Below are 71,271 nucleotides of genomic sequence, written 5' to 3'. Positions count from 1 at the left end.
GCCTGAACTACAGGGCTGGGGAGAAAGAAGAGCAAATGGACTTGTTTCCAGAAGTGACCCAAGAAGGGAGTTTGGAGTCTGCTTTGTGTCTCTGTGTTATTTTTTTCTCTCCCTATCCTCCGCATTTTGCTTCCTCATGACTAAACCAAGCTTCCCAGGTGGCGCAATGGTAAAGAATCCATCTGCCAATGCAGAAGATGCAAGAGATGAGGGTTCAGTCCCTAGGTCAAGAAGATCCCCTGGAGGAGGGCATGGCAACCCACTCCAGTATTCTTGCCTGGGAAACCCCATGGACAGAGGAGCCTGGTGGGCTACAGTCCATGGGATCGCAAAGAATTGGACACCACTGAGAACACACACACACACACAACTAAACTAAGAGAACACCCCGTGAGCAGAAGTGGGGTCCATAGGACCAGGCCAGAGCAGTTGGTGGAAAGACCAAGCCAGGCTTTGAACCTCCATGCTGGTCTGGCCTCTGTGAGGATGAAGGCAGAGCTGGTCTTTAATGATGGGGAAGCAGGTGTGAGGATGCAGAGAGGCTTCAGGAGTAAAATAACACCTGTACCCCAGCTGTCCTATCCCTGCCCCCACCCCACCTCATACTGCAGGTTCAGTGAATGGTCCCTGTTTCTCAGGCTCTGCCAGGCCTGCTCCTGTGTGCATGCTGTTCCCCTGCCCAAGAATGCTGGTTAAAAGACCCTCACCCTTCCAGCCACATGCCTCCTCTGCAAAGTCTCTGCTCTCCACCACCCGTGTCCCTGCTTCCCACCCTACACACACACACACACACACACACACACACACACACAGATTTTATAAGACTCTCCCAAACCCAGACACTCCCTTTTAGAAACTCCTTCCCCTATCAGATCAAACATCTCAAAATGCCCCCACATCCCCTACTAAATACCAATTATATGTAACTATGCAGAAGCTAAGTTGGAGGAAAAGGTGAGCAGTTGAAAATATTATGCTTTGTAGACATTTGATTAAGCATTTATCAGTTTCAACTCTGCAGCCTTCCCTTTATATTTTGAAGCCAAATAAATTGTTTTCCTGGGCCTTAAACATTCTCACAGGCCCTTAAGGGCTCTTAGGCCCTGGCACTTTGCCCGGAACAGAGAGGATCATGGAGAAAATGCTCCCCTCTCCCGTCCCCTCCCCACCCAGGCAGAACCTACATCTCCTTGGCTCCTCTGCAGCATCACAATGCCAGTGAGAGGATGCTGGAATTATCGTCTGTCTGGGATCCCACTGAGGCCGGATGTCACACCCCAGGGTCACACACAGAGAAAAATCAGTTACTGTTGGTTGCAAGAAAGGATAAAGTGAAGGAGGAAAGGAGAAAGAGAGAAGCCGGAGGAGGAGGAAGAGACTAAGGAGGGAGGGAAGGATGGTGGGTTCAGCAGAGCCAACAAGCAGAAACAGTAGGCAGGATGGTCTGTAGGTCGTGATGGGCTCTCTCCCGTCCCCTCTTCCCCTGGACATTTCCCACGCTGCATCTCAGGGAGTCTTCCACAGAGCACCAAGCTTTCTCTTCCCACGGAGATGTTACCAGAATGCAATGTTCCTAAGACTCTATTGTGAGACAGGTGTGGGGTGAGCATCAGCCTGTCACCCTCGCTCTGGTCTCCACACATCACATCGCCAGCAGAGGCCTGGGGGTGGGGTGGGCACAGATGGGTCCTCTGATGCTCCTCTCCCAGCAACTGTGTCCTTCGTCCTCTCTCCCAGCCAGTCGGGATGGTGGGGAGGAAAGAGTGTGGACGGCAGAGAGGGCAACTCTGGGCAGTGTCCACACTCTCTGCAGGGAGATGGACATTCCAGCAGCAGCTTGGCTGGTTAGACTTGGATTTGGAAGTCCCGATGTCACATTATGGTCACATAGGATCCCTGCTGACCCCCGAGGGAATGACATTTCCCACCATCACAGCCCCACCTGCGAGTGTCCACCAGACCCTTCTGGGCCTGGACCCACCCACCTCTCCACCCCCATTTCCCACCATGCTCCTCATTACTTACTCCACTCCAGACACACTGGCTACTGGATACTCCTGGGACATTCCAAATACATGCCCACCGCAGGGCCTTGGCACCAGCTGTTAAGGCTCTTTGCACAGATATTCCTGGGCTTCACTCCCTGACTTCGTCATGTCTCTGATCAAGTGTCACCTCCTTGGAAAGGTCTCCCCTGCCCTCCCAACCTGAAAGAGCCCCCCCTTCCTTCCTCTGGGGGACCCACAGAAGGATCAGGTGAAGGTTCCATGAAGGAGTACTGGCTCAGGGAAATCTCAAAGGCAGAAAAGAGATAGTGTGTGGGTAGCACCTACTGTGACCTGGGCCTTTGACTGATCAGTCCTGACTTATTTGATCATAGAGGGCCTTTAAGTGAGGAAGATGTCATCTTCCCCCTTTAATAAGTGAGAAAACCCAGGTTCAGGGAGGTGAAGCAACCTGCTGTGTGTGAGTGACAGAAAGCGAAAGCGAAGTCGCTCTGTCGTGTCCTACTCTTTGCGACTGCATGGACTGTAGCCTACACCAGGCTCCTCCATCCATGGAATTTTCCAGGCAAGAATACAGGAGTTGGTTGCCATTTCCTTCTCCAGGGGATCTTCCCGACCCAGGGATCGAACCTGGGTCTCCCGTGTTGCAGGCAGATGCTTTTATCATCTGAGCCACCAGGGACAGAGCCAGTCCCATATCTTTGTCTACTACCCTGGAGATGGAGGACTGGGATCCTTAGCATTGGAGGTGGTGGCTGATGCCCCATCGTGGGTAAGACTGTCCCAAGAATGTAGACAGTGTGAGAGTGAGAACCAATCTGTGAGGAACACCGGACAGAGTGGGTTAGCTGGTCCAATGTGAGGTGAGATGGAGCAAAACTCAGCCAAGTGGACTGAGATGGATGAGCCACAGAGGCAGCAGGAGAGCTGTGGAAAAGAGAGGGACATGGAGAGAGACTGGCAGGAAGCTGGGAAGCGAGTTGTTGAGAGTGGCCGGCAGGGCCTTATGGTGGCGCTGACCTCCCGACTTAGCAGCTGTGTCCTGGAAAGATCCCATCCCATCCTTAGTGGGAACGAGGAGGAAGTTGTGTGCTTAGAAGCAGCCCAGCCTGACCACCACAGTCCCACCAGACACCTAACAGAGGTTCCAGGAAGCCCCTGAGATGGACTTGGAAAGAGGGCGGCAGGAAGCCCCTTTGCCCTGGGTATCGGCTGCTGTCCAGCCCCCCAAGGGAGGTCTGAGAGGAATCCTGGAAAGGACTATGACCTCATTTCCCCTGGGAGCCAGGGCCTGGGGATTTGTGAGGGGATTCGTAGAGCAGGTGGGGCTGGCTTCTCAGGCTTGTTAGAGGGAGACCCTTCCCCTCCACCCCCAGAAGCCAGAGAGGCCAGGCTGTTTTCATGATCTAATTAGCATCACTGAGAATTACACTCCACACTCCAGCACGCTCCAGCTCCCATGAAAGCATCACAGAACTAATTCTGCTTAAATATGAAATGGTTCCTGCCCTCAGGGCCCAAGTCGAGGAGGCACAAACCAGAAACAAGAGTTGTAATTACCAGCTCTGATTAAGCAGTGTGAGTTACAAAAAAGAAAAATAAAGTAAAAAGTCCATCTCCCTCCATACAACAATTAAAAGCACTTTAAGATATTTCTGTCCTTGTAAGGAACACAGGCTACTTATTTCGTATGCCCTTTCCTTTCTTAGCGTCCCATTATCCAGATCATTTGCTGAGCACCTGCCAAGTGACAGGAGTTCATACTGGCTGCAGGAATGACAAAGAGACACACCAGTCAGGGTGCCTCAACTCCTGGGGCTCACCGTTAGGAGGGGGACATGCCCTTCAAGGAAAAGTCACACAGACAGCTATACCTTGGGACAAGGTCAAGCACGCTATGTACACAAGGCAGTGTAGGAGGATCATGCAGGGAACTAATTCAGATGGGAGTCTTAGGAGCTGACAATTCAGTTGAGACCTGAAGGAGCTGGTTACCTAAAGAGTGGGGGTGGGGACAGAGTAATCTACAGAGTACAAAGGCCCAGCATGTGTAAAGGCCCTAGGGTGGGAAGGAGGGTGTCAGAGGGGAGAAGAAAGGGCACTGGGGCAGAGTGTGATGAGGGGGTAGCATGAGGAGGGGAGGAGGGAGCAGCCAGACCCTGCAGGGCTCACCTGCCTTGACGGCAGGGTGGGAATAACTCAAGGTTCCCCGAGCATCACAAGGCTTTGAAGCAAGGAAGGGGCCTGATCAGTTTGGGGATTTAAGAAGCTCGTCTGGCTCCTCGTGGAGGCTGGAACTGGAACGGGGGGCCCACGGAGGAGGTGAAGGTCCAGGCAGGAGTCAGCGATGGCTTGGACTAGAGCAGTGAGGAGGGGATGGACACAGGGCAGGCTCCGGGAGGTGTTTTGGAGAGTGAGCCAGCCCACCTTGGGGGTGGTGGGGGTGGAGGCAAGGGATTCGTCACAAAGACACCCAGGTTTCTGGCTGAGGAGCTGGGAAACGGAGCTGCCGTTTCCTGAGTGATAACGCGGATGAGGAGCAGGCTAGCAGATGAGCCCAGATTGGTGTGTGGTGTGCGTGGCCTCGTGGAGAAAGGGTTGTCCAGAGGAGAGCAGGGCACAGCCCCGCTGGAGACACCCCTCCATCAGGGATGGCAGTGCGTGCCTCCTGGGGAGAGAGGACAATGGGGGAAGAAGGAACAAGGAGAGCATCCTCACCCCTCTGCACCAGGAGCACCCCAGCTGAGGGCTAGGGCTGCATGGCAGAAAGAGCCCCTGCCCACCCCAAGAGGCTGATGGGGGCTGGGGGGCCTTGGGAGGCGAGGCCCTGGCTGGAGGGAGGTTGTGGGAGGCTTTCCCTTGTTTTCCCTCTCCCATGGTGCCAGGACAAGGCTGGGGCACTGGCCACGGGCTTCTCACACCCTCCCTGCGGGTGGAGGGGGGGCCAGCCCAGAGCTCTTGGGGACAGGCCACCTGCTCTGGGGCGCCCCCAGCACAAGACCCTAGATCTTCCCAGGCCCCTGCCCTCAGCTGCCCTGGGTACCACTCAGCGGAAACACGAACCTCCCAAATCTCCATCCTCTTTCCTTGCACTGCGTCCGCCTTCCCAGGGCAGGAAAGGGGCTCTGTCCATTGGGTTCATTTAATGTGTTTATAAGCTTTTTTATTTACAAGTATTTACGTATAAGCTTTCTATTTCTTGAACCTGAATATCCCCCTCGAGTGACTGAAATCCGCTCTGCCAAGGGCTTTTATGGGAAGTTAGAAATGACACATGGGAGAGCTGAGAGCCGGTTTATTTTTAAACCCTGGGCTCTCAGCAACACCCTGTCTATCCATCCATCAGCTCCCTCACTCGGGCAGAAACACTAGCTGATGTTTTAATGTGCTTGGCCCCATGCTAGTGCTGAGGTACAGAGTTGGGATCTTGGCCCAGCTGAGTGGCTGGACATGGGGAGAAGGGTCCTGGGCAGAAATATGCTTTTCTGGCATCATGTGATCAACACCCTGTGTTCATTCATTCTTTTCATTCCCCAAACTGATCAGTCTCAGAGCAGGCACTGTTCTAGCCACTAGGTATACAACCGTGAACATCACAGACTAGATAAATCACTGCCCCCTGGAGCCACAGTCTGCTGAGGAGACCAAGGATAACCAGCGAGAGACTCTGTCATCTCTGCCAGGTCATGATATACACTGTGATGGAAAAGAGAGCAATGGAAAGAGGTGGAGAAGGGTGGAGGACTTGGGGACCTCTCTCAGGAGGTGACATCCGGGTAAGGACCTGGAGGAAGTGAGGACATGAGTCATGCAAGTGCTTGGAGAAGATATAGCATGTGCAAAGGCCCTGGGGTGAGATTGTGCCTGGAACACTTGAGGAACAGCCATGACTTGGAGGTTCCAAGGCCTGCCCAACAGAGGGAGACCTGAGAACACAGAGCAAGCTGTGGCCTTGTGTGGGTGAGGGTGGAGGAGTTTCAGGGAGGGCTTGTAGAATGAAGGGTGTGAGGGAGTGCATGGAAAAGCATCTCTGCAGAAGGGGCAGCTCAGGCCACAGACTGAGTGACAGTGGCATGTTTTGGTCACAGTGGGAGGTGGGTGTAGGGTGAGGATGGTGTCAGGAGGGGAGCCAGGACAAACAGGCTGCATAGCCAGGATGCTCCAGAAAAACAGATTCAATAGGATAGAGAGAGAAATAGAGAGGGATTGCCTCATGCGATTATAGAACCTAAGCCCCAAGATGCGCCATCTGCAAGCTGGAGGCCCAGGAAAGCCGGTGGTGTAGTTCCAGTCCAAACCTGGGCTGAGAATCAAGGGTTGATGGTGTCCCAGTCTCAGTCTGAAAGCCAGAGAACCAGTCGCACTGACAGATGTCCCAGCTCTAGCAGAGGTGGAATTTTTCCTTCCTCTGACTTGTTATTCTGCTGCTAAGTCACTTCAGTCGTGTCCGACTCTATGCGACCCCATAGACAGCAGTCCACCAGGCTCCCCCGTCCCTGGGATTCTCCAGGCAAGAACACTGGAGTGGGTTGCCATTTCCTTCTCCAAGACTTGTTATTCTAGTTGAGCCTTAATAGATTATTGGGTGATACCCACCCTCATTGCTGAGGGCGATTTACTGAGTCTACTGATTCAAATGTTAGTCTCCTCCAGAGACTACCCTCACAGACACCCAGAAATAATGTTTTACCTCCTATTTGGGCAGCCCTTAGCCCAGACCAGTTGACACATGAAGTTAACCATCACAGAGGCCCCACCAGGCTGAAAGGGAAGGTGCTTCCCGGCTGGTCCTCGAACATGCCAGGTTTGTTCTTACCCCAGGGCCTTTGCACTTGCTGTTTCTGAACGCTCTTCCCCAGATCTCCACAAGGCTCATCCCTGCATATCCTTCTGCTATTCAAATGTACCTTCTTAGTGAGGCCTCCCTACCCAGCTCTGTGTCTCCGAGCCCTAGCCCCTAACTTCCTCCTGCCCTGCTTTACTGTTCTCCTTAATTCCCGCCTATCTCCATGTTAAATACTGTGCATATCCCAACTGATTCTCGTCTGTCTCCATCTACTAGAGATGTGAGCTTCATGAGGACAGCAGTCTGTGGCTATTTTATCATTGCAGCATCCCTAGAGGTGTGACGCCCATAACAGTGATACAATAGGTATTTGTTGAATGACTGACTGAATGGCCTTAGAAGTCATGTCAAGGGGCATTGGTATTATGGGTGTAATACTGGTATGATCCTAAGAGTGGCAAGGAATCACCAAAGGCATTGAAGAAGGGAAGTAATGGGTCTGAATTAGGAAGATCTTCTGTCCACGTAGAAGAAGACCACAGCTGGGAGGATAAAGGAGGCCGTGCTGACCCTGGAGTGTGAGCTGACAGGTCTGGACTGTCCTTGGAGAAGCCAGAGGCGGCTGGGAGTGGAGAGGCCAGAGGGGCTGGAACATGGAGACCCCAGGAGGGCTCGGTGCCTGCTTATCATGGGGGTGTTGAGCTGGGAGCATTGAGGGCAATTGGCTCCACCGCTGATGTTGGGCAGATTGGGAGGACAGAGCAGGCTGGAGGGGACAGTGGGGTTCAGAGTGAAACAGGCTGTGTCGGCGGACAGCCTGCCAACATCCAGGCTCACACAGCAGGTCCCAGGGATAGAGCAGGACCCTGGCTGAAGGCGGGCAAGAGGAGGCAGGGGAGGCAGGAACAATGAAGGGCAGAGCTGTGGACAGCTCTGCAGAGGGGTGGTGGCATCAGCAGTGTCACTGGTTGTGGGTAAAAGGTGGGAACAGGAGAGGCCTGCTGCTAAACGTGAGTCCCCCAGCCCGCGGGTGGCCTTGCCCCATCACTCACCATCCGTCAAGGCCAGGAAGGACCTCCCAGATGGCTCTCAAAGCCCACCTGCCTGGGGAGGCCCCTCTCCATCCATGAAAGGCTGGCCCTGTTCCCTCCCCCGACCCTGCCCCATCCTCCTGCCAAGTGCAAGGTGCAGCTGCTCCTGCTGCTGCCTTTTCAGCTCCCAAAGCTGCAGTCACTCTTATTTTCCGTCAGGTGTTTCCTCAGCTTTCAGAGCAGCTCTTCTCTGAGTCTAAAAATTGTCTATGTCAACAGCCCTCAATACAGATGTCCTGACATCGCTGGTCTGAGAGCCGGCCTGGGAGCCTACCCACAGGGAAGTGAACAGTCCAGAGGAAGGGGCACGTTCTGAGTCCAAAGCCAGCAGCAGCCAGCGTGGGGGTTGGGGATGATAGAGGCTAAGCCAGGAAGGCCCTGGGAGCAGTGCACATAGGCGCTTCTGGAGGGGCTGACTTTGGGGTGGGTGTGAGCTGGTTCCTGCCTCTGCCCTTCCTGTGCATCTTGGAGACAGGCGCTGGCCCTCTCTGAGCACCGGATCCTCACATGCACACAAGGATGCTGGGAATGCTGAGGGTGAGGCTGGGTAGCTCTGAGCACGGGGCCTGGTGTATTGTGGGAGCCCTGTCCATGGCAGCCACTCCTGAGATGCACTCACTCTCCTTCTTAGTCACCAAAGCACCTCATCTTCCAGGCCTGGTGCCCAAGAGCAGAGTTTCTTTCTGCAAAAGAACTGATCTCAGATCGGGGTCCCTGGGTACCCTGTTGATACCATGACTGCCCTGCTAGCTGGCTTCATCATCCCCACTTTACAGATGACAAAACTGAGGCTGGAAGGAAGGGAAGAGACTTGTGCAAGGCCTGGGGCTGGAAACTGGATTCGAACCCCTGTCTGCTGCCCTCAAATCTGGAGCCTCACCAGGACCATGTTGGGACCCACCACCCCCTTGGAGGGATCAGTAGGAACCAGTGGGCAGGAACCAGGGCAGGGTCAGCCAGAATGGAAGTGGGCTGAGCCCAGGGAGGACCAGGCCTCTGCCAGCTGCCACCTCAGGTGTCAGAACTCCTGCTGGGAGGTTTCCTCCTAGGCCCCATCCACCCCTCCAGCCTCCCGTGCCCCTGGTGTACAGGCTTAAACCTGGGCCCTGCCTGGGAGTCCTGCTCTGACATCTCAGGAGGACAGTGCATTCAGCTTCACAGGCTGAGAAAAAGCAGAAACGTCAGCATCCCTGATTTGTTTCAAAAACAAATGGGGGTGAAGGATGCCTGGATTCTAGTCACCCCCTCACCTGGTCGTGGATTTCACAGCCCATGACACCCATTGGGGCCTAGCTGTGATGGCCTCCCAGCTGCTCACCTGGGATAAAGGCACCTTCTTTCCCCAGGGATAGGGTGGAGTGAGGATGGGACCCAGCTGCATCCAAAGGGCTCTGGTTGCCATGGAAACAGGTGGCTGGGGAAGATAGGCCCTGAAGCAGAGGCCTTCAGCCAAGCTCCAGCCTCTAGAGTCGGGTCCACTGAGCCCAGGTGGGGTTCCATCACCATTCCCACTGCACAGGTGGAGTTGCCCCCTTCCCATTTCAGGACTCGAGCAGGTCACCCAACCTCTTGAGACAGCTGCGTCTGCCCCCAGGTCCTGCCAACAGAGGTGAGAGGAGCAAAGGCTGAGCCTGAGCCTTTGGGGTCAGAGACCACGGCTGCCAGGACTGGACATGGAGGCTGCCGGGGGGCATGGGAGCAGGGGACACCCAGGACCCTGGGCTTACAAAGGTCCCCAGAGGGCTTGGGCTCAGCCTTCCCCTTTTCTGGATGGGAGAGCTGAAGTCTTGAGGGTGCAGGGCACTCACAGACCCCCAGCATCAGCAACGACTCCCTGAGGATGCTTCTTCCTGACAGGCACAGCCTCCGACAGTGGTCAAACCTCTGGTGCCTCCCTCGGCAGGCAGACTCCGGGCCGGACATGTCATGTGGACGCTAGCACTTGTCCTGCTGGTCTTCATGGCACAACAAGGCTCAGTCCCAGTTCACGGAACCTCTTCCCGTCCTTAGGCCGTGAAGGCCATGAGGAACAGTAGGCTGAGGATTAGTGTGCCTATCCTGGGTTTAGGATCATCACTGGCAGCCAGGGTGTGGGTGCAGGTCACCCCAACATATGTAGCCGGGGGCATGAGAACAGGTGAGGCCCACAGACCATTGGGCTAAATATCTAAGTTAGAAAGCAACTATCACACTGTCAAATCAAATAAATTTTTCCCTTTTACCTCCACAAATTTCCAAGTCCTGGAATATAGAGAGCAGAGACAGCTGGCCCCTGACTCCTGACACCTGACCCAACCTGGGCCGGCCCTTGCCTTCCCTCCCTTGGCTCAGCTGGCCCATGGTCTCACACACAATCTGTGATACTCCAACCTGCAGGCTCTGTCTGCACCTCCCCACCCACTTGCACTCTGGGGTTTAGGGGTGCATGCTGGCCTTGCCAGTCACCATCCAGGGAGCAGACCCAGGAAGAGGGTCCAAATGCCACACAGGCCCCGGAAGCAGATTCAGGTCAAGCAGGAAGGGAGTTCTGGGGTTGGGGGACTGGAGCTTGTCCCTTGTCCCCCCTCCTCCCTGAGGGGAGAGGCACAGCTGGAGGAGGCAGGAACAGGGACCCCCCCACCCTGCCCCAGAGAATGGGACTCCAGGATAAGCCCCCTACTCAAGTGTCAGGGTCACAGGATGGAGCAGTGGAAGGGATGTGGGAGCAGGTGGGCAGTGGTGTGGTGGGGGAGAGGTCTGGTCAGAGATGCCCAGGGCCTGAGATGGGGCAGGGACAGTGGATGTGAAGGACTGGGGACTCTGGAATTTACTGGAGTTAAACTTGGCAGGGCTCAATGGTCCCTGAGGTGTCAGGAGAGTCAGAAATGCCCCCCTTGTTTCTGATGTGGGTCAGTGGGGGCTGCAGGGGCAACACTGAGATGGGAGCAGTGGGGAGGACCAGGTTTGAGGAGAAGATGAAGGCTGAGACTTTGAACATGTCAAGAGGCGGGAAGTTGTGGGCCACTCAGAGGACAGAGGCTGCAGGAGACCCCAGAGGAGAAGGTCCAGTAAATGGGACACCCCATCTAACTCAGCACCGTGTGTCCAGCATGAGGACATATCAGAGACTCTTGATATGGGTGGTAGCTCAGGGGGGTGGTTGGTGACAGCACATAGAGAGGGGGGCTGTTAGCACATGGGCAGCAGATGGCCAGCAGGCATGGCTGAGCTCACTGAGGGAGAGCGAGGAGAGAGGAGGGTGATACAGGGAGCCGGGCACTGTCTTAGCTCAGGCTGCCACAGCAAAACACCACAGCTGAGGGGCTTGAACAGCAGCTATCAATTGTCTCCCTGACTCGGAGGCTGGGATGTCTGAGATCAGGATGTCAGCGTGGTGGGGTTCTAATGAGAGCTCTCTTCTTGGCTTGCAGAACTCTGTCTGCTTGCTGTGTGGTCATGAGGCAGAGGGAGAGAAAGCTCATTCTGGTGTCTGGATTTTCTTAAAAAGGCACTGATCCCATTGTAAAGGCCCCACCCTCATGATCTCATCTAACCTGAATTACCTCCCAAAGATCCCATCTCCAAATGTCATTAAATATCATATCACATCACATCAGCTTATAAGTGAAGGGGGCACAATTCAGCCCAGAGCTTTCCACCCTTGACTCCCCTAGTGGCTCAGACGGTAAAGCCTCTGCCTGCAATGTGGGAGACCCGGGTTCGATTCCTGGGTGGGGAAAATCCCCTGGAGAAAGGAAATGGCAACCTACTCCAGTACTCTTGCTTGAAAAACCCCATGGACAGAGGCCTGGTAGGCTATAGTCACAGGGTCACAAAGAGTCAGAGGAGTGACTGAGTGACTTCACTTTCACTTTGAATGTAAACCACATTCATTCCATCCTATCAGCTCCCAACCTCTTAACTCCTTCCAGCAACAACTCTAAAGTCTGAAGCCTAATCTAAATATTTCCTACATCACACATGGATGGGATTCGAGGTATGATTCATCCTGCGGCAACATTCCTCTCCAGCTGTGAACCTGTGAGAAGAGATTTGGTGTTGTTGTTCAGCCACTGAGTTGTGTCCAGCGCTTTGTGACCCCCATGGATTGCAGCATGCCAGGGTTCCCTGTCTTTCACTATCTCCAGGAGTTTGTTCAAATTCATGTCCATTGAGTCGGTGATGCCATTCAACCATCTCGTCCTCTGTCGTCCCCTTCTGCTTTTGCCTTCGATCTTTCCCAGCATCAGGGTCTTTTCCAGTGAGTCAGTTCTTCGCAACAGGTGGCCAAAGTATTGGAGCTTCAGCTTTAGCATCAGTCCTTTCAATGAATATTCAGGGTTGATTTCCTTTAGGATTAAGAAGAGATAAGTGCTTCCAAAATACAGTGATGAGACAGGCCTAGACTTGACATTCCCATTCCACAGGGCAGAACTAGGAAAGAAGGAAAGGGTGACAGGTCCCAAGAGCCCAAAACCCCGCAAGACAGATGTCAAGAGCTCTTTGGTTCAATGATCTGCCCTCCAGGTTCATTGGGGTAGCAGTGTTACTCCCCGGCTCAGTAGGGTGGCCCCATTCCTTTGTTGGACAGGGCACCAGACACTAAGCTCTCTGCATGGGTCCCGTCCCACTCTCTCAAACACAGGCAGAAGCAACAACCCTGCCTCTTGAGCCTGTGCACTCTGGCTGCACCGGGAGTGGCAGCCTTGATGATCCTTGAATTGCCTTTGGGGGATCCTCCTTGAAAGGTAGTGCCTGTTCACAGCTGAATAGCTCTATGGGCCAGTCCCATAGAATCCAAGAAATCTGACAGTCTTCCTTCATCCCATCTCGCCTTCTCTGTCTCTTGACTGCAGCTGGTAGTATCTCCACTGGTGTGGTCCCACCTCCATGCCAGGCTTCTGCAGAGATGGCTGTTTAAGTCCCTGAGTCACACCCATGAGCTCTTTATCGAATGACTGTTCAGCCACACATTTTGTGTCCTCTGCAGAATAAGTTTCTCGCTCTTTTTTTTTTTTTGCAGTATGGAGAGGCTGAGACTACTCCAAATCTTTAAGTTCTGGCTCCTTTTGGCTGAACAATTCCCTCTTCGATTCATCTCTCCCCTTTCTCATTTCACTCAAAGCAATCAGGAGACACCAAGCTGCTCCTTCAACACTTTGCTTAGAAATTTCCTCAGCTGAATACATGATTTCATCACTCGCGGCTTCTGTCTTCCACAAAACACCAGAACACAGTTCAGCCAAGTTCTTTGCCATTTCGCCTCTGCTCCAATTTCTAGTAACATGTTCCTCTTTCTTCCTAAGACCTCAGCGGAACTCCTGTTAATGTCCATATTTCTAACACACACTCAATACCCTTCTAGCCTCTCCCCATTACCCAGGTCCAAAGCTGCTGCCACAGTTTTAGGTATTTGTTATGAAGTATCTCTTCTCAGTACGAAAATCTGTCTCCATCAGTTCAGACTGCCAGAACAAAATGCTACAGACTACAGGGGAGCTTAACCTGGAAGCTGGGAGTCTGAGATAGGGTGGCCAGTATGGCAGGGTTCTGGCGACAGCCTGCTTCTGGGCAGAAGACAGTGACTCCTCACTGTGTCCTCGCTTATAGGAGAGATGGAGCTAGCTCTCGGCATCTTCTTTAAAGGACATCAATCCCATGGGGGGCTCCTCCTCATGAAATCTAATCATCCCTCAAAGGTCCCACCTCCTGACAGCGTCCCACTGGGAGTTAGGGCTTCGATATATGAGCTGGGTGGAGGGCACAGTTCATTCCAGAGCAAGCCCCAGTGCGTAAGAACCAGGAGAGAGTGAGGAGGGTCACAGAGGTGGGAGGAGCTCTGGGAGATCGTGGAGGGCTCTTGGAGGGACCGCAGAGATGGGTCGAGCACAGGCTCAGAGGACAAGTCTCCTCCCCATGGTAGTAAGTCAAACAGATAACTGCTATGATCCTTGTTTAGACCAAGTGCTCTGGAAACACTCAGAAGCAGGATGCTGATTTCCACTGGGAGTAGAGGGAGACTCAAACAAGACTCATCAAGTTCAACTTTCAACATTGGCCTGGAAGATGAAGTGAGCTGAGGAACAGGTATGGAGTTGGCAAACACAGAGCATGGGGCTGGAACTGAGGGGCCTGGTGTATCTGAGATAAAGCTACTGGATTTGGGCAAAGGGGCTGGAATAGAAGTCATGGGGCTGGTGGTAATCAAGACACAAGGCTGGAAGAGGGAAGAAGGGACAAGAGAGGGAAGAGGCCCCTGGAGATGGCTCAGACCTCAAACCTCCTGCCTGGTACTGAGACAGGCTGTGCTACTGTGGGATACAGAGTGAATCTGGGAATCACACAGCCTCAGGTTCCTATAGGCATTAGATAAGAAGAATAACCCCACCACACTGGCTTGAAGCCTTAGGATCTTATGGAGTTTTATCCTCTTAGGGCAATTGAGTTATAGAATCTCAGAGATTTTGGTTTTTTATATCACATTAGCTTTGAGTCTTAAATTGCTCAAGTGTCAAAATCCTGGCCAGTTCCCCCTCCTAGTAATGAGACTCTGCACTCTGTGCTCAGTGCTTTGCACACATTATGTCCTTTTGTCTCCATAACAACCCTGGGATGTGAAAATTTGCCTGATTTTCCAGCTGAAGAAACCCAGGCTTGGTGAGTATAGGTCATGGCTGAAGGGCAGACACCTTGCAATCAACGTGACCAAGACTCAGCCTCGATCTCTTGGCTTCTAAAGCCCACGCCCCCAGCCTCTTATTAGTTCACCTCCTTCAAACCCTCTTGGCTAAGTGCTCACCCATCCTCTGTTCATACCTTCAGTGATGGAAGCTCATTACCCTTCCCAGGGCCACCCATCCATCCCAACTATGGACACATCTCTGCTTCTCAGGGCATCCACCCCTTGGCCCAAAATCTGCATTGGAGAAGAAGATGACCTTCACTTGGGACTCCTGTAGGGAGGGAGAGGGGATGGTGCTCACACAGAAGGGGAGAGTTTCAGCTTAGGAAAGCTTCCGCTGTGGCCTCTCCCCCACCTTCATGAAAGAGAGGGGAGTTTATCCACAGGGAGGGAATCGGTTGGAGACATTGGGAGCAGGACTCCTGAAAGACAAATGAAGATGGAGCCCAGCGTGTTGGGAAGGCTGTGTGGTTGCAGGGGCAGAGAGGGTGCCAAGCAAGGGGTGCCCAACACAGAAATGCAGTTGTCCTCCAAGGGCCTAGTGAGATTGGAATTGTGTGCTGTGCCTTTATTTTCTCCGCTCTTCTCTCTGAAAACTTATTCTGCAGAGTGTGCCTGGTACCATCCATCCTCCCAGATGGCTTTTTAAGTGAAGCTGTTTGTTAAGTGGGAAAAGAAAAAGGGAGATTGATCAAGAGGGAAGAACAGGGAGCGGCACTGCAGCCCCAGGGGAGGAGACACTCAGGAATAGGGAGTCCAAGAGCAGGGGCAGGGAGGCGGGACTTCAGGCTCAGGGGAGTCACATGGCCAGAGACCCAGAGGCCATCACTGGCAGTGTCGGGGGCCCCATTGTGTGCCCAGCTCTGGGTGAGCACTTTGGGGTCATTATCCCATTATCTCCACACACAGCCTGTGTACCAGGTCCCATAACTCTCTTAGTCTCTTCAGGCTGCTATAACAAAATATCAGTGATTGGGTGGCTTATAAACAACAGACATTTACTTCTTGCAGTTCTGGAGGCTGGAAGTCCAAGCACGGCTGGGTGCCAGCATGGCCATGTTCTGTCGAGAGCCCTCTTCTGGGTTGCAGACAGCTGCCTTTGTACGGTATCTTCACCTGGAGAAGAGAGAGTGAGCTAGCTCTCTGGTCTTCTTAGGAGGACAATAATCCCATTCACAAGGCTCCACCCTCAGGGCCTAATTACCTCCCAATGGCCCCACCTCCAAATATCATCACATTGGAGGTTAGATTTCAACATATAAATTTTGGAAGGGTGCAAACATTCAGTCGGTGAAAATGACCATCCTCATTGTGCAGATGGGAAGCCCACAGAAGTGCAGATACTTGCCCACAGTCACACAGCAAGTGAGAGGCAGAGTCAAGCCCAGGACTGTCTGACTCCAGAGTCTTGGCTTATAGTCATGCTATCATATAGCCTGACAGAGTCTGAATCTCTGGGTAAGAAGTCTAGGTTTGTCTTTTTTAAAGTTCCATCCCACCCCAGGGCATTCAAGGGCACAGCCAAGGTTAGGAACCCCCGAGCTGCCCCAAATTCCTCACTGTGCAGATGGAGAAATAAAGACCCCACCACCACCACTCCGAGGAGCAGCACTTGTGCAGGGTCACACTGCAGGTCAGAGGGTCTAGAACCCAAACCCATTCTCCAGTGAATCTTCAAGATAAGCATCATGGAGCAGATCACTGGAGATGGATGAGGAGATAGGCTTGGTTGTTACCCCACATCTGAGGGAGCACAGAAGGAAGGGTCTGCGATCGATTCTGTTTCCACCTCCACATCCGGAGGCCTCTTTGTCTCCTCCTCCTTCCTCTGTGCAGCCTGCCCCCATCCAAGTCAGGCACCGAGGAGCTGTGATGGATCACCCCTGTCCCTGGCTGCAGATGGCTCCTCCGTTGCCTGATGCCAGCTGTTCCAGCCTGGCGTCTACAGCATTGGCTTGGCGAATGACTGTGGATGAGAAGAAGGGAGTGCCTGGGGCAAGGGGCTCTGAGCCAGGGACGTCACAGCAGAAAGCAGAGCAGCTTCCTCTAAAGGCAGCCCAACTCTAGACCCTGAAGAGTGTCCTTCCAAGCTTCAAAGGAAAAATATTACATCAAGTGAGGGAGCTCAGAGCATCTCAACCAATAAACAATGCTGAAAACTGGCAGGCATCTTACACTCACAACCAGTGGCTTTGTCTTTTACCTGCAGCTCTCTGACCTTCTCATCTGTAAAGTGAGAATGGCCAGTGCCATGGCCTCCATGTTTCTGTCCTCTCAACCAGTCAATCCCAAAGGAAATCAATCCTGAATATTCACTGGAAGGACTGATGCTGAAGCTGAAGCGCCAATACTTTGGCCACCTGATGTGAAGAACTGACTCAGTGGTAAAGACCCTGATGCTGGGAAAGATTGAAGGCAGGAGGAGAAGGGGACGACAGAGGATGAGATGGTTGGATGGCATCACCGACTCAATGGACATCAGTTTGAGCAAACTCCAGGAGATAATGAAGGATAGGGAAACCTGGCTTACTGCAGTCTATGGGGTTGCAAAAACCTGGACATGACTTAGCAACTGAACAACAATAAAATTTATCTGTTCAGACTTCCATTGTGAAGACTGGAGGTGGGGCTGTTGGGAGGTAATGAGGTCAGTAGGGTGGGACCCTTGTGAATGGTATTAGTGCCCTCATAAGAAGATCTGCTCCATTCCCCAGATCACAGGGCAAGGCAAGGTGTGAGGTCATAGCCAAAGGCCATCATCGTGGAGGGATAAGAGGAAGCTGCAGCAGGCCTTGTTCCTGCTGACCTGGCCAGGGATCTCAGAGCTCACTGCCTGACCCCTCGACCCCAGCCTGCTCCTCCCTGGAGTTTTCTATCCCAGAAAAACCCTTGGAAACCCTAAGTAGCTCCCTCTCCTTCACCACTCAAAGTTGAATTAAGACACTCTCATCCCCATTAATTCACAAGACATACCAAGGTCCACTGGGTGCCTACCCTGTATCTGAGACATAGTCGTGACTGCGGTAGCCTTGTCCCTGCCCTGTCACCTCGAGGTTGTGATATAACACCAGGGACAGTTCAGTTCAGTTGCTCAGTCATGTCCGACTTTTTGCAACCCCATGGACTGCAGCACACCAGGCTTCCCTGTCCATTGGCAACTCCCAGAGCTTGCTCAAACTCATGTCCATCAAGTCGCCCTCCAACCATCTCATCCTCTGTCATCCCCTTCTCCTGCCTTCTATCTTTCCCAGCATCAGGGTCTTTTCCAATGAGTCAGTTCTTATCAGGTGGCCAAAGTATTGGAGTTTCAACTTCAGCATCAGTCCTTCCAATGAGTATTCAGGGTTGATTTCCTTTAGGATTGACTGGTTTGATCTCCTTGCAGTACAAGGGACTCTTAAGAGTCTTCTCCAACATCACAGCTCGAAAGCATCAATTTTTCAGGCTCAGTGTTCTTTATGGTCCAACTCTCACATCTGTACATGACTACTGGAAAAAACCACAACTTTGACTAGATGACCTTTATCGGCAAAGTCACACCAGGGACAGGAGCAGGTAAATGCACAGATGATGAAATACAGCTGTGCTGAGGGCTGTGCTTGGGACCTGGAGCTGCAGAGCAGGAAAAGGAGAGGAAACCCTGGGCAGAGGGGACGGGGTGCAGGGGCCCCCGAGGTGGGGAGAGCTGGGGGTGCTTCTCTGCAGAGAGAGGCTTGGGTTCCCAGGTCAGAGCAGTCCCATCAGGTTTACAGTGTGCCTGAAAGGATGCTGTGATCCCATTTCTTGCTTCTAAAACAGTTAATTCTCTGCTCCAGGCTGCCACTCACTCACAAGCTACTGGCCCCACCCACAAGCTAGGTTGGCCCCACCCACAAGCTAGGTTGGCCCCACCCACAAGCTAGGTTGGCCCCACCCACAAGCCTGCTCTGCCCCTCAGGCACCTGTGCTTCCTCCTCTGACTTTCTCCTTCTCACTTTGCACTGAAGTGAACTCTGGCAAAGTCTAGAAATGTGAGTATGACGTTCACATTGTTCTTTGTAAAGTGCACTTTGGTATTTCAGGCTTCAATAAATAGTCAGTGGACATCTGCTAAGGAGTCAGTCCCTGTTCTGTGCACTGGGTGGGCTCGTGGGAGGGAGACAGCTGGGGGGCTATTGCAATAGGTGGGTAAGTGGAGACCCAGAGGAGAGAGACCGAACCATGTACCTGGCAGGTGAGGGCAGGTGGGGCGGGACCAGCTCCTCTGACTTCCTACCTAAGCTGCACACCCCCAGGCTACTGTGAGGCTTCAGGACACCTGGGAATGTGATGCGATGATGGTGTAGCTGGGAAGTAGGAGGCACAGGCCGGGGCTGTGGGTGCCAGATGTGCACCCTCGTGGGCTTCCAGGGGGTGGGGGGTGGGGCGTCCATCAGGACAACTTTCACGAAGGTGATTGGGTGATAAAAACCCTGAGCCTGAGAAACACAGCTGCTCTGGACACCATGATTCCACAGCAGGAATCTGTCCTGAGGATGTGGTCAGGGACTCGGCACACGGGGCCCAGAACGTTCGTCGCAGCCTGATGAGCATAAGAAGAAAAGCCTGAAATCCTCCGAGTGCCTGGCAGGCGAGGCTGGCGGGGTGAATTATGGTGCATCTAAATGAGGTACAGTCGCAAAGCTGTTAACATCATGCTTTTGAGGAATTCTCAGGGATGTGGGAAAATGCTGATGATAGAATGGTAAGAAAAAGAATTGACTATGGAGATGTCTCAATTGCATATTTCAGTGTGTGCAGAGAGAAGGCAATGAGGATGATGATGGTGGTGGCGGTGGTGGGGGTGGTGAGGATGAAGACTGCTCTTTAATGAGCCCTTGCTGTGTCCCTGGTTTTACTTCCATGAGTTCATAACCATCCTGTGTGGTAAGAACCCTTATAGTCCTCATTTTACAGATGAGGAAACTGAGGCACAGAATGGTTAAGTAACTGGCCAAAGGTCACACAGCTGAGGCAGAGCTTGAGCCCAGATCTGGCAGCCTCCAAACTCTCCTCTATACTCTCTACTACTGCCTATATGTACCAGGCTGGAGGCAGGGTGTCAGGACACTGTGAAAGAAGTCCCAGGAACTTCATGGAGGGAGGCAACAGTAATTAAAGATCACTCCTCCTTTCAAAAGCTGGTGTTGCTATCCCTCAGTGACTCATGCCCCTGATCAAGAGAAGCGGTGAAGGGGCTTGGACTAGCTCCATAGACTTTAGACTCCATAGACGCCCAAGCTCCTCCCTCCGGTCTGTTGGTTCTGGAGGCAGGGCAGGCTCAGGCTTGAGGCCCCAAGGCCTCAGCACTTCCAGGTCGCTCTGGGGCACAGAGCTTTGCTGTGACCCCATGTGCCCAGGTCCTCCTGTGAGCAGCCCCCGTGAGTCCAGCCTGCTGCGGGAGTCCCTGCAGAGCCCTTGAGTTCATCCAGGTGTCTCCCTGCCAGGCCACCACAGCTGGACTGAGGCAGGGACAGATGCTGCTGGTGGCCTGGTAACCCACACCAGGCTGGTTGGAGCAGCTTTTGCATCCATCACCTTCAGAGAAAGATAAATACTAGGGCAGGAGGATCTAGGAACCATCACTCAACAGCTCCTCGGATGCAGAAGCCACAGTTCTTTTCTTGATTCATGATGATTCATCGAATAATTTCCCTGAGCACTAATTTCCACCATACATGCCCACCATCTTCACATCACCTCAAGCTTCCTGCATCTCTTGTGCCAAACCCAGGCCTCGTGGGAACTCAAAAGCAGGTGGGCTCTCTCCCCAGGCCATGTCCACATTCACACAACCGATGAAGAATCTCACGAGGCCACCTGAATTATCCTCCCTACAATGAGTGTACAAGGGGCTTCCCTGATAGCTCAACAGTAAAGAACCCTCCTGCCAATGCAGAAGACCCCAGAGACACGGGTTTGATTGCTGGGTCAGGAAGATCCCCTGGAGGACGAAATGGCAACCCACTCTAAATTCTTGCCTGGGAAAACCCCATGGACAAAGGAGCCTGGGGGGCGGGGGGCGGGGCAGGGCTACAGTCCATGGGGTCGCAAAGACTCAGACGTGACTGAGTGAGCATGCACACGAGTGTGCGAACATCTCCTAGGCTGCTCGTGTTGATGGATCAGGATTTCTCCCAAATGTGATGCAGCAACTGGAGCAGAGCAGAGGAGTGAGGCTGCCTGGAAGGAGGTAGAGGGAATAGAGCATTCTTGCCTCCACCCACTCCTCACTGCCTCCCTCCCCACCCCACCCCGCCCCCATGGCCCACACCTCCCTCCTGAGGCTGCTTAGACCTGGAAGCTTGCATTCAGGCTGTGCTGATGTTTTGCTTGAGACTAGCTGCCTGGACCTCTTTCCCAGCAGGATCTGGTGCATCCAGCCCCTTCTCGTGGCTGTCAGCCCAGACTATGTGCATTCACAGAATCTGGAAGCAGTGGGAATGTCAATCTACTCCGTGTGTGTGTTTTTCCTTTACAGAGTGTATTTCCTCCCCCTCCCTCCGCTCCCCCCACCACCCCGTTCTCCACAGCCCCTAGTACCTCAGGTGTTACAGTCAACCATCCATATCAGCAGATTCCGCATCCACGGATTCAACCAACCATGTACTAATTGAAAAAAATTTTTTTAATTCAGGAAACTTCCAAAAAGCAAGCCTTGAATTTGCTGTGCACCAGCAACCATGTATGTATGATGTACACTGTATTTACAATGATTTACATAGCATTTACATTGTATTAGGTATTATAAGTAATCTAAAGATGATTTAAAGTGTACAGGAGGATATGTGTAGATTATATGCAAATAATACACAATTTTATGTAAAGACTTGAGCATCCTTACATTTTGGTGCCTGCTGGGGATGGGGGAACCCTGCAACCAATCCCCCTTGGGTACTGAAGGGCAACCGAAGGGCCACTTATGAATGAGAAAGACTGAGTCACCAAGAAGTAAGCTTTTCCTGAATTAGTTACGAAAACTGAGCTTGTGTTCATGTTTTGTTGTTGTACAGTCACTCAGTCGTGTCTGACTCTTTGCAATCTCATGGACGGCACGCAGCACGCTGAGCTCATATTTGATGACCCCAAATCACCACGTTGGCCCGAAGGAGGAACCCAGAATCTCTGGGAGGAGCAGACAGGGAGAGGTGCACACGTGGGGCTGGGCAAAGGTTTTCCAAACAAATCTACCCCAACCAACGCCTTCATCTCCTCCCTCTAAGAGCCCCAACACACCCTTCCTCCTGAGGCTGCCCAACCCACCACGGACTGCTTTGCCCCTGTGAAAATCCCTCCTTTCACTGTGCTGAAATTCATTTGTTCATTCATTCATTCACTCGTTCATATTGAGCACCTACTGTGTGCCAGGCAGTCTTCTCAGCCCCAGACCCAGAGCAGCGAACTCAGTAGACATGTTGTCAAAGAGGAGAAAGGTCAGACAGTGACTGGTGCTAGGGTGGAGGGACATTGACACTGGGCCACCCTGGCCACCACCCAGGAACGTCCACACCTTTGTCTGACCCGTGCCACTCAGCTTGCTAATTAGGAAGCCACTAGCCCCGGACTCCCACAGGCCTGCCTTCTCTGAGAGTCTCGGCCACCTCCCAGGCTCCTTCTATGGGGTCTCGGCCAGCAGGTAGAGGCTACTGGAATTGCCAAGAGGCTGCTGTGGCTAACACATAGGCAGTCTTTGTGGCTTTCTGCCAACCTGGGCTCTGCCTTTGCTTCTTGGGCCACAAGCTGAGCATTTGAAACTTAATTGGTTTTGCAATTAAAAGATGCCAAGAACAGGTGATCCAATTAATTTACATAAACATGTTCAGGAATGAAGCATTCCAGCCTTCAGCGCATCCTTAAAGGGTGTCTGCTATTCCTCCGCATGTCCATCTGGCCACTCACACAGCCTGACAGAGAATTCTTCGCTCTGCCTTTTTCTCTGGGATGTCTCATGTGATTCACCTGGTCCTGCTGATGGTTCTCATTTGCTGTTGTTTTTTCATCACTAAGTCATATCTGACTCTTTGCAACCCCCGTGAACTGTAGCCCACCAGACTCCTCTGTCCATGGTATTCTCCAGGCAAGAAGATTGGAGTGGGTTGCCATTTCCTTTTCTAGGGGATCTTCCCAACCCAGGGCTCAAACCCATGTCTCCTGTATTGACAGGCAGATTCTTTACCACCGAGCCACCAGGGAAGCTCTGGTTCCCATTTAGGAGTAACATAATTTTCTCTGTCTCACTGACAAAGAGACAGAGGGTTAGGGAGGTGCAGCAATGCATACCAGGTGTGCAGCAAGTAGGCAGAGGAGGGACTCCAGTCTCAGGCTCTTCCAGCTTCTGGCCTCATGGCTCTTCCTGTCCAACCATACCCTTAGAAGCCAGAAAAGTCCGAGCAAAGAGAGGCAGGAGTCCATTCTCCAAATAATGCAACCTGGTATATTTAGTGCCCACTCCATACTGGCTCCACACCAGGCCTTGAACTTACATCACTTTCAACCCTCACGACAGCCTTCAGCAGGGAATCATGCTCCAGTTTTACAGATGAGGAAACTCAGTAACCCAGTGAACCCACTAAGCAGGCATTTAGAGCCTCAGCCTCCTCTGGCTTTTGGTCATTGTGTTCTTTCCACCACCTGCATGCATGGTTAAGAAAAAGATTTCTGCAATCAGTGAGAGAGGGGGAAACAAGGCTCTCTCTAAATAAATGGGGCACATTTTTTTAATACCTACTGTGTGCCTGGAAGCATTTCAACACATATGCACAGGCCTGTGCTGGGTACTTTGTCTTATTCTCATTTGATCCTCACAAGAGTCATTTAAAGTACACGTTATCATTCCCATTTTACAGAGGAGGAAACGGAGATGCAAGGAAATCAGTGAACACACTCAGAACCATACAGCAAGCAAGTGAAGGAGGCAGAATGGGGACACAGGTCCTCCTGACCTCACAGCCCCTTCTGCCCAGGGAAGTAGCTGTTCTGTGGTCTCCAGGGCAGCAGTGTATCCCCCTCACTCACTGAGAGCCCCTCATCCGGGGATGGGGCAGGTGGGGAGGACAAGCCACAGCTCGTTGTGTCTGCCATCAGGGTGCTTAGATCCTGGCCTTGCCACTTTTCAGGCATGTGGCCCAAGCAGGTTACCTGCCTCACTGGGCCTTTCCTGGCTCTAAAATGGGCTCATAAGAGGACCTCCTTGTAAATCCGGGATGCTTTGTTAGGCTGAGAAAGGAGGCAAAGTTCTGTCTCAGCCCTTGTTGGGTTTTTTTCATGGCACCTACCTCACTGTGTCTCTATTTCACTTAGTTGTCTGTTTGAGGGGTTTTGACCCCATCTTCTTCACTTGAACATGAACCCCATGAAGGGGGGACCACATCTGTTGATTCACTTGTCTTCCCAGGTCTTAGCCTGTAGCCAGGCCCATAGTAGGTGCTCAGTGAAAACTTTTGAATGAGTGAGTGGAGGTATAGACCCCCTGGCACACCGTGGGTGCCCAGCCGTTAGTGGACATCGGTCTGTATTCTCTGAATCCCACAGAGACCTGTATGTACTGCTGGGTGATCCGCTTGCCTCTCTTGGCCTCTCTCCCCGTCCTGTTTCCCTCTCACCCTCAGCATGTCCCCTGCCCCATCCAGGGGGGCATTTATAAGCAGCCACAGGACACTCAACAGTACTCTTGAGTTTGTTTGCAAGTTGCAAGAATGCGTCCTGAGCACTGCAGAGGCCCTGACATCAGGCCAAGTTCTTTACTCTCTTGGTGACCCTGTGGCCCAGACTTACTCAGGGGTCCCTGATAGAGCCCGGACTTGAGTTCTTGCCGGTGTAACCTACTCCCATCCATCTGGCCACAGCCACCTCCTCGTGGCCTGAAGCCACACCCAGAGGCCTCCACGTACAGCTCACCCCCTTCCCTTCTCTTCTTCAAGGAGAGCACCCAGGACCTTTACCTGCCCCCTCATCCCAGTCTGACTTCCCATCAACCCCCTTACACCCTATCCCTCTGTCCCTCTGTGCCCATTGTCAGGCTCCCTCTGGCCGTGTGGGGCCCTGAACTGAGCACATTCAGACCTTTATTAAGCCCCGACTGTATGCACAGCACCTACCCCTGAATCGCCTACCCCTGAGGGAACATCCTCCCCCTTATTCCTGAGGTGCCCCAGTTTCAGAGTCTTACAGAGTCTTTCCATTCCTCAGACACACCAAGAACATGTCTGCCTCAGGCCCTTTGCACTGGCTGCTCCCTCTGTCTGGAAGTCTTTACTCTCACATATATGAATGAGTTGGTTGTTGGTTGGGTGTCTGGGCAAAATGATGAAATCCTAAAATCCTGTGATTCTGACATCTGACTTTAGGTTTTATAGTTTAAGATTTTATTAAAAGCTCTAATATGCAGTAACCTAAGAGTCCAGGTTTTGATGGTTTCTAGGTTCTAAAATGCTGAGATTCTCATGAGTGAACCTTTGCCACTGGAGGAAAAACCCATCGGAATTTCCCATCGGCTGAGAGTGGGTTTTCCCTCTGTCTGGGTCTCCCACTCAGCCCCGAAAGGCACCATGGGAATGTAGCTTTTTGTGTCTTACACACAGTAAATCTATTCTGCATTTTTAGCACCATATGCTCACCTTGTCTAATATTCTGATCTCCTGCATAAATATTAGAAGATGATGAATCTTTGCAGATTTTCTGTGTGTAGAGGACCTCAGTCTTCAGGGAAGGGATTTTGACACCAGGCGCTGTTCTTGCACTCACTGTGAGGCAGACTGGTGTTACACTACAGCAAGCCCAGAAGAGGAACAAGGGTCCATGTTTTTTTCCCAAGGGACTGAGCGGGGCCCTTTGTCTGCAGAGGCTACAGGCTACCATGGGGACAGACCAGGAGGGCAATTTCCTTCAGGTCAGAGTGGTACATTTTGAGAGCAAAGAACTAGCTTGTGCTGGAAATATGACTACCCCATTTTAAAGAAGGGAAAACCACCACCCAGGCAGGTTTTGCAAATTGCCTGAAGCCACAAATACAGCTAGAAGATAGCAGTTCAGTAACTTCTAACCCCGCTCCAGGCTGTAAAGCTCCTCTTGAGGGAGTTAATGAGAGACTGTTCAGAAGCTGAAGCTGTGAAACTGCCCACACCCCTCATCAATGTCAATTATACCTTCCTGCAAACACTCTTCCTTATGTCACACAGCATCCCCATTTAATCAATGCGCAATGTTAATTAAACATAGGTTGATTATCAAGGGATGCATTTAGGTACCATGTAATTAACTCACAATAACACGGAAGGCAAGTAGGATCTCATGAATACAGTAACCTTGCAAGCATCATGTGAGACTCTTCACTGAAGCCTTAAAAGCTACTGCCCAGTTCCTATTCATCTGCGAACCATTCAAAATTGATGGCAAATTTCGTGTAGTTGCCTACAGTGAGAGGTGAGTTTGACCCAAGTCAAGGGTTCTGTGGTGAGGTGTAGGTGAGCCTGAAACAGGCAGAAACTGTAAAGGAACCACCAGCTTCATAGACACCCTCCGGGATCATCATCCCTTGAATGGCTTTCATAGGATCTCTGTCCCAGACAGAATCCAGGCCACCCTTGCTCAACAGCTCATCTACATTGTGGCCCCAGCTTCCCATTTTGCTGGCTCCAGTCTGCCCCCAGCTCTGGCCACGAGATTGTTTTAAAATCATAACCTCACTGAAGACCTGCCTTGACTCCCTATTTCCTAAGAATGCATTACCCTGGCATTTAAGCCCTTCACAACGTGGACTGACCTCTCTCTATCCCATTTCCTTCTCATAACACCCTTGGCTCTGGCCACACCGAGTTATTGTCCCAATTTCCTGCACCGAGTTCTGCCAGACCTACAGGCTTTTGTTCGTTTCTCCTCTTTTGCCCTCCCCTTATCATGTCCCTGGCCAGTTCATGTTCATTAAACCCAATTTGCTTTACCTCCTCCAGGAAGCCTTCCCAGATAACCCCAGACTCTTCCCTCTTTTAGCACCTGACAAAGTGAGACTGCTTAACATCAATCATAGAAACTCATTGGTTATTGCTACATTTTTACTCACTTCTCTGGGATCAGCTATGGGTTGGCTAGACTAGCTCTGCTGATCTTGGATGATTCACAAAAAAAGCCTGGGGACAGGGTGGGTCCATGGTTGTTGGCCGATCAGTGCAGGCTGACCTTGACTAGGGTGACCAGAGAAACCTGGCTCTGCTCCGTTAGTCTCTCATCCTCTAGAAGGTCAGTCTGGGCATGTTCTCACAGCAACGGCAGAGATGCAAGAGGCAGCCTCACTGCACTGCCTACCATGGTAGCTTCACATCTGCTGACATGCCCCTGCCAGAAGCAAGCCATATGGGGGAGCCATATGCCTTCTGTCAAGGGATGGGACAGGTGCCCATCCACACTGGAAGGGTGCTGCAAAGTTACAAGGCAAGGGTACCGATGCAGAGAGGGAATGAGGAATTGGGGCCAACTCACTGTACCACTGAGCATTGTGCACTCATCTTTCAAAGCTCTCAAGACGCTGCAAGATAGTGACAGTTTAATTTTTTTAAAACAGCTTCATTGTGGTAGAGTTGACATGCAATAAACTGTGCATATTTCATGTATCAATTTTGATGAATTTGACATATGTATATACCCATGAAATCACCACCACAATCAAGATAATAAACAGTCTGTCTTTATCCTTTCAGGGCTGCTGTAACAAAAATACTATAGACAGGTGGTTTAAACAACAAACAATTATTTCTCACCTTCTGGAGACTGGAAAGACCAATATGAAGATGCCGCCAGATTGGCATCTCATGAGGCCCCGCCTCCTGGTTCATAAATGCCATCCTCTCATTGCTGTTTCCTCACTTGGCAGAAGAGAGAAGGAGCTCTCTGGTGACTCTATTTTCTTTCTTCCAATTTTATTGAGATGTAATTGACTTATAGCACTGTATAAGTTTAAGATATACAGCATCATGGTTTGATTTACATACATCGTAAAATGATTATTACAATAAGCTTAGTGAACATCCATCATCTCATAGATACAAAATTAAAGAAATAGAAAAAAAAATGTTTTTCCTTGTAGTGAGAACTCTTGGGTTCTACTCTCTTTGTACAACTTTCACGTATAACATCCAGCAGTATTAATTATCTTTATCATGTTGCACCTTACATCTCCAGTATTTATTTATCTTACAACTGGAGGTTTGTACCTTTTGACTGCTACCTTCCAGTTCTCATCCCCTGCCTCTGGTAACCATAAATCTGATCTCTTTTTCAATGAGTTTACTTGCTTTGTTTCTTTTTGAGGTTTAATTGACCTACAATAATGTGCTTGTTCCTGTTATGCAACATACTCATTTGTAATTCTATACATTTGAAACTGATCACCATAAGTCTAGTTACGCATCACCACACAAAGATGCAGCATAGTTATTCAATATATTCCCCACACTGTATATTTCATATCCATGGTGTTTATTTTGCAACTGGAAGTCCGTACCTCTTAATATCCCTCCCCTAATTATTTCTTCCCCAACCCCTTTCTCCCCCAGCAATCACCTGTTTGCTATCTGTTTCTAAACTGTTTCTGTTGTGTTTGTTCATTTGTTTTGTATTTTAGATTTCAATATAGATCCACCAATGCTATTGCAAATGGCAACATTCCATCCTGTTTTGTGACTGAGTGATATTCCATGCAGTATGTATATACCACGTCTTCTTCATCCGTTCATAGGCTGACAGGCACTTAGTAGCAGTAGTAGCGTTAGTCACTCAGTCGCGTCTGACTCTGCGAGCCCACAGACTGTAGCCTGCCAGGCTCCTCTGTCCATGGGATTCTCCAGGCAAGAACACTGGTGTGGGTTGCCATTCCTTTCTCCAAATAGGCACTTAGGTTGCTTTTATATCCTGGCTATTGTAAATAATGCTGCATTGAACATAGAGGTGTGTATATCTTTTCAAATTAGTGTTTTTGTTTTCTTCCCTTGTGGCTCAGCTGGTAAAGAATCCGCCTGCAATGCCAGAGACCTGGGTTCGATCCCTGGATGGGAAGATCCCCTGGAGAAGAGAATGGCTACCCACTCCAGTGTTTTGGCCTGGAGAATTCCATGGACTCTATAGTCCATGAGGTCACAAAGAGTCAGACATGACTGAGTGAACTTCACTCACTTTCTTCAGATAAATATCCAGGAGTGGGATTGCCGGACCATACGGTAGCTCAATTTTTAACTTTTTGTAGAATCTCCTTACTTTCCATAATTGTTGTTGTTGTTGTTCAGTTCCTTAGCTGTGTCCAATTTTTTGTGACCCCATGAACTTCAGCACACCAGTCTTCCCTGTCCTTCACTATCTCCCAGAGTTTGCTTAAACTCATGTCCGTTGAGTCAATGATGCCATCCAACCATCTCATCCTCTGTCGTCCCCTTCTCCTCCTGCCCTCAGTCTTTCCCAGCATCAGGATCTTTTCCAATGAATCAGCTCTTCACATCAGGTGGCCAAAGTATTGAAGCTTTAGTTTCAGCATCAGTCCTTCCAATGAATATTCAGGACTGATTTCCTTTATGATTGACCGGTTTTATCTCCTTGCTGTCCAGGGGACGCTCAAGAGTCTTCTCCAACACCACAGTTCAAAAGCATCAATTCTTCAGCGCTCAGCCTTCTTTATGGTCCAGCTCTCACTTTCATACATGACTACTGGACAAACCATAGCTTTGACTAGATGGACCTTTGCTGGCAAGTGATGTTTCTCTTTTTTAATATGCCATCTAGGTTGGTCAAAGCTTTTCTTCCAAAGAGCAAGCGTCTTTTAATTTCATGGCTGCCGTCACCATCCTCAGTGATTTTGGAGCCCAAGAAAATAAAGTCTATTACTGTTTCTAATTTTTCCCTACCTATTTGCCCTGAAGTGATGGGACAAGATGCCATGGTCTTAGTTTTTTGAATGTTGACTTTTAAACCTGCTTTGTCACTCTCCTCTTTTACCTTCATCAAGAGGCTCTTTAGTTCCTCTTCACTTTCTACCATTAGGGTGGCGTCCTCTGCATATCTGAGGTTATTGATATTTCTCCTGGCAATCTTGATTCCGGCCTGAGCTTCCATAGAGGCTGCATCAATTACGTTCCTGTCAATGGTGCATGAGGGTTCCTTTTTTATCCACATCCTTGCCAACACTTGTTATCTGTTATCTTCTTGATAACAGACATTCTAACAAGTGTGAAGTGATATCTCATTGTGATTTTGATTTGTATCAAAATTTATAAATAGTAATGATTAGTGATGTTGAGCATATTTTTCATGTGCCTATTGGACACCTGTACATCTTCTTTGGAAAAAATGTCTATTTCTCTGCCTATTTTTTAATTGGATTATTCTTTTTTTTTAATCTTGAGCTATGTGAGTTCTTTGTATATTGTGGAAGTAACCCTTTATTGGATACACTGTTTGCAAATTCATCTCTCATTTAGTAAGTGGACTTTTCCTTTTGTTAATAGTTTCCTTCACTGTGCAGAAATTTTTTAGTTTGATATAGTCCTGTTTGATTATTTTTGTTTTTGTTTGCCCAAGGACAAATTTGCAAAAATATATTACTAAGACAAATGTCAAATAGCTCACTGCCTAAAGTTTTATTCTAGAAGTTTAATGGTTTTAGGTCTTATATTTAATCCAGTAATCCATTTTTAATTTATTTCTGTACATGATATGAGAGAATAGTCCAGTTTGATTCCTTTGCTGTGGCTATTCAGTTTTCCCAAGACAGCTTGTTGAACTTACGTAAGTTCCCCATGTTATATTCTTCTTAAAAGCTGATTGCCCATGTAAATATGTGTTCATTTCTGGGCCCCTTATTCTATTCTATTGATCTGGGTGTCTGTTTTGGGGCCAGTAGCATGCTGTTTTAGTGACTTAGCTTTGTAGTACAGTTTGAAATCAGGGAGTGAGATACTTCCAGCTTTGTTCTTACTGAAGATGGTTTGACCATTCAAGGTCTTTTGTGTTTTCATACACACATTTTAGAATTGTTTGCTAGTTTGAGTTTGTAGCCCATTTGCATTTCAATTAATTATCAATAGGTATGTTTTCATTGCCATTTGTGAATTGTTTTAGGTTGTTTCTGTATTTCTTTTTTGTTCTCTTCTTATGTTCCCTTCTTTGTGATTTAATAACAGTCTTTAGTGTTGTGCTTGGATTCCTTTCTGTCTTTTTGTGTACCTAGTCTAGATTTTTGCTTGTCAAATGCATTTTAACACCCTTCATTTTTACTCACCACTCCCACACATGTACTGTTTCTGACATTATAGTTTACATCTTTTCATTTTGTGTATCCCTTAACTGCTTATTGTGGATATGGATGATTTTACTACTTCTGTTTTTTAAGACAATATTTATCTGGCTGCATGGGGTCTTAGCTGCAATGTGCAGGATCTTTGCTGCGTCATGCAGGATCTTTCACTGTGGCTCCTGGACTCTCTGGCTGTGATGCTTGGGTTCAGTAGCTGCAGCAGGAATGCGCTCTAGCTTTAGCACGTGGCCTTCGTTGCTCTGCAACATGTGGGAATCTTTGTTCCCTGACCAGGGATCAAACCGGTGTCCCTACATTCCGAGGCAGATTCTTAACCACTGGACCACCAGGGAAGTCCTCTCCTTTTGTCTCTTAACCTTCCTACTAGCTTTGAACATGGACGATTTACTCCCTATATCGCATATCTGCCTTTACCAATGAGATTTTTCCTTTTGCATTTTTCATGTTCCTTGATGTAGCCTTTTCTTTTTCTCTTAGAGGAGTTCCTTTAACATTTCTTATAAAGCTAGTTTGGTTGTGCTGAACTCTTTTAGCTTTTGCTTATCTGTCAAACTTTTGCTTATCTGTCAAACTTCCATCAAATCTGAATGAAAGCCTTACAGGGTAGAGTATTCTTGGTTGTAGGTTTTCTCGTCCCCCTTTTCATTACTTTATACCATGCCACACCTTTCTGGTCTGTAGAATTTCCACTGAAAGGGTAGCTGATATCATATAGCAGTTCTTTTGACTATAACTGGCTATTTTTACCTTTCTACTTTTAATATTGTCTTTATACTAATTTCTTTTTTTCATTTTAATTACACTGTGTCTTGGTATGGTTGTCTTTGGGTTGATCCTGTTTGGGACCCTCTGTGCAGAGAAGGCAATGGCACCCCACTCCAGTACTCTTGCCTGGAAAATCCCATGGGTGGAGAAGCCTTGTAGGCTGCAGTTCATGGGGTTGCCAAGAGTTGGAGACGACTAAGTAACTTCACTTTCACTTTTCACCTTCATGCATTGAGAAGGAAATGGCAACCCACTCCAGTGTTCTTGCCTGGAGAATCCCAGGGACTGGGGGGCCTGGTGGGCAGCTGTCTATGGGGTCGCACAGAGTCGGACACGACTGGAGTGACTTAGCAACAGCAGTGCTTCCTGGACCTGGGTATCTTTTTCCTTTCTTGGGCTAGAGAAATTTTCAGCTATTATATCCTCAAATATACTCTCTGCCTCTTTCTCTCACTTTTCTTCTTCTGGGACCCCTATAATGCTAATATGCTTGATGTTGTGTCCTGTATTGTCCTCATTTTCTTTCTTTTTTCTGTTAAGCTTCAGTGATTTTCACTTCTCTGTATTCCAGCCCATTGATTCATCCTGCTGTATTATTTAACTTACTGTTGAATCCTTTTAAGGTGTTATTCATTTCGGTTATTGCATTCTTCATCTCTATTCTGTTCTTATTTATATTTCTTAATTCTCTGTTAAAAACTTCTAACTTCTCACCCTGTTCATTCAATCTTCTCCTTAGTTCTTTAAACATCTTCACAATCATTGCCTTGAACTCCTTTTTGAGTTGCCTATCTCTGCTCACTTAGGGCTTTGCTGGTGGTTCAAATGGTAAAGAATCTGCCTGCAATGCAGGAGACCTAGGTTCGATCCCTGGGTCAGGAAGATCCCTGGGCGAAGGGAATGGCTACCCACTCCAGTATTCTGGCCTGGGAAAGAGTGTTTAGTTCTTCTCGTGTTTTACCTTGTTCCTTCATTTGGAATGCATTTCTCTGTTGCCTCATTTTGCCTGATTTTCTGTTTTTGTTTCTATGTATTCCATTGGTTGGTTGTTTCCCAGCCATGGAGAAGTAGCCTTTTGTAGGGGACGTCCTATGCATCTCTGCAGTGCACTCCCCTTTGGTCACCAGAGCCATATGTTCCAAGGCTGCCCGTATATGGACGGAGTAGGGTCTTTTGTCATAGAAGACTGACTGTGGGTGTTCATAATATATGTGGCTGGTCCATGAACCAGTTGGTTGCCAGGCTCTGACTTGTATGAAGGCTGTCAGCTGGTCCAGCTCATGGGGCGCCTGGCTGTGGAACCACAGGATGTCCTGGGGCTATTGCTGGCCCACTGGTGGGCAGAGCTAGGTTCTGGAGTGAGTAGTTGAGCCAGAATTCCCAGATCTAGAGTCAGCCTGCTGATGATCCGTCTAGTTTCTGACATCGCTGGCTGTGAGGTCTGGGATATTTAAAAACTGGTGATGGCTGGTGAGTGGGGCTAGATCTTGGTATATCTAGTTGAGAGGTCAAAGGTATCACAGAGCTTGTGTTCACCTGTTCCTGGATGAGACCAGGGCCCAGAGGGTCCAGGGCTAATGTCAGCCTGTTGGTGGGTAGGGCTTGGGTCCCGGGGTTCACAGGGCTATTCCTGGCCCACTGATGGATGGAACCAGGTCCCAGGATTCTTGGCTACAGGACTCCCAGGGGTCCTGGAGCTGGTGTTGGCCAGCTGGTTGGTTGAGTCATTTCTGGACCTGGCTGGCTGGGGGAGTAGGGGTCCAGGGTATCCCTAAGCTGGTGTTGGCCCCCTGGTGAGTGGGGCTGCATTCTGGGGCTCCTGGCTGAGGAGTTCAGGGAGCCCTGGGACTGATGCCAGGCTGCTGGTGTCTTGACATGGCTGGTTGTGGGACGGCTGTAGTCCTGCATCTGGTGGCTGCCTGCTGGTGGGTATGGCCCAGCCTCAGGTATATCCTGGGGCTGGTGGCCACCCTCTGGCGAGGGAAGCCAAGTCCTGGGGCTAGTACTGGTTCACTGGTAGGGCCCTGGGTGTCCTAGAGTTGCTGTGCTGGTCCACTGGTGTGCGGGCCTGGGTTCCAGGGCATCCTTGGGCTGATGCCTCTGCACCGGTGGGTAAGGCTGGCCCTGCAGCTAGTGCAGGTCCACTGGTGGGTGGAGCTGGGTCCCAAGGTCCTTGGCACAGGGCCCTGGGGCTCTGGGGCTGATACCAGTGCACTGGGCATGTAGGGCTGGGTCCTAGACCCTCTGTGGCACAGGGCCAGGTCCTACTTAGCTGTGGGCTCATGGGGTCTTAAGGCATCAGGCCTGCAGGTGGGTGAAGCTATGTCTCTGCCCAGCTAGTTGCTTGACCTGAGGTATTCCAGTACTAGTGCCGACAGGCTGGCGGGTGGGGCCAGTTCCCAGCATTAATAAGCTAGATGGACGATTCCAGAATGGTGCTTGCCAGCACCAGCGTGGCAAGAATGAACTCCCTAAAATAGCTGCCATTGGCATCTATGCCCCTTGAGTGAACTTCAGTTGTCTCCTGCCTCTCCGGGAGTCTATCCAAGATCAGCAGGTAAGTCTAACCTAGACTCCTTTCAAATTACTCTTCCACCCTGGGTTCTGGGGTGTGTGGACTTTGTGTGGAGTTTCTGACTCAGCATGAAGTAAGACCTGCTGAGCTTAAAGCCAAGTATTCTGTGGGCTTATCTTCCCAGGGCAGGATCTGCAGGCTTCAGAGTCCAATGTGGGACGTAAACCGCTCGCTCCTTGGGGAGAACCTCTGCAATTGTAGCGCAATTGTCGTTATCCCCCCACTGTGGGTCTTGATATGAGTCTTGCTTATGCCCTGTCTTTGCCCTCCTACCTTGCTCATTGTGGTTCCTTCTTTATATCTTTAGTTGTAGACCTTTTCGGCTAGTGTTATGGTCTTTTTCATCAGTAGTCTCTCTGTAATAGTTGTAATTTTGGTGTGCCCAAGGAAAGAGGTGAGCTCGGGGTCTTCCTACTTCACCATCTTGTCTACCTGGGGCCTGTTTTATTAAGGCACTAACCGCTCATGAGGATTCCACCGTCATGACCTAATCAACTATCAGAGACTCTCACCTTCTAATACCATTACATTGGTGGTTAGGGTTTCAATGTAGGAATTTGTGTGGCAAACTTCAGCCCATAGCAATACACATCACCCTCAAATGACCCTGCTTTTCTGTAATCTCTCCTTCACATTTTTCTTCTCCACATCCACTCTAGGCAACCATCAATCTGCTTTCTATTTCTATCAATTGGTTTTAATTTTCTAGAATTTTGTCTAGTGTAATCACATGGGATATGTTCTTACTTGTCTGGCTTTTTTTAGTTAGTATAGTTATATTGAGATCCATCTATGTTGTATCTGTATGTGTGTGTGTATGCTTAGTCTCGCAGTCATGTCCAACTCTATGTGACCCCATAGACTGTAGCCCAACAGACTCTTCTGTCTATGGAACTCTCCTGGCAAGAATACTGGGGTGAGTAGCCATTTCCTTCTCCAGGGGATCTTTCTGACCCAGAGATCGAACCCAGGTTTCCTGCATTGTAGATGGATTCTTTACTGTCTGAGCCACCAGGGAAGCTCCGATGTTGCATATATCAACATTTAATTCCTTTTTAGTGCTGAAGAGTATTTCATTGTATGGGTAGACTGCAATTTGTTTATTCATTCACCTTCTGATGAACATTTGCTTGCTTTTTTCCCCCTTGTTCATAGTTGTTACAAATAAAACCTTTATGAACTTTTGTGCCCAAACATTTGTACAGATGAATGTTTTCTTCTGGGTTTCCCTTGTAGCTCAGTTGGTAAAGAATCTCCCTGCAATGCAGGAGACCGGGGTTCGATCCCTGGGTTAGGAAGATCCCCTGGGGAAGGAAACGGCAACCCACTCCAGCATTCTTGCCTGGAGAATCCCATGGACAGAGGAGCCTGGTGGGCTACAGTCCATGGGGTCGCAAGAGTTGGACATGACTTAGCAACTAAACTATCACCACCACGCTTTCTTCCCTCTTGGGGAAATACTTTGGAGTGAAATAACCAGATCATGTGGCGGCATACTTTCAGCTTTTTAAGAAACTGCTAAACTGTTCTCCAAAGTGTCCATACTCGTCTGCATCCCTACCAGCGGTACGGGCAAGTTCCAGTTGCTCATTATCCTCTCTGGCTCTTAGTATTGTTGGCTTTATTTTTCCAACCTAGTGTGGGTGAATTGGTGTCTCACTGTGGCTTCACTTTGCATTTCTTTAATAACTAACAATGTTAAGCATCTTTTCATGTGCTCATCAGCTATCCCTATCCCTTCTTTGCTGCAGTGTCTGCTCAAAAGTGATCTTTTTAACCAGGCACTTTGTTTTATTAGTATTGACTTTTGGAAGTTCTCTGTGTGTTCTGAATACAGACCTTTATCAGATATGTATTTGCAAATGATTTTCTCATAGTTTCTGCCTTGTTTGGGTGACACTCTTACACACTGATCTTCTTTTGCCCCAACAATCATAATTGGTAACAGCTTGACCAAGAAAGCCAGTGTTAATAGAACATGGCAGCATCTGATCCATCCCCTCCATAAAAATAAAGTGAGTGCCAAAAATTAACAAGGGAAGTCTTATCAAATCCATCTTCCTGCCCCAGATTACCCTGACTCTGGGAATGCCGTCTTACAAATCGTGGTCACAGTTGGGGGCAGGCATGGCAGGTGAGAGGAAGATTACTTTGCCCAGCATCATTTTCTTGATCCAAGATCGCCCCCTAATGGGCCAGGCTCATTCACCTCACTCTCAGCTCAGCCCCCTTGGAGCTCTGTGAGGCTCTAGATGAGAGAGAAATGGAAGCATCAGTTTCAACTCCCAAGTTTCTGATGAAAACAAGTGTTTTCATTCACCAGGCAAATGTCTCAGTGGAGATGGATGGGAGGAGAGCTGTGACTGAGGAGAGTCAATTTCTGTTCCTCCAACTGAAGTTGCAGAGGGAGGGACGATGGGGAGAGGGGAGGAAGGAGAAGGCTTTGCACACATAGGGCGTAATTCCGACGATCCATGTCCTGTCCTGGGCCTGTGCTTCCTGAGGGCACCTTTGCCTTGTATATGCAAATAACTTGCCCTCAGCCAGGACCCCTGAGTTGGGGATGTCCAGCCCTGTTATCGTGACCACAAGGAGTCTTGGTGTTGGGAAGTGCCCCCCTAGATCCACTTGTCCTGAGATCCAGATTGAGTCCTTGGTCCTCCACAGTCTCTTCTGCCTGCCTGGCCTCCTGCAGCCACCAGCTTTCCTCTGGCCATGTCACCCAAGCCTGGGAAACTTGCCAGCCTCCTCCATTTCCCACAGGATCACTAAGAGGAGGCTGTTACCTGCACTGATGCTGCAGAAGCTTAGAGTGCAGTGTAGGGAATCACAGAACCAGAAGGAAACAGACATCCCTGCCCTGGGCTTCCAGGAATCTCCCTGACCAGCTGCTCCCTTCTTTGACCTTCAGCATGTTGCTCTTGTGTTAAACCCCTAACTCAGAATCCCTCTCTGCTGCCCAAATGCCATATTCCCCAGACCCACCCATCTCAGGCTGTCAGGGTCTCACCCCAATTTCAGGGTGCTGCTAAGAACCAGTGCTGAGTTCTAGCTACTGAGCCCTGCCTCTGCACATTCCTGGAAGCCTGGAAACAACTTTCTTTTCCCCAAGAGAAGAATCATCTGCTCCAGACTCCAAGCAGCACACTTGAAACCCAGGTCCAAATCCCAACTGTGCCAACGACTACCGGGGGCCTTAAACAAGCTCCTTAACCATGCTGTGCCTCAGTTTGCCCGTTTATAAAGGCTGAATCGTAGCCTATAGGCCATAGAGCTTTTGAGAGGATTAATGATTTAACACCTTTAATGGATTTAGAATAGTGCCTGACATACACCAAATGCTCAACTAACGTGAACATACGTTAGTTGTTCCCACAAAAGACTTGCTCTAAGTGCATCCAAGGCTGGGCTGCTTTCTCTGTCGATGGGCTGGAAGGGGGGAGGGGAGCAAAAGATGAACATCTGTATCGCCAGCTGAGGAAGCCTCAGAGGGCCAGGGAGGAGGGAGCCGGCCTTGTGCACACACTAGGGAACTCAGGAAGCACTTTGTGAGGCTGTGAGTGCTGAGACAGGACAAAAATGGGCTGAAGTGTTGTCCATGGAGGCATGAGGGGTCAGAGGGGACACAGGTGGTCAGGCAGAGAGTCCCATGGCTGGGGATGCATCCTTTGGAGGTTGAATCTATACAGGAGTATGCAGTTGTGGAAATTAATGCCAGCATGAATAAAGGTAACCCATACACTCCACTCATTCTGTTCTTTGTTTATTCAACATCAGTTTCATCAACCACGTACTATGTGCCAGGTTTCCACAGAGAATATGTTGGTAAACAAGCCAGAAACAGTTTCTGTCTTCAGGAAATGTATAGTCTAGGTTCTGAGAAGAAGACAGACAGCAGAGAAGGAGACACTGGACAATTTAATGGAAGAGCTTGTGTCCTGCATGGGGGCAGAAGACCAAGGATGAAGAGGTTTTTCAGTGGAGATGCAAAGACAAGAGTTATCTGGATAAATCATCAGGAGAGACAGAGAGAAAAATATGAGGCAGAGGATCCAATGGGTGCAGAGGCCTGGAGAGGAGATGGGGCCTGGCTGGAGGGCGACTGGAGACCTGGGCGACCGGAGGGCAGTGACCAAGGGGGATGAGACCCAAGATGCAGTCAGAAAGGGGCCACACAGGGCCTTGAAGGTCCCGCTCAGGCCCAACCTCTCTGGCAATGACATAATCAGTAAACCCACCACAAAACCCACACCTCAGAGGCCGCTCATACTTTCCTGGTGGCTCAGACAGTAAAGAATATGCCTGCAATGCATAGGAGACACGGGTTCGATCCCTGAGTTGGGAAGATTCCCTGGAGAAGGGAATGGCAACCTACTCTAGTATTCTTGCCTGGAGAACTCCATGGACAGAGGACCCTGGCAGGCTACAGTCCACGGAATCGCAAAAGAGTCGGACATGACTGAGTGACTAGGCTACAGTCCACGGAGTCACAAAAGAGTTGGACATGACTGAGTGACTAGCACTTTCACTTTCAGAGGCTCCTCACTGTCTCCACACAGATGGGGACTCCGGGCACCCCAGACACTCCAGTGAGACTCACACCTTTCAAAAATTCCAGCACCTAGATCCTGTCCCCATGATCTGCCCTGTAGTCACACACAAGAAACATTCAGAAGAGACTGATGAAGTCTAAATTACAAAGAGCGCTGTGATCAGGCCAAGGCTCTCTGGGCACCGTGTTTTTCCCTGCTGCTGTTGGAACATTCCTGAGATTTCAGTATCGGGGCTGGATTAGGAGGGTGGGGTGCCATCTCTCCCATGCCTCTCACTGGATGATTTATGACCCCATATGGCAGCAGAATACAGCAGACACATGTTCACACCTCAACACTGAGCACAGACTTCCAGGAAAGCCCAGCCAGTCCTGGGAGAGTTCATTGACAACTCACGCTGATTTTGAAATGCCAGGTTTCCCAAAATGGAGTCAAGAAAACACAAGTTCTGGATGGTAGGAACTAATTTCAAGAACAAAGACTTATTAGTTTGAGGAACAAAATGCTAGGAGAGTCCAACAGTTACAGAAATTGTCTCACAGTTGCAACGAAAGTTCCAAAGCAGCAACTAAGATCTATTCTAACCTTTCATAAAAAAAGAACAGTCCAACCAAAAGTAAAAATGGCTGTGCATGCATGTATGCTCAGAGTGTCCGACTCTTTGTGACCCCATGGACTATAGCCTACCAGGCTCCTCTGTCCATTTCATCATTAAAAAACAGGCCTTTCCAAACACAATAATTGGAATTATACCATCAGACTACCTTGACCTGATTTTTCTCATTTCACTGCCATCAGACTACCTTGACCTGATTCTTCTCATTTCACTGAGAGTCTATGACAATTTCAGCCTAGGCTTCCCTGACACCAGGCTCAAGGCTGCACACTGGCTCAGTCAGGACTGGGGTGCCTTCAGTCACTGTTCTCTCCAGAGCCCGAGGGGACCCAGCGAAAGCCATTTACTCCATGGGTTTAGTATCACCCCCTCCACACAGGTCCACACCTCCTGCCCAGATCTTCTCCTCCCCCATATGTGCCAGGCTTGGGATTCCGGCCCTGCCAGCCCCAGGCCTGGGATCCATCCACATGGTAAAGGTGGAGTTGAAAGAGAATCAACCATGGGTGAGGAGAGCCAGTCCTGGTCTCTGTTCTATCAGTGACCCCTGAGTGGGTCACATCCCCATCCTGGGCCTCAGTTTCCCCAACTGTCCCAGGAAGGGTTGGATGGAATGATCTCCTGTTTCCTCCCCCCTCTGCTGACCGAACATTAGATGATTCTGGGCAGGGAGGCCTAGATCAGACCTTCATGGGGAAATGGCACACATTCTGGCATGACAATATCTCTGCACGAGATGAGAAAGAACAGACACTGGCCTGATTATGAACTGTGGACATAAGGACCACAATCCAAAAGACACAGCCCTGTGCCAGTCAGCACTGGCCTGGCTGGTTCCCACTGTAAAGTGCAGCAGGATGCAGCCCAAAGCTGAACACAGGTGCCCTCCTTGGAGATGCAGGTTTTAGGATTAACTAAGCCAGCGAGAAGGAGAGAAGCCCTCTCTGATGACAGAGAGGGGGGGATAGATCAGCCAGAGTGGGACTGACACCTGACGATGAGAGAGGAGGTGGGAATGGTGGGGGGCAGGGTGTCACCACCACCACCATCATCGTCATCATCATCATCCTAAACATCATCAGAGTAACAGCTAAGAATTGTCATGAGCCTACTATGTGTCTGCCTTCTTCTCAGTGCTCTGTAAGCAGCAAGCCCAGGGCCCAGCGCACAGTGGGTGTCCATGAGGCTGGGCTGATGAATCTGTGATTGCTGGTGATGTCTATTTTTGCTCTTGCTGAAACAGCATCTCCCTGCAGTTCACAACCCAGCTCTTGGCAAACTTCTAAGAGGGAGATTAAAAGAAAAAGTGGACAGGTCTGCCCATATCCCCAAGACAGAAGTATCATTCAGCAAGGCTCCTGCTTCTGTGAGCGCCAGGCTGTCCTTTCATGCCACTGAGGCCAGTTGGCATCTTTATGCTCTAAACACAGCTATAAAGCAGGCATCTCTGAAAGGTCTAGAATTAATCCTGCCTGTGCATCCCTGCCCTTCTCAGGCCCCAGCAGTGACAAGAGCTCTGTTTCCAACAAGGCCCAGCTGTTTTAACGGAGACTTTAAATAACCCCTCTGCTGTCAAGAAATTTATGCCCTTCAGAGATGTATGTGGCTGAAAACAGGCCTTTGAGAGGGTTTCAAGGCTTGGCAGCTGTTGGACAATGAGCACAAAGTGGAAGTGCCCTCCGCTTCCTTCCCTCCTTTGGGATGTCAGTTTCCAATGACTCAGCAGATGTCAACCCAGAGTAGTGGGCTGTGTGCGGGGCTCTGGATACAGAAAGAAAGCTCAGCAATGTTCTATGCTTGAAGAGGTCATGGTCAGATGGGCGAGGCTGACCCACCAGCAACACACACCATCCCACCTACAAAGTGCCAGACTAGAGGCATAGCAATGGCTGTCATTCCAGGAGCACCTCCTGTATCCACTTCTTATCACTAATGCCTACTATGTGCTGGAGACCAGGCGATTCACAGGTGTCATCACCAATCCTCACAACAATGATAATCTTTCCCATTTTAGAAATGAGGACACAGGCTCAGAGAGGTTGAGGAACTCACTTGAGTCACACAGGCAGAGAGGCAGGTTGAATCAGCAGGTGCTCTGTGGACAGCCAGCCTTATTGCAGCTCAGCTGACCCATGCCCCCTTGTGGGTGGCCAGGAAGAGGCCAGGTCAGCTGGGGTGGACCAAAGGCCGATGCAATCACCTGCTCCAGGTGGTCAGGATCCAGAAGGGGGTGTTAGATTGCAGGCACTGGCTCCTGATTATGGAGGTCCCTAAGGTGACCTACCTGAGCCCAGGTGAGTTTGGTTGTTCCAGCCCAGTAGTCAGGCAAGAGGCAGAATTTAGTTTCAGCCTGTACACTGAGATTGTTTGCAATGCTAAGAACCCACCTCTACTCCCCCTCACCTCCCACCAGTGTTCTCCTCTTGCTTTAGCAACTGTGCTCCTCACCCACCATCCATGCAGTCTGGGTGCTTTGCCCAGCACTGAGCCCATCATGGCTTTAAGGGTGAACACCTGACTCAGCACAGGCCAATCAGTGACTACCATTCCTCTGGGCTTAGTGATTGGCTCAGAAATGGGCACATGACCTTGGTTAATCCAATCAAAATTTTCCCTTGGACTTGGACTGAAAGTAGCATAAATAGGCTTTTCCTTTCTCTTAATGTTGTTGAGCTGGTCAGATGGAGGACCACAGTTGCTGGTGGCTGTCATAGGAGGTGCTTATCTACAAATGAAGCCAGCACAGAGGAACAAATCTCTGAAAGGAGAGAAAGAAGGACAGTCAAGGCAGAGAAAACATGAGCCCCCTCCCCCACTCAAGTCCCTACTATTCACCCAGTGCCAGAATGCTGCCTGCACAGATCCAGGAACCCCTGGATCAAGGCAAACCTGAAGCCAGCAGCCACCCCGCTCCCCAGTGATTCCAGTTTCAGGGGCCAACACATCTCTTCTTCTGTCTCTGTCATCTCTACAAGTCTGTGATACACTTCTAGCACCCTCAAGCCAGTGAGACACAATCCTCTTCTGGGGCCACCATCAGGAAACACAATGTCTGGTGCATCAAAGATGCTAAGTAAACGTTTGTAAATGAAAGAAAAAAATGAATGAGCCTGGCCATCTCTCCTGCTCTGCATCACTCAGCCTCACCCCTTCCTTTCACCCCCAGCTGTAGACTACCTAACTGGGATCATCCCTCCAAAGACTGAAGAGGGTTGAACAGTCAGCTGCTTTCCCCACCGCAGCAGTATCTGCTCACTGGGCTATTATGGAGCTGATGTGAGGTGATGTGACCTGCCCAGAGAGTCACAGCAAGTTAGGAAGAGTGGGGTCTGGGGTCAGGGCTTTCGGCCTCCCAGGCCAGCTTGCCACACACCACATCCTGGACCCTGAGGAGGAGGGTGACAGTATTGTCAGGCATCTCCCCGAGGAGCAGGGACATAGGGACCCTACATTCCTTCAGCGAGAAGCCGTCTAACCTGTCATTCCCAGGATGCCCAGATGCTGAGTGCCCTGCAGAGAACACTGAGGGCAGGTCTGGGATGCAAGCTGGGTGCCAGAATGTCATCCCTCATATTCCTAGCAGACCCTGAGCTTTAACAGAAATCGCACCTTAATTTCCATCACCATGGAGTGCATGCATGCCCAGACACATGAATGAATGAATTAGTGAATGAAAATGCATCATTTTACATGAAGGAGATGGAGCCTCAGAGAAGTCAAATAACTTTCACAAGGTCATAGAGCTCAGGATGGCAGAGCAGGTCAAAACCCCAGCTTTCTGCCACTAAGGCCCTTGCTCCTTCCTCTACCCCACCATGTCCTGCAGAACACAGGAGAGGTGTTAGGAAAGGAAGAGACCAGTGTATGCTGGAGACATCTGGGAGGGCTTCCTGGAGGAGGAGGAAACCAAGCTTGACCCTGAGGACAAACTGGAAGAGAAAAACATGCAGGAAGGGAGGAGCACCCCATAGTTTGCTGTTCCCAGGTCTTTAGATCTCTGGGTCTGGAATTCTCCTTGAGCAGGTACCTGGGAACCTCTCCACCCAGCAGGTGGAGCTGTGTCCCTGGCAAGGTTGGAGGTGCCTTCCAGGTAAGGGTGGTGGGTGGGGCAGAGCAGGAGCTCCTGGGAACTTTCTGTTCACTGGGTTTTTTCTGTTCCAGGTGATTCTGAATGGAAGCGAGAATGGCAATGACCTTGTCCGTCTTCTCTAAGAGGACAGTGGTCTCACGAGTGTCCAATGAGGCCATTAGACCACATTCTATCAGTCAATCGGCCCCACCAGATGCTATCCCTGCAAAATGCCTCCACAGTCCAAGCACAGCACTGCCTGCAGTCCTGATGATTTCCCTTGCAAATTCCCCACGGAGCACACCCTGCAAAGGTAAGAATCCCCCATTTTTCCCACAATGGGGGAAATTAGTCCATTCTCCTCCCTCTTTTGCCTCTGAAGCCTATTTCCCTATAATGAACCCACGGAAGTAAAACATTATCCAGGCATAAAAACATACATCAGTTCAACTGCCACAGGGTATTCTTGGGACTATTTTGGGAGCCAGATGCCTACATTCGTGGGAGATGCATCCATTCTCTGCACAGGTGAGCTTTCCAGACATGGGACTGGGAGCTGAGTCAATGATTCTTTTAGATCTCAAATCCATTTTTCCTCTTGTCTACTCCCTCTGGTTGTGGTATGAGGCATTTGAGGATAAAAGAACACCTTCTTAAATACATATTAATAAATACCCTAGACACCTCTCCTGCCTGACCTTTTTTGTACTGGCCCTGTGATGGAGACATATTCTCCACCCTTGGGGATTTCTGAGACCTGAAATGACAATATTCATTTATTTCTTTAACACACTTGTTGAGCACCTACTGTGTGACAGCCACCGTGCTAGAAGAATCAAAGGTAAGCAAAATCATCACGAACGCTGCCCTGCAGAGCTCATGATCTAGAAAGGGAGACAAAGACTAATCTAGAACTGCACACACACACACACACACACACACACACACAGCATAAAATTACAAGTGTTTTAAATGAAAGTCTCATGGTGCTATGATAGTATGTAATGGAGAATTTCAAGTTTTCCCAGAGGAGATGGGGCTTCCCAGGTGGCCCTGGTGGTAAAGAACCCACCTGCCAATGTGGGAGATGTGGAAGATTCAGGTTTGATCCCTGGGTTAGGAAGACCCCCTGGAAGAGGGCATGGCAACCCACTCCAGTATTCTTGCCTGGAGAATCCCATGGACAGAAGAGCCTGGGGGGCTACAATCCACAGGGTCACAGAAGAGTCAGACATGACTAAGCAAGGATGAACTTGCATCTGTGTTCTGAAGAATGAACCAGTTATCAAGTGAGCTTGGGGCTGAGGAAACATGTTCAGACCAGACAACAGTATGTACAAGTGTCCAGTAGCTAGAGGACTCTTGGTGACCAAGAAGACCTTCAAGGCCTGTGTGATTGGAAGGCAGGAAATGGGTAGGAGCCTGAAGAGGGGACAGAAGCAAAATTGGCCTCAAAAGCCAGTCTCCGGATTTGGGTCTTCATCTTGTGAGCAGGGGATCAGTTGCAAATGGAGGACAAAGGACAGAAAGCAGGCTTGGTGTGATTAGATTTGTTTCCAAATTAGCCTCAGACCACAGGAAGGTGCTTTGGGAGGGAGGGAGGTGCCATTACAGTCTGACCCAAAGGTGGAGCACTCACCATGCTGGGAGGGAGGAATGGGGCCTGCAGAGGAGGAGGAGAGAGCAACCGAGAGCAACCACACCTGCAGGATGTCCTCAGCCGTTTGTGTGTGTTCTCATCAGAATCATGTCCGACTCTTTGTGACCCCAGGGACTGTTGCCTGCCAGGCCCTTCTGCCATGGGGTTTCTCAGGCAAGAATACTGGAAAGGGTTGCCATTTCCTCCTCCAGGGGATCTTCCAGACCCAGGGATTGATCCCGGGTTTCCTGCCTCTCCTGCATTGGCAGGCAGATTCTTTACCACTGAGCCACCTGGGACATCCCTCAGTCGTTTGACACACATTTATTGAGCACCACATACATGCCTGGTCCTGCTGAATTCGGAGACAGGGTACTGGGATGAACAAGAGCAAGTCACTGCCCTCAAGCCTCTTACCAGGGAGAGGTCAGATGTGTCCCTAAGGTTTCAGGGAGGGTGGCTCCTTTCAGAATGCCTGGGCAATTGTGACGATCAGCTGGATCTCTCATCAGGAGAGAAACTAAAGACCTGCTGGGGCCATTTGGATAAAAACAAGAGAAACACAATCACTCCAAGTCAATTACAGGGCTTTGAGGAGAAGACAGAGGGTAGAGCTGGACCTTACAGGACTGAGAGCCACCAAGCCCATGTCCCTCTCCTACCTGCACGGCTACCAGAGCTCACCCAGCTCTGACAGTGCCTGGAGATGCCACACCCAATTCTGCTGCCAGAAGGAGGGGCTTGATTGCACTCATTCATCCAGTAAATAACCACAACTTGGAAGAAGGTCCCCATGCCATGGTCTGCCCTGGCACTGCCTTCTGCTGGTCACACTCATTCAGCCTCCCAGTTAGATCAAGCATCTCCTCCTCCAGGAAGCTCTCCCTAATACCCAGGATTAGTCACCCCCTCCCACTTTGTGCTTTTGCTGCACCATGGAGTGTCTCTGGATTGCCACTTCTGACATATGTGTCCCTCTCCACCCCCAGGGTCCTGTGAAAGGGCAAGTCTTCAGAGGGCAGACAGGGGTCCCCTTAATCATTTCCTCTGCCATCTCCTCTGACCAGCTGGAGGTTCCAGGAAGAAGCTGGGCTGTGTCCACTTTACCCACTGTTGTTTCCTTGGAGCTTACAATGATGTGGGGCACAGAGTATGAAAGAAAGAAGGGAATGAGGAGAAGGAAAGGAAAGAAGGGAGAGAAGGAGGAAGAGAAACAGGGTCAGATCAGATCAGATCAGATCAGTTGCTCAGTCATGTCCGATTCTTTGCGACCCCATGAATCGCAGCACGCCAGGCCTCCCTGTCCATCACCAACTCCCGGGGTTCACTCACACTCACGTCCATCGAGTCAGTGATGCCATCCAGCCATCTCATCCTCTGTCGTCCCCTTCTCCTCTTGCCCCCAATCCCTCCCAGCATCAGAGTCTTTTCCAATGAGTCAACTCTTCGCATGAGGTGGCCAAAGTACTGGAGTTTCAGCTTTAGCATCATTCCTTCCAAAGAAATCCCAGGGCTGATCTCCTTCAGAATGGACTGGTTGGATCTCCTTGCAGTCCAAGGGACTCTCAAGAGTCTTCTCCAACACCACAGTTCAAAAGCATCAATTCTTCGGTGCTCAGCCTTCTTCACAGTCCAACTCTCACATCCATACATGACCACAGGAAAAACCATAGCCTTGACTAGATGGACCTTTGTTGGCAAAGTAATGTCTCTGCTTTTCAATATGCTATCTAGGTTGGTCATAACTTTCCTTCCAAGGAGTAAGCGTCTTTTAATTTCATGGCTGCAGTCACCATCTGTAGTGATTTTGGAGCCCAGAAAAATAAAGTCTGACACTGTTTCCACTGTTTCCCTATCTATTTCCCATGAAGTGATGGGACCGGATGCCATGATCTTGGTTTTCTGAATGTTGAGCTTTAAGCCAATTTTTTCACTCTCCACTTTCACTTTCATCAAGAGGCTTTTTAGTTCCTCTTCACTTTCTGCCATAAAGGTGGTGTCATCTGCATATCTGAGGTCATTGATATTTCTCCCAGCAATCTTGATTCCAGCTTGTGTTTCTTCCAGTCCAGCGTTTCTTCTGCAAAAGCAAAAGTGAGGACAATAGGCAGAGGAGAAATTGGAAACTCATAGACTGGGGTTGGGGTCGGGGGGAGACCAGTGGAGGGCAGAGAGCCTTGAACATTAAAAATGGTCCCTCTCTGTCCCATGACATTTCATTTAATCAGGAACAAATTACTCTACCTTGTAGATCAGAGACCTCTTCAGACTTTGCCCTCAGAAAAGCTTTCTGGAGTAAACCATTTCTCCAGAAGCATGCTTCATGCTGAGCCACATACACCCAGATTCCACGAGTCAGAGAGAATCCTATCCCCTTGGCCTCTTGGAAGAGAGTAGAGGACCTGACCCGAGCCTGGTTTGGGTATCTGGTTTACCCAGCAGCAGGTCCTCAAACAGATTCCTCTGACCTTCAGCCTGTCACCCAAAAGGGCCTGAATGACCAGAGTCTCACCCTCCCTTTTTTTCTGCTTCTCCAACACCCCCGTGACCTTGGGCTCAGCTCTAGGGTCAGCCCCACCTCTTCCAAAAATTCCTCTCTGGACTTGAGTAGCTCAAGTTCTTGGCCTGTTTGATGAGTGCTGGACTGTGAGGTCAAATCAGCTAGGTCAAAATACAGGCTGCTCTCTGTTCTTATTGTTCACAGTGGCCACCCGCAGTGGTGGCATCAGTAGGGAGCTGGTGAAACTTTGGGCCCCACTGCAGACCTGTAATGAGCCTGATTCTGCACTTGAACCAATGTCCAAAGTGGTGTGTGGACAGGGTGAGGTGCCCTGGCCCTGCAGGTGAGGGAGAGACAAGTGTCAGACCCCAACAGGAGGCCTGCCTTTCCCCAGGTGTCTTTGACTCTCACAGACACATCTCCTAATAATAAAGAACAAAAATCACAAACAACCTGCATCCTGACTGTGTGACTTGGCTCTTTAAATCCACCTCTGAGGCCATAGTCCACCCCTGTAAAAAGGGAAATAAAAACCCCAGCCCCCTGAAGTAGCTGGGAGGATGGAATGAAGTAATTTACAAAAATGTGTGGGCACATGGCCAGCAACCTATCTCTGCAGGAAGTTCCTCCCACCCAGCCTTTCCCTTTTCCCTCAGGTACTTCACCACAACCCTCTCAAGGCCCCCTCATCCCCACAACTTCCCCAAATCAGTCACTTGATGTCTTATCACCCAGTCTTCTGTTATATCATTGTTATCATCTACTCCTTTTGTTTGGCTATTTCTCCAATACACTTAAGAGCTCCCGGAGGGCAGGGGACTGTGGTTCTTATTTATGGTTATGCCTAGTGCTCAGCACAGAGCCAGAACCCAGAAGAGCCTGATACGTCCCTGCATGAAGGGTTGGATGAGGACTGGGATGGGTTGTATCAGTCAGTACAGGTGAGATGCTGTAACAAGTAGCCCTCACATCCCAGTGACTTCACCCAGGACGAGCTGGTTTCTCTCCACGTGAAGGTTGCTGGTCTGAGGATCTCCTGCAGGGAGGCACCTTCTCTGAGCAGTGATGCAGGGATCCAGGCTCCTTCCATCTGTGATGATGTCATCTCCACACATGGCCTCTGGGATCACCTGGGAAGGGGAGTGAGTGAGGCAAAGGTCACTGGGTGATTAACCGGCTCAGCCGGGAGGGGTCCACATCATTTCTACCCGCATATCACTGGCTAGAATGAATGTGCCTCCTGCCCCACTTGGATGCATGGGGGCTGGGAAATGTCACCCCAGGCTGGACAGCCGCCCCAGCACCAGCCTTGCACTGTGAAAGGAGAGAGTGAACAGCTATCTTCACAGAGATGGTCAACAGCCATCTCTGCCCCTCTGCAGTGGCGACTGATGACTCCTGTCATTTTTCTCCTCTTCCTGAGACCCCTGGGCCCTGGGCCCTCTCTCTGAGCCTCTGGCTGCAATGACCCAGGAAAGGGCTGAGAGCACTGCTCCCCATGCTTGGCTGGGAGGGGGGAAAGTTCTGGCTGTTTTGAGATGATTGTGTTTGGAACCTTCTGTGTCTGCTGAGCTGCTAATTCTGGTGCCATCTGCCTGTGTTCCCAGCACCAAAGCCCTGAGATAAACAAGTTGTCTTCCGTAGTTCTTAAAGAAAGTTTCAGCAGGGGGTGGGGAGAGAGAGAGGAGGGAGGCTTCCAAATGTCTTGTTTCTGAAGAGAAGGTGCTGCCCAGCTGAGGTAAGAAGAACACTGAAGGGACTGGGATGTCATGTATATCCTCACCCTGTTGAGGGTGCTGTGTGGGGTGCATGGTGGGGGAGAAGGCCCAGTGGCCTGGGGGATGACATTCCTATGACTTCCTACCTCTCTCCACTAGAATGGGAGCTGCTTAGGACTGAGCCAGCTCATTCCCAGTGCCCAGCCCAGGGCTTGGCACAGAGCAGGTGTCAGCAAACACCTGCTAAATGAATGACTGAGTAAATGAATAAACAGTGGTGAAGGGTAGAGATGTGGAGAGGTCAAGTGGGATGTAATAGGAAGCCAAGCGATTGCTGTGTTAAGAGCTTTAATGCATTACCCTGTGGTGGGGACCCTTCTAGGATGGCTTTATGATCTCTGCTTCCTGGGACAACGGGTGGGCAGGACCCTCAAGTTGCTTCTAACAGTAGAATGTAGTCAAGGTCTTCCCTGGGGGCTTAGACTGTAAAGAATCTGCCTGCAGTGCAGAAGACCCAGGTTTGATCCCTGGGTCAGGAAGATCCCCTGGAGAAGGGAATGGCTAAACACTCCAGCATTTTTGCCTGGAGAATTCCATGGACAGAGGAACCTGGAGGGCTATAGTCCATGGGGTTGCAAACAGTCAGACACGACTGAGCAACTAGCACACACACAAACACACACAGGTGGTAGGTGTCACTTCTGCCATCCAGCTAAGAGCGTGGTTTCCTTCTCTCTAGCCAAGTTTTTCTGTTGCCTTCTTGGCTTGCCTGCTTCCATGGAGTAAGGTGTATGGGAGATGTCCTCATAGCAAGGAACTGACGGTAGATTTGAGCCAATAGCCACCAGCTGCTGGTCCTCAGGCCCTCAGTCCATCAACCTTCAAGGAACAGACCTGCCAACAGACACATGAGCTTGGGAGCAGCTTCTTCACTGTTGAGCCTTTGCATAACCTCTCAGCCTTAGCCAACAACTTGATTGCAACCTTGTGTGAGCTGCTGGAACAGAGGATCCATAAAGTTCATCTAAAACCCCACAAGGAACAGGAAAATATAAAACTGGAAAGAATTACTCAAACATAAACCAGACCTTTTTCTCCATCAACCACAATTCACTGTAAGCTCCACCAGCTCACAATAGGGAGGAGATTTGTGGATAATCTAAATGCAAATCACCACTGACAGCGACACTCCTGTCATTTGCATGGGGGGTGGGGTGGTGTCTTGGGCAAGTGCAGATAAACATACCGTGACTGTCAGGTGGGAGTAGTTTAGGAAGCAGATGCTGGCAGGTTTTCCCTTTCCCCATTCGTGTTTTTTTAAAGCAAAAGAGACATCAGAATGCCCACAAAGCCACCTCCAAAGAAGGACTTGACACAGGCATAGGGCCTGGGGTAGGTCGAAGGAAAGGTATTTGGTGAAAGGGCCTGGAAAGCCAGGGAAACAAGGCCTCAAGGGGACAGTCACGTGGATGCCCCAGGAGATTCCTTCCCTGGGCAGCACTGGAGGAAGTCAGCTGTGGGTCACTCCCTGCAGAGGGAGGCCAACGCGGGAGCCTGGGAGTTGGGACCCACAATCCTGTGGCTGGGTCACTCTGAGCAGGGGCTACCCTGACTCCTCTGACTCCCAAGGTCCCCACCTGCAAATTGCAGGATGAGTTTGAGAACTGGTCACTCAGGCAATCCAGGCCAGTAAGAACAGACTCCCAGCTCCATCCTGTCCCCATCTCTTCCTCTAAGCACCGTGGAGAATGAGAGACGTCCCGCAGGGCCCCTGGCAGGAGACGTGGCCCCACCTCACACCCTGCCCAGCTCGTGCTGACTCTGCAGTGACAATCGCGTGGGCTGTCACTGACTTGCACCCAGTCACTGTGGCCTCCTGTGAGCCAGGCCCCAGCTCATCTGCATTCATCCTACACACCCCCACTGCCCACAGGAGGTGCCCAGCAAGGTCCCCAGCTCGAGTTTGCCACTCTGGCTGGGCCAACGATGGGCTATACAGCATGGAGTTGGGGTGGGGGTTCCATGCTCCCTGAAATCTCATAATCAAGACCCGAGGGCCCTTTGTGTCTCCAGCTGGATCAATACTGATACAAATCCTAACAGGTGGGGACTGACATGTGTCAAGCACCTACGACACCTTAGGGATTGTGTTATCCATTTTCTATGCACTATCTCATCTCCTCTTCACTTTATTATCTTTGTCTGTGACGAGGAAACTGAGGCCTGGCAGGGTGAAGTGCCTTGCCCAGGAAATGGTTGAGCCAGAATTTGAACAAAGAGCCTGGCCCTTAGCCACTCCGTCTCTGTTACACTCCTTCCACAGGGACCGGCATGACCGACCCAAGTTCTGCTCCTGTGCCCTTCAGGGTAGGAGGTAGCCTGCCCAGATCATGTAGTGGGGGCTTGGGTTAGGTCAAGCACCCCAGATCCCAGGAGCTCCCAGCACCTCAGGTCCTCTGGGCTCACAGAGGCCCTTGGCCTGGTGAGCTGGAGTGAGCCAGGTGACCCTGCCCTGTGATGCTAGAAAGATGCTCAGGGCAAGGAAGAGGTGTCTCCAAGCAAGCCTGGCCAGCTGGTGGCTGAGGGGCTGCCCTGGGGTGCTGCTGGCCTGGTGAGCAGCACCTTATTTCCCACTGTTTGAGTCCCTGTTCTGGCTCCTTCTGCAACCAGAAAGAACAGCTTTGCAAAATCAATCGACTCTGGATGGAGGAGAACCTAGAAGGCATTTCGAGATTGGTCCAGTCGGAGTCCCTGCAACCTGGGTTGGAGGGATTGGTCTCGTCCTGCAGCCTGTACACTGGAAAGGAGAACAAATCAGGAGAGGAGGCCGCTCTCTGCATGGAGATGCTTCACGGGAGAGGAGGGAACCGTGACCCATCAGGCAGCTTCGAGCCGTAGACAGCAGACAAAGAAGTGCTTTTAACACGTCAGCCTCTCAGACACTCACTATTTATCTCAGGAAATGTAAATGTTTTTCTTTCTGTCTTTTTTCCCCCCTTCTCTTTTCTCTGCTGTAAAATGCAGGGAGCAGTGCAGTGAGAGATGAAGGGTTGACATGCTGGGAAAATTCGTTTTTAGAGGATCCCATCAAGTTCCATCAGCTGGGCACCGGCTGAGCAAAGCCTGGTGGGCAGCGGGTTGGGATCGGCAGGCCCTGACTTGGTGGTGAAGGTGGATGCACTCGGGAGGGGCTGAGCTGAAGGAGGTTGAATGAGGTGAGGATGGAGATAGGCAATGCTGGCGGCCAGTGCGGGGCACCCACAGGCTGGGCTTCTTTAGGTCTGCAAGCTTAGGGCAGGGGTTGGGAAAGTGGGTGACAATCATTTAGGGCAGAACCGCCCTTAACCCAGGTCAGGAGAGGCCCCTGTGCTTTCGAGGACCGTCCCCCATCCTTCACTAAGCTCCTCCCACGAGGAGAGGACTCTGCAGGGCCCAGGGAACAGGGACAGTGGGCCCCCTCTCACCTCACTCTGGAATTCTGGACTTCTCTGTCCAAATAGCCCTGAGCCAACCTCCAGGAGCCTGTCTGCCTCCCTCCCCTAGGTCTGAGGTGACCGGTAGATTGATTCCCACCCTAGAACATGAAGACACCCAGGCCCAAGAGCAGCTGAGGGGCAGCTTTTGCAGTGGAGGGAGGAGGGTCGCTAAGTCTGCTGCTGCTACTGCTAAGTCACTTCAGTTGTGTCCGACTCTGTGCGACCCCATAGACGGCAGCCCACCAGGCTCCCCCGTCCCCGGGATTCTCCAGGCAAGAACACTGGAGTGGGGTGCCATTGCCTTCTCCAATGCATGAAAGTGAAAAGTGAAAGTGAAGTCGCTCAATCGTATCTGACTCTTAGAGATCCCATGGACTGCAGCCTACTAGGCTCCTCCATGCATGGGATTTCCCAGGCAAGAGTACTGGAGTAGGGTGCCATTGCCTTCTCCAGTCACTAAGTCTAGAGTCAAATTAACCCCCAACCCTCGGCAGTGTTGTGACATCTCTGCTCAGTCCTCCCAGGTGGGGACCAACCTGCTCACTCCATTCTCCTCCCTTGAGCCTAGCATAGGCTTTGCTCCAAGGGGGGACCCGGTGGGGGCTTCTCAGGCCTCATGGAGAGGAGCAGTGGCCCCACAGGGCGCCTAGCAGTGGGCTGGGCAGAAACCCTGTGCCCGGCCTCGGCCAGCTCAGTGCTCTCCAGCCCCAGCTCGGTCCTCCATCCATGGACCCTCCGTGGGCCCTCAGGGAGACCCATGGATGAGAACTCGTGTGTGATCATTTTGAACAACATCAGCCCCAAGCAGGGCCCCTGTGGTCCATGGGGCCTGGGGGCAGCTGCTTGGCCATCCCCTGGAACGGGGGCACCGAGCATCCAGCACCATGGGGCTCTGTGAGGTGGGCCCGCCACTGTGTTTCCCAGAGGTCCCTCTCTCGGGAGTTGCAGTGGCCTCCACCTGCCTGCCAGGCTTGAGGAACCGGGGTCTGTCCTCCAGACCCGCTCCCTGTACTCAACTGCCAGAGAAGCAGAAGGAGGCTCAACTTCCAGTCCTGTGTGACCCATGCACTCAGAGCCCCTGGCTCCTGCCAGTTCTTTTTCCGTTGAAAACACACAAGCCTTTCGCCAGTTGGGCAGCAGTGGCGCTTTAAGTCATGGTCAGAAATGTCTGTGGTTTTATGGGATGTGGAAGCATGAAGGCTCTGGAGCAGACCAGGCCAGCTCAGCCCCACTGTGCCACGGCGAGCTCTAGTTTCCCAAAGCCACACTCTCCTCATCTATAAAATGTAGCTAAGAGACCCCTGCCCACAGCATTCGGTTCAGTTCAGTCGCTCAGTCATGTCCGACTCTTTGTGACCCCATGGACCGCAGCACGCCAGACCTCCCTGTCCATCACCAACTCCCGGAGTTCACTCAAACTCATGTCCATGGAGTTGGTGATGCTATCCAACCATGTCATCCTCTGCCTTCAATCCCATCAGGGTCTTTTCCAATGAGTCAGTTCTTCGCATCCAGTGGCCAAAGTATTGGAGTTTCAACTTCAGCATCAGTCCTTCCAATGAATATTCAGGGCTGATTTCCATTAGGGTGGACTGGCTGGATCTCCTTGCAGTCCAAGGGACTCTCAAGAGTCTTCTCCAACACCACAGTTCAAAAGCATCGATTCTTTGGCTCAGCATCAGGGAAAGATTCAATGTGCTGCCATCCCTGTGTGCTCCTAGACGCGCCTCGCCAGTCTCCACTGCTCTGCGCCCGGGAGACTCGCCTGCAGGGGTGACACCGACACCCACTTTCTGTTGGGTCCTGAGGCAGCCAAGGAGGCCAGGGACAGAGGGAGGGAGGTCAGGTGTTCATTCCTCAGCCCCTCGGGCTGAGCCGGGGTTGGCAGCGGCTGCATCTCTCTCCCGTGGCCCAGCTCTACCAGGTCGCCCCTTTGGCTGTAAGCTCTCTCTGGAGTCTGGTTAACACCCTCTCCTTTGGCCCTTTCGGACAGGGATGGACACAGCTGTCATTCACCCCCAATGCATCACCGTCCCCTGTTGGTTTCCTATACTCTACCCACGCTTTGTTGCTCGTCCCTCCACTAAACCCTTCAGTTACCTACTCTCATATCTGTTGCCTGCTGAGAAATTAACCAATAGTCCAATAGAAGAGTTTGGATTTTCTTTGAATCCAATGAGAGGAATGGAGAGGAGGCATGCGTGGGAGCCAGGAGCCACTCCGAATGTGGGACAAGAGCTGCCTTGAGCTGGGATATCAGAAAACCAATAAAGTCCTGCCATTCTGAGCACCCTGCATCCCTACCAGGTGCTAAAACACCATCCATAACCCTCACCTTTCTCCCCATCCAGTTGTTTGGGCACCGACACACCCCAGTGGTCTGGGGAGGGTCTCGGGGCAGGGCAGTGATACCCACTTCCTACTGAGCAGGCCAGCTGAAGTCCCTGGTCCTGACCTGTGTGCCCCTCCCTCTAGCCCTGGAGACAGAAGCCGGTGGAGTTGGGAGTGCTTCCTGGTGTGAAAGCTTGGAAGTTCAGGGTGTCTTTACACAATTGGTCAATTCTTTTGTTTAGGGCATCAGCTTTGGGGCACTGGGCAATTTTCTTAATCTGCATGAACCTTACTTACCTTATCTGGGAAATGGGCTAACACCTGCATCACAGGCCTGCTGTGAACCCTGAGGAAGGTGACCCAGATGCACTGTGTCCTCAGCAGGGGCTCCACGTGGGTAAGCTCGTCCCACCGCCCCCTCCCCACTGCCCCACTGAGAGTTTGGCACTGAGGATTCTCCTAGAACGCAGCCACCATGCCATTCTGCCTCCAACACACCCACATCCCCCTCATTCCCCATCTGAAAGGTCAAGGCCTTGAGTAGATGGTCACCAAGGCCCTTTACAGCTTGGACCATGTGAGGGCCCCTTATTTCTTTACCAAGCAAGAGCCTCACAGCCTGAACACTAACCCCTGCACCCCTTGGACTCAGGAGCCTGTCAGGGCTTAAACCTGAAACCCTGAAACCTCCCTGCTGAGCCCCTACAGCTGCAGACTGGAGAAGAGACTCCCCTCCCCACTGAGTAAGGACCCACTGTGTGTCTGGGTCCTGGGCTCACAGGGAGGCCCTCTTCCTGCTGAGGTTATGTGCCTGTTGGCAGGATGGAGGGAGCAGAAACCATGGGGATGGATCCCGGACCCCCAGGCATCCCTGGGAGCAGGGAGCTCACCTGGAGACCCAGAAATAGACATGCTAGGTGCCTACATGATGGTTGGGTGGCAGTGGCGGCGGCGGTGGCGACTACGGCTCTGCAGCCTGTCAGCACCGGGAATAATTAGAATCCTAAAAAAGCCTCATTATTTCTCCCAGGGCTGAGGCGCCCTTTGGAAAAAGGGATGCTTCCTGCCAGATCGTCCCCTGAAAGTGCGTTTGTCACAGGCTATTGTGTAAATCCATGTTTGGCCCACTTGAAAAGATGTGATTTATCCGCTTGACTGGCCTTAACACTGCTTCTCCAAACCCTCAAAGTGTGGCCGTTATTAGGAGCCCAGAGAGGAGCCATGAAACATGACGCAGCAAGGCTGGTGAAGTCAGCCCCTGGGCCCTGAGCCCCTGGTTCTGCACAGGAGAACCGGAGGGGAGGAGCTGGGGACGCTTCAGGACACGGTCAGTCCTCAAGGAGAGAACCTGGGATGCAGATAAAGGCCCAGCATCAGGTCCTCTCCTGCCACCAGGCTTGTTGAGGCCCTACTGTGTGCTGGCCCTCATGGGGGTGGAAGTGCAGCAGTAAACAGGTGGAGTCCCTGCCCCCAGGAGCCGATGTCTGGAGGGGGGCGGGTGCAGGAAGGAGCAGGTAAACCACCATCCACAAGAGCATCCCGGGTGGGAGAGGTGCTGGAAGAAAGTGACCAGGGTGATGTTCTAGCATCTCATTCTAGGCTGGGGATGGGCAGTGTTATGTGGGGACAAGGAAGACCTCTCTGAGAAGGGGCTCTTTGAGCTGAGACCTGAGGGATGAAGAAGAATAAATAGCCTCTGATATACATATCAGAGCAGATGACCCTCCAGATGATCCTGGGTCAAGGCTTCCAGGGGTAACTTAGCCTCTATGGGAGCACAGATGATGGAGCAGATAACCCCACCTGATGGAACTTGAGGAAACTTCAGCCAGGTGACAGCCAGCTCTTCACTGCTGAGCACTTCACCAGATGGGGAAATTGAGGGCTTTCCAAATGAGATAGAGAGACTGGGACCCAGGCAAGCACATCATGTCATGACAACCAACCTCCAGTGTCCTGGTGGAGAGTTCCAATGGAGAGAGCAGAGCAAAGGGGATAAGATTGTTCAAAGGCAAAGAGTTGTTGGTATTTGCTAAGTCATGTCCAACTCTTTTGCAACCCCATGGACTATAGCCCACTAGGCTAGTCTGTCCTTAGGATTTCATAGACAAGAATGTTGGAGTGGGTTGCCATTTTCTGCTCCAGGGGATCTTCCCAACCCAGGGATAGAACCTGTATCCCTGCATGGCAGGTGGATTCTTTACCACTGAGCCACAAGAGAAGACCTAAAGGCTAGGAGATCCACCATTTAAACAGAAAGCAAGTCACAGTCTTCAAAGATGTAAGGTCCTGCAACTTCTAAGGCCTCTTCCAGCTCTGAAGCGTCTGCCTACCATGCGAGAGACCAGGTTCAATCCCTGGGTCGGGAAGATCCCCTGGAGAAGGAAATGGCAACCCACTCCAGTGCTCTTGCCTGGAAAATCCCACGGACAGAGAAGCCTGGTCAGCTATAGTCCATGGGGTCACAAAGAGTCGGACATGACCGAGCGATTTCACTTTCACTTTCCATCTCTAAAACACTAGAGGCAACAAAGCCAGCTTGGGCTGTAGTTGAATGAAAATTCAGAGTAAATCGTTGGCTGCATCCGTTTTGGATCTCCCATCCTCACCCCAGCCAGCAAGGGGCAGGAGGTTGTTTGTGCCCAGAATTTTCTGCACAGTTGCAGAACTGTGTTCTGACTTGGACCCAGGGTCCTGGAAGGGATGGGTCAGGGGAAAGTCACAGAGACCAGGGCTGGTGGGGGAGACCCGAACCTCAGTAACCAAGGCTCCCTCACGTGGGGACCTCCCACAGATGGACAGCTAATGTCAGGGCTCCCACCCTCCTCCTAACAGCCTCTCCACTCAGCTCTGCCACCCAGAAGTGCCAGCAGCACCCAGAGCTTCCCCCAGCACCCTCAGGAGCAGCTAGGGAAGACCAGCTCCAAATATCCCAGCCCTGAACCAGGTCAGCCTCACTCCCCTTCTATTTTAGATCAACCCAGCCTGGCTTCCCTAGGAAACAGCAAACTCTAATTCTCTCCCAGGCTCACTAAATTGGTCAGACCCTGTGACTGTCTCAGCAGGCAACAGAGGGAAAAGTTTTCCAGAACTTCAGGCCCTTTGATGGAGAAAGTCTGCCTAATAAATAATGGAGAGGTACCTCGGCTTCCCGAGAATTGATGCTGAGTGGTGAAGGCATTTGTCCCAGTTTAAACTTAATCGTTGTCTGCATCTGTTTTTGGTGTCCCATCCTCACCCCAACCAGTAAGGGGCAGGAGGTGTTCATGCCCAGAATTTTCTGCACAGTTGCAGAACTGTGTTCTGACTGGGACCCAGGGTCCTGGAGGGGATGGGTCAGGGGAAAGTCACAGAGACCAGGGCTGGTGGGGAGACCCCTGGCAAAGCAGAGCTTCTGAGCATTCTAGCAGAGGTGAGGGAAAGCCTTTACCTAAAGATGAGTCAGGAGAGGCAAGAAGGTTCAGGTGGAGAGAGACTGGAGGTACCAGGAGAGGGTGGGGTGGTGCTGCTTCAGGTAAGAATGCAGTCAGGGCCTTATTGTGAGAGCCCTACTCATTGCCAAGTGCCTTACATTCAGGATCTCAGTTCATCCCCAAACAGCCCCATGTGGTAGATCGTTTCCCTGCAGCCTCATTGGACAGATGAGGAAACTGAGGTGCTGGTAAGCCAAGCTCTTTACCTGATGCCTCCACTGAGGAGGCCTGGACCCTGGCCCATCAGACACCAGCCCGTACACTCTTCACTTCTCTGTTCATCTCGCAGGAATCAGGGGCCTGCAGGATCCCTGGGGTGTTTGGTTCTCCAGACCCTTAAGCTGTGTGTTGTGGAATGAGGGTCCAGGAGAATGGAGTGTGATTCCCAGCTCATTAGTTGCTCTGGAAAAATGGAGATAACAACCCCAAGGTCACAGTCCTATTGAAAGGGTAAGCATGTGACGTGTGGAGAAAAAAGTCCTGCACAAAATAGATGCTCGGTGAATTCTGAGTATCACCCACAGTGATGCACACTGCCCTAAGAAACCAACCCCAGGATGTATAATGGCCCCAGTGCAACCGAAGTCATATGTAAACCCCAAACAGGTGTCCTTGAGTGGTGGGAGCCACAAGATGGCAGGAGACAGGTCTGGAATAATAGCTCCTTGGTGGAGGCGGCCTCACTAGCCTATGCTCTGCTGCCTTCTTGGTTTGTGCACTTTGATGAAGCAGGTGGTATGTAGGAGAGACCTTTCCCTTCATGAGCAGAAATGTGGGCAGGTGGTCCTCTATGGGAGCTTCTCAAAGGCCAGGGGTGGAAGTGACATATGTCATTCCTGCTCATATTCTGTGGTCTGGAAGGCAGTCACAGGGTCGCACCCACCTGCAGAGGAAGCTAGGAGATGTAGTCTTGTCACGTGTCCAGGAGGAAGAAACCTATTTGGTGAACAGCTGGACAGTCTCTGCCACACCTGGAGAGGTGAAATGATGTCCCAGCAGTCCTGGCTGGTTAGCAGCGAAACCCTTCCCAGGCTCCTGGGTGCGCATAGGACCCCAGGCTCTTCTTTCTATACATCACTAAAGCATGGCAGAATCGCTGGACTGACCACGGGGAACTGATACAAGGTCCACCTGAGCAGGTGAGGGAGGCTACAGGTGGTCAGCACTCTGTCTCTGCTGCCTGCAGGAATCACAGGTGGGAGGCAGAGAGTCACAGCTCCAGGGATCTCGGCTATGAACTTGGTCCAGATGCAGAGTTGGCCTCAGGGCCCCCTTGAAATCAGTTTCCTTATCTGCCAATAAGTCTGCAGTAAGAGGACTGGTCACAGGGGGTCATTTGAGCGAGATCTTTGACACCCTCATACTTGCTTGTCCCTTTTCTCTCCAGGTCCTGCTTCTCTGCTGGGATGATCTGATATGCTCAAGCTACAGTACCTTGGATGATGCTGGTTCAAAGGGTACACTCCTCCCCAGGGGTGTTCAAGTACAATAAGGAGCCTAGAAGAGGGAAGGTGATCATGAGGGTCATCTCAGCAATGATTTCACAATTCAAAACAATTGTGCAGAAGATGTAAAATGGCGTGGGAAGACTTTTATGACACAGTGAACATAAACAGAAGGTTATGGAACAGAATGCATAGCACACTCTCCTGCTTTATGAGAAAAACATAAATATCTATAAACACATATGTGTATGCAACCAATATTTGGCAGAGTTTATTTTTGGTGGTGATTATTATGGATGGCTTTTCTCTTTTTGCCTGTCTGCATCTTCTCTTACAAACAAGTATAATTTTTATGTGGGAAAAAATAATCTTAATATAAGGGTTGACATTTTGTTGTTCCTAAGACTGGATAAAGTGAAGGACAGAGATTCTGACCTTTTGTGACTCTAAGTCTTAGACACTAATGGGTCTGAAAATGAACTGAGATTACCAGGGAAAGATCAGGACTTTTTTCTTTAACCTCTGATATCCTTAAGCATCGGTGGTCAATTTGAAAATATTTTAGATTTCAGCTTTCTTATCTTTGTGGTCCAGTTATACCTTCCTGAATAGCAAAGGCGTCCTCTTGATTGATCTGAGCACATCTGAAACATTTCAATCACACTGCATCAGTCTGCTATTGCTGTGTAACAACCCAAAAGCCTGAGTGACATACAATAATAAGCATGCATTCCCCACGTATTTGCAAGTTGTTTGGCAGTATGGGCTTCCCTGGTGGCTCAGAGGTTAAAGCGTCTGCCTGCAATGCGGGAGACCAGGGTTTGATCCCTGGGTTGGGAAGATTCCCTGGGTCGGGAAGATCCCCTGGAGAAGGAAGTGGCAACCCACTCCAGTATTCTTGCCTGGAGAATCCCATGGAGGGAAGAGCCTGGTAGGCTACAGTCCACTGGGTCCCGAAGAATCGGACACGACTGAGCTATTTCACTTTCACTTTCACTTTTTTGGCAGTTTGGAGCTGCACATTTTGAATGCAGATCTGTTCCATTCTCAAATCTGTAAAGTGCTGAGTGTTGGGGAAAGGGCTGAAGAGTTCAGAATGGGCAGGATGGAGAAGGGAGGCCTTGCAGACCATGTGGCAGAGGAGGTTAGGTTTTATTCCAAGTGCAATAGAAAGGTTAGGAAAGTAGTAGGTGTAGTTGCCATGGGCCTGAAAATTATACCATTTGGGAGAGTTCTTTTTAAGAAAAGGACATAGAATTCAGAATCAAAATTAGCTATGAGATCGAATATTTATTTAGAATGAGAAAAGAAATCACAATAAATTGTAGATTTCAAAAAGCAAGCAATTACCAAAAAAAAAAAATCACAGAATTGAGGAAAATCTCACTCTATTACTTAACATCCTGACACTCCTTCATGACTTTCTTTCTCCCCTGAATTGTCTGGACTGCATTCTCTCTCTTTTTTTTTTTTTTTATTTTAATTTTTTTTAATTTTATTTTATTTTTAAACCTGAAACACTGTATTAGTTTTGCCAAATGCATTCTCTTTATTCACATCTTCCAGAGACAATGATTTTGTAACGTTATCTTCCCTGGAGAGAATTGAAAGTTCAATCAGGCTTTCCTCCCACAGAGTCTGATCATCATGGTTTTCTCCATGGATAGGGCTGAAGATTTTGTCACCTTCACAATTCATTACAGATCATCTTCAGACTGTTGTCAAATTCGGGAAGCCTTCTGTGAAGTTCCTCATATATCTGAGCAGTAAGGGCTTCAGGACATAGCAAGTTTTCCTTGCAGTTACTAATCCTACTTAACCTTGGAATTAATCTTGGAATTGACAATGCTCATTAACCACATTGCTTGGGGCCCAACTGGGGTCTTATGAGGGGTCTGGGGAGTAAGGGTCCCTGAAGCTTAAGCTTTTTCACCTCTGGTAAATCTGCCCTTGTCTGGAGAATTCTCATGGGAGAGGAAGATGGTTAAAGCAGGGGGCGGTGTTTAGCAGAGAACACCAGACTTTGGGGGCCAGAGGGCAAGCATGGAGTCAGTTTAGGGGTTTAGTGCAGGCTCCAGGCAAGCGGTGGTGGGGATGGAAAGATTCTGAGATTATTTGAGATACACTGACCTGGAGATGGAGAAGGCAATGTCACCCCACTCCAGTACTCTTGCCTGGAAAATCCCATGGACAGAAGAGCCTGGTAGGCTGCAGTCCATGGGGTCGCTAGGAGTCGGACACAACTGAGCGACTTCCCTTTCACTTTTCACTTTCATGCATTGGAGAAGGAAATGGCAACCTACTCCAGTGTTCTTGCCTGGAGAATCCCAGGGACAGGGGAGCCTGGTGGGCTGCCGTCTCTGGGGTCGCACAGAGTCGGACACAACTGAAGCGACTTAGCAGCAGCAGCAGCAGACCTGGAGAAGGAGAAGGGAAGCCTCAGAATGGTCCAGATCAGACCTGTTGCCTGATCTCTCTCTTTCCCCCATGTTCTCTAGGGGCAGTTCCCCTTCCCCAGACCATTGCTCCCACACAGACCTGGAGCCTCACCTCCCCCCACCACCAAAGTGAGTACACATGGAGGAACCAACATCATTCTGACCCATGACATGTGATGAGATGCTGAGCAGATGAGCCCAGGTCCAGCTCCTAATGAGCTCATTGGGGACTGGTGGTGGGGTGGGGGAGCCAGAACACAGTGGAGGTGCAGGAGAGACCTCACTCTGCCCACAAAGGAGGGAAGATGTTGCCAGGGCACAGGGACCAGGGCTCTCAATGGTGATACCCAGCTGTGTCATCACCCTGCCAGCTGCAGACTGACAGATAGAGGCCAGAGGATTTGGAAATGGATTTATTGGCACTGGACAGCCTCCACTTCTTGCTCCCAAGCCAGGAAATGAAAACATTTTCATTATGCCAATCTGTTGTGTTAAAGAAGATAAAGAGCTCAGTCAATTGCCTGAGTGGAGGGTGGGTGCCATTGCACTGAGGATGAAGTTAAGGGTCATCATTGGCCATGGGTGGTCTCGGTCAGTTTTGAAACCACTGTTCTTCACTTCTTGGGCCACTCAGCCAGGGACACTTATGCGGGCTGGAGTGGGCGTGGGGATGAAGCTGGTCCAGGACTAGAGGTGAGAGGGGCTCTGGGTGGGGGACATGGCCCTGAGTGACAGGGGCAATGTTTGTTTTAGTCTCAATTAAGATGGAAACTCATTGAAGACAATGAAAAAAAAAAAAAAAAAAAAAGAATGAAATACTGGAGGAAAAAAACCTTATCATCTACTATACAAGGAGAACTAAGGGTTGGGTGGTTGAGGATCCAGGGGATGTTCTGCAATTTTTAACTGGGGGAAAATGCAAGGCCTCATTGAGAAGGTGACTGTAAAAAGTTAAATTGTGTTCCCTTCCAAATTCAAATTTACATTGAAGTTCCAACTTTCAGTATCCCAGAAAGTGGCCTTTTTAAAAGATACAGTCCTTACAGAGGTTATTCAGTTCAGTGACTCAGTCGTGTCTGATTATTTGCAACCTGACGGACTGCAGCAAGCTTCCTGTTCATCACCAACATCCCGAGCTTGCTCAAATTCATGTCCACTGAGTCAGTGATGCCATCAAACAAATCATTCTCTGCTGTCCCCTCCTCCCCCTGCCTTCAATCTTTCTCAGCATCAGGGTCTTTTTCAACAAGGCAGTTCTTCCCATCAGGTGGCCAAAGTACTGGAGTTTCCAGCTTTAGCATCAGTCCTTCCAATGAATATTCAGGACTGATTTCCTTTAGGTTTGACTGGCTTGATCTCCTTGCAGTCCAGGTAATTAAGTTAAAATGAGGTCACTAGAGTGGGTCTTATGACTGGTGTCCTTCTCCAAAGGAGATATTGTGAGACAGACACTCATAGGGAGAAGACACACACATAAAGTTGAAGGCAGAGGTGAGGTAATGCTTTGATAAGTTGAAGAGCATCAGATATTGCCAGAAAACCTCTAGCGGAAAGAGGCATCAAACAGATCCTCCCTCACAGCCCTCAGAAGGAGCCAACCCTGCCAGGAGGTGCTAGTGGTAAAGAACCTGCCTACCAATGCAGAGACATTATTTTGCCGACCAAGGTCCATATTGTCAAAACTATGGTTTTTCCAGTAGTCAAGGATGGATATGAGAGTTGGACCATAAAGAAAGCTGAGCACCAAAGAATTGATACTTTTAACCTGTGGTGTTGGAGAAGACTCTTGAGAGTCCCTTGGACAGAAGGAGATCAAACCAGTCAATCCTAAAGGAAATCAGTCCTGAATATTCATTGGAAGGACTGATGCTAAAGCTGAAGATCCAATACTTTGGCCCCCTGACGCGAAGAACTGACTCCCTCCACTTTGGCCACCCTGATGCTGGGAAAGATTGAAGGTAGGAGGAGAAGGGGATGACAGAGGATGAGATGGTTGGATGGCATTACCAACTCGATGTCCATGAGTTTGAGCAAGCTCTGGAAGTTGGTGATGGACAGGGAAGCCTGGCGTGCTGCAGCCCATGGAGTCACAAAGAGTCGGACATGACTGAGCAACTGAACTAACTGAACCAACTCAGGAGACATAAGAGACGTGGATCCCATCCCTGGGTTGGGAAGATCCCCTGGAGGACAGCACAGCAACCAGTGTTCTTGAATTCCAGTATTCAATACAAAATTTAATACAAATTCAAAGAGAAGAAATCCAGTATTCTTGCCTGGAGAATCCCATGGACAGAGGAGCCTGTCCATAGAGGAGCTATGGTCCATAGGGTCACAAAGAGCTGGACATGACTAAGTGACTTAGCACGCAATAGCCTTCAGAAGTATGAGACGGTAAAGTTTTGTGGTTTAAGCCACCCGGTTTGCAGCACTATTATGCAGCCCTAGCAAACTGATACAGTGACATTAGATGAAATTCTCCAAGGAGGTGAGGAGGCTGGCCAGGCAGATTCTGGTGAAGAATGTTCTAAGCAAAAGAAACAACCAGGGCAACCACAGAGAGAACAGGTACACAGCAGGAGGATGATTTCAGAGGTGAGTGGGGGTGCAGACCAAGAGAAACTCATGGGCCACTGGACATCTTTAGGTTTTGAGCTGAGTGCATTGGGGAGGTGCAGCAGAGCCCAGATCTCACAGTTGCACAGGCCCACTCTGCCCTTTGGGTGGCAAAGAGCACAACAAGGAGGGGGTGGCAAGGAGACCAGGTGGGAGGCTGTTGCACTGATGTAGGTGAGGAATGGTGTTGATACAATGCAGGTGGTGAAGGGGGTCAGACTCTGGACCCATTATTGATAGGAGAGGAGCCATCAGGGTTTGCTGGTGGACTGAGTGTGGGTTGTGAGTAGAGAGAGAAGACCATGAGGCTTTGGGCCCAAGCTACTCTCAGGATGGAGTTGTTGTTCACTGGGCAGAAAAGATGAAATCTTAAGTCCACAGTCCTTGAAAGGTTTGAAAATGACCAATGATGGAGAGAGGACAGGTGAGTTGATGGGCAGGTGACAAGGCACTGAGTTCTCTAACTCAGGGATGATGACCTGAGGAGACACCAAGCTGGCAAAATGTTGACATTCTCCACCTCTGGCCCCCAGGCTATGACAGCTCAAGGGAAAGAGGTGTGAAGGAGGGAGTGGGGGGATACATGGGCCACAGCTCACAGATACTTAATGGGCTTTGCCAAGAGCACACCAACCTGCTGACCCTGAAAACTGAGGACAATCACTGCCCCAAGGCAAAGAAAATAATGTATTTACTCTGAAAGTGTTTGAGATGGTGAACCCAAATAGAACTTAAGGATCACTCAGTCCCCCACCAAATGGCCATCCCACTGAGATGAGGCATGACCAACAAGAAGGATCTCAAGACCCACACACAGGAAGTGGCTCCTGCTAACAGGAGGAAATGAGCACTTGAGCAAAAGATGGAAGAACTTGTCTCCTAAGAGGAATTACCCAAGATCCACAGGCAGGAAGACTAAGTACAAAACAAAACTAAAACGCAAAGAAAAGAATAAGATTCAAAGAATTATCCATGGAAGTTATAAAATGAGAGAAGAAAAATGAGCTGATCTACCTCTTAGGAGAGAAATGAAACAAATGAAAACATTACAGAGATGAATGTCACATAAAAACCAACCACAAAGGTGATCCATCATAACTGGAGATTCTATCAGGGAAATGGAGAATCAGCTTCAGGAAATCACTCAAGTCAAAGTGGAAGAGAACAAAATCATCATAATGAATACAGTGAGGTCGAGGGACAAGGGAGACAGAGCAAGGAGATCTGGTGTATACATAATGTTGCTGACAAATAGAACACACAGTTTTCAAAGAACTCCTTTATGTTCTACGACAATCAGGCTGCATTTCCCAGGCACTTGCTTTGTGGCAGGACCTGGGCTAGGAGTACAGAGTCCCAGTTACCTTTGTGCCAGCTATAGTCAAGAGAAGATGATAATTTGATGAAAATAATAGAAAAAGCATCAGTTCAGTTCAGTCCAGTCACTCAGTCGTGTCTGACTCTTTGCGACCCCATGAATCACAGCACGCCAGGCCTCCCTGTCCATCACCAACTCCCGGAGTTCACTCAGACTCATGTCCATCGAGTCAGTGATGCCATCCAGCCATCTCATCCTCTGTCGTCCTCTTCTCCTCCTGCCCCCAATCCCTCTCAGCATCAGAGTCTTTTCCAATGAGGATAAATGATTAAAAAAAAATAAAAGTTCCTCTGGAGGGTGGACTATGATCTATCGAGTCAAGTGTTGCACACTGCACCCTGTTGTACGTGTGTGTGTGTCATCAACAGGTTGGGAGTAAGTTGTTCATGACCAGCGTACGATGGAGGCAGAATTCAAGAGCCAGGTGTGTCTACTTCCCAATTTGTCCTCCTTCTTGAATGTGCTGCCTCCCATTAACTGGAAGTCATCTATCACATCTGTCGGGGAGGCAACAATGATGATAAATCCTGGGTATCTTGTCATTAGTATATTATGAGGGCTCTGGTCTTCCTGGGGCTGGGAAGGAAGACATGACTGCTACCTGCGGGAAGAGCACAGGTGTGTAAAGACTTCGTCTAGGGATGGTTTGCATACCCTGGCAAGTGGGGCTTGGGAGAACAGCAAGAACAACTCATCATGCAAAATCACAATCCAAGGCACAGGCTCTTTGCGAAATGAAAAGTGGAGCATCCATCAAACCGCAGCTGGGCGATCAGGATGAGTTAAGAATTCAGGAGCACAGGACAGTGGAGAGGCCAGCAGCGAGAAGGGACGCACACCAGAGGAAAAGGGGGAACAGGTCTACTGAAGAAAGAGCATTTGAAGACCACCCTGTGCTGAGCCTGGTGGCTCAGATGGTAAAGAATCTGCCTCCAATGCTGGAGACCTGGGTTCAATCCCTGGGTTGGGAAGACACCCTGGAGAATGGAATGGCCACCCACTCCAGTAATCTTGCCTGCAGAATCCCACAGACAGAGGAGCCTGGTGGGTTATAGTCCATGGGGTCGCAAAGAATCAGACACAACTGAGTGACTAACACTTTCACTTTTTTCACTGTGCTGAGCAGAGAAGAGAAGTAGGCTGCCCACCTCTGCTTTAAAATGGCCTGTGGGGTTTGGCCACCCTGCTCAGACCATCTATTGTAGCCATAAGCACAGAATTTATGATGTAGGAATGATTGCTCCGGAGCTATGAGTGGATGTGGAATTGCAACACATTATTATGTGTTTAAAATTATTTTATATTTTATAAATATTTATATTTATATTTAAATATATTTATATTTATATTTATATTTATTTTTATAAAATTATAAATTAATTTATTTATTTATTAAAATTATTATGTGTTCTTTGAGGCCAGTTCTGGGTCCCTTAGTGTCTGTCCTGAGCTCTTACTTGTTCTTTGGTAGTATTAAGATGCTTCCGATTCCTTGTACCTCTTTTGCCTGGTACCCAGCTTTCTCACTTGGGGTCTATATCCTGGTATCCCACTAATCACTAGGCTGAAGAGAAGGAGCTGAGGAAAGAACCTTGAGGGTCATCTTCAGAGTAGATTCAGGGAAAGATGGAGAGGCAAGGGCTAGATGGGTGGAGGTCGGGGCACAGGAGCAGGGAAAAGAGTCTGAAGGAGGCATCAAGTTCTAGGAGGTTGCAGGGTTAAGAGGGTTTGGAGATGAGAGTCAGAACTGAGAAGACAATTTCGGCAGCATGGTGGGCTCAGAAACCAATTTGCAAGATGTTCAGAAGCAGTGGAGGATAAATGAGTACAGCTCCCTGGGCAGCTCAGGCTCCAGAATTCATGCATCAACCCTCCCCAGCCATGCCACCCCCATGCAACCCCACCTGCATGTCTCAGACCACCTGCTTCAGTGGGATAAACCAGCCCCTTCCTATTGCCTTACCTGCGTAGCTTTCTTTGCATATTTATTTTGGACTTTCTTTATAGAACACCTCCCTCCCTTCTCGCCAGCAAACCCTGTTTTGGAATTTGGAACCCAGATTCTTAGTATTAGAAGAGACTCTTGAAATCACTCAGTGGTCAACTCTTTCATGCCACCTTTAAAGAAACTGAGACCCAGAGAAGAACGTAAGGTCACACCTCAACATAACGACAGGGTATATAGATCATCTTCCCCAGAACAACACTGCATGATAAACCAACCCAAACTTGGTGGCTTCGAACAATAATCATTTACTTATTTTCACCCATATCCGAGCCTTGATAGCTATGGCTGTGCCCGTCTTGGCTGGGCCGAGCTAGCCTTGGCTGTAAATCATGGGTTCAGCTCAAGTTTACTCCACGGGTCTCTCATTCCTCTGTGACCAGTGGGCCAAACAAGGCATCATATTTTCATGTGGTCAGCAGAAGCACAAGACGGCAAGCTCAGCCACACACATTGAAAACCTTTGCCTGATGACATCTGCTGATATCCCATTGACCAAAGCAAGCCACATTGCCAAGCCCTAAGTCAAGGGGCTGTTGCCCTATGTTATACACAATGTTAAGACAGGAAGAACTTATAAACAATGAGCCTGCTCACTACCCAGAAAGGCAATCCACAAAAGAAGATTCAAAGAGCCAGTAAACAGATGAAAAGATGTTTAATCTCTTTACAGATCAAAGAAATGCATGTGCAAAGAGAGGTTTGTTTTCCACTCACCAGAGAGGTAAAGATTAAGAAAATTGACAAACCCTCTTAGCTCATTGGAAAATGGACACCATCATGCCCTATGTAATGGCAGTGCTAATTGATTCGACCTTGCTGGAAAGGCAGTTTGGCAAAAAGTGTCAAAATTCAAAATAAGTGTGCCTTTTATCCTGATAATCTCACTTCCAAGGACTCTATTGATGGAAGCAGTCACATAAACTCACAGAAAAAGAGGTGTGCGGTGGTGGTTCACTGGAGAGTGGTTTATTTCAGAAGATCAAATAGCCATAAAAAGGGAATTGATTTGTTAAATTAGTGAACATCTATAAAATGGAATATAATGCAATGATATAATATGATATAATTCTGCAAACTATTAAAGTGGAAAGACATCTACAACAATATCTTGTAGAGAAAAATCAAAAAGTGAGCACAGGTCCAGAAGCCCATTTATTGGTATCAAGAAATAAAAAAAAATGATATTGACAAAAATGTTAGCAATGGTTCTATTTCAGTGGTACAATTTAGGGAACTTTCTGTTTCTTTGTACTTTCCCCCTAATATTTGAAATGTTTATAATAAAGCATGTGCTATACTATAAAAACAAAACTTTAAAAGAAATGAATCCAGTTTAAGCATTTTTCTCTGAAAAGGGCCAGAAGAACAGCTATGGTGATAAGTTGCACTAAATTTTGAACACAAAAAAATCTTTATAATAATTTTCTTTTTCAGTTGGTCCCTTGGACTGCAAGGAGATCCAACCAGTCCATTCTGAAGGAGATCAGCCCTGGGATTTCTTTGGAGAGAATGATGCTGAAGCTGGAACTCCAGTACTTTGGCCACCTCATGCGAAGAGTTGACTCATTGGAAAAGACTCTGATGCTGGGAGGGATTGGGGGCAGGAGGAGAAGGGGACGAGAGGATGAGATGGCTGGATGGCATCACTGACTTGATGGACATGAGTCTGAGTGAACTCCGGGAGTTGGTGATGGACAGGGAGGCCTGGCGTGCTGCGATTCATGGGGTCGCAAAGAGTCAGACATGACTGAGCGACTGGACTGAACTGAACTGGCAAATTAACTGGAATATATATATTCCATATATATATGTGGAATACATACATATATATATATACATTCCACACCACTCCACTTGTGGGATCTTAGTTCCGGGACCAAAGATCAAACTCAGGCCCATGGCAGTGAAAGCACTGAGTCCTAACCATTGGACTGCCAGGGAATCCCCAACTAGAATAATTTTTAAGTGTAACTTAACTGGGAATTCAATAAAAGTAATGGTTTTACCATGTGTTTTGTTTTGTTATTTTTTTATTTTATTTACTTATTTTAATTGGAGAATAATTACAATATTGTGATGTTGCAGGACACCAAAAGAGACACAGATGTAAAGAACAGACTTTTGGACTCAGTGGGAGAAAGAGAGGATGAGATGATTTGAGGGAATAGCACTGAAACATACACACCACCATGTGTTGTAAAAGTGCTTTCTTTAGTGCTCTTTGCTTTGGAGGGAGGAGAATGCTATCTGCCAATTACTTATAGGTCAGAAGCTGTCACATCTGACTGTTTCTGCCTGGGGACCATATTCTCCTCACAGTCAAGGATGTACAAGTACACATATTCGGAGAAATAACTCCAAATGTGTGCCAACACCAGGATGCGCTAACATTTATCAGATATTTATGATGTTCTAAGGGTGTGACAGTCTTGGTTTCATTCACTCTTCACATCTACTCTATGATCGAGGTATATTTATTTATGAGGAAACTGAGAATTGCACCATTTAAGGGACTTAACTAGGATCCTGAGGTTCATAAATGACTGAACTCCATCAGGAGTCATACCTCACCACAATATTCCAATAAACGATAGAAGGGACTGAGAAATAAATCTATGAAACTATGTGCAAGACCTTTAAGGAGAAAATTATAGAATGTAATTGAAGGACATAAAAGAAAATCTGAATAAAGGGAGAGATATAACATGCTTATAGACGGAAAGGGCCAATAGTCTTAAGATGTCAATTATCCCCCAAGAGAATCTATGAATCTGATGTAATTGCAATTATTAAAATCCTAACAGAGTATCAGGTA

At 49.7% G+C, this 71,271-nt stretch overlaps 3 long non-coding RNA genes across 4 annotated transcripts; 2 read left to right on the top strand and 1 right to left on the bottom strand.

Moving 5' to 3' along the window:
- The first annotated feature begins 13,623 nt into the window (after positions 1-13,623).
- On the top strand, positions 13,624-16,727 carry LOC129647904 (uncharacterized). Of its 2 annotated transcripts, XR_008712568.1 has the most exons (3): positions 13,624-13,671; positions 13,822-13,949; positions 16,381-16,727. It is a non-coding gene; the product is annotated as an uncharacterized LOC129647904 (long non-coding RNA). The 2 variants fall into 2 exon arrangements; XR_008712567.1 differs by lacking the exon at positions 13,624-13,671 and having other exon boundaries at positions 13,697-13,949.
- LOC129647906 (uncharacterized) lies at positions 15,124-16,414 on the bottom strand. The gene is made up of 3 exons (XR_008712570.1): positions 16,281-16,414; positions 15,547-15,660; positions 15,124-15,199 (listed from the first exon to the last, which is right to left on the bottom strand). It is a non-coding gene; the product is annotated as an uncharacterized LOC129647906 (long non-coding RNA).
- Positions 16,728-18,293: 1,566 nt separating the features above from the next.
- On the top strand, positions 18,294-70,416 carry LOC129647905 (uncharacterized). The gene is made up of 4 exons (XR_008712569.1): positions 18,294-18,554; positions 43,527-43,747; positions 59,959-60,028; positions 69,891-70,416. It is a non-coding gene; the product is annotated as an uncharacterized LOC129647905 (long non-coding RNA).
- The last annotated feature ends 855 nt before the right edge of the window (positions 70,417-71,271 follow it).

The sequence above is a fragment of the Bubalus kerabau genome, chromosome 3 (genome assembly GCF_029407905.1).
Source record: "Bubalus kerabau isolate K-KA32 ecotype Philippines breed swamp buffalo chromosome 3, PCC_UOA_SB_1v2, whole genome shotgun sequence".
Taxonomy (NCBI): Eukaryota; Metazoa; Chordata; class Mammalia; order Artiodactyla; family Bovidae; genus Bubalus; species Bubalus kerabau.
The sequence above is the reverse complement of the archived record's forward strand: the minus strand, read 5'-3'. Positions and strand labels throughout refer to the sequence as shown.